Source organism: Thermobia domestica, chromosome 7 (assembly GCF_964235325.1).
Source record: "Thermobia domestica chromosome 7, izTheDome1.hap1.1, whole genome shotgun sequence".
NCBI classification, from domain to species: domain Eukaryota; kingdom Metazoa; phylum Arthropoda; class Insecta; order Zygentoma; family Lepismatidae; genus Thermobia; species Thermobia domestica.
Window position 1 is genome coordinate 284,558,959 of NC_137460.1, and position 72,089 is coordinate 284,631,047.

The window sequence follows — 72,089 nt, forward strand, 5'->3', positions numbered from 1 at the left end:
TGTCAAACTTAATATTGTGGTAAAAATGGTCTCAATTACCGGTGATTATTGGCAGTTACGCAATTGTATCTAACGTTGAAAGGAAACAGATAAGTCGGAGATCGAGCCCCGACTCACGCACTTTATGTATGAGTGACACACATTAAACAACGTTTTTGTTTCTCCTTAGGGAATCACTTACTAAAATCACAAGTAAAGCAACACGCACTTCTGATAAGCACTGTTACATTGTAACTTTGGTCAATCTCTTTCATTGTGGTTTTTCACTTAATTCCGTAATAATAACAATCGGTATGGGATACTCCCAGGATATGAACTGTGATTTCATTGAACTCGAGTTAGCCCTCAACTAAGTTAACACTCACTAGTAAAACCAATTGGTAGCCTGACGTGAAGAAATTGAAAACGCATGTTTCAAAAATAATACACTAACAATTCAGGGAGGTAGTACTTACCCCGTAACAAGAAACCTCCCCTTAGTGTCTTTGGAAACGTAAGTCTTCCCTTCTCCTTCCTTTGCGTTCTCCGAGCAACAGATAATACGTATACTCCAACAAGCTGAAAAATATGAACCACAAAGTTAAGATCTTATTTAAACTCGTTGGTTATCATACTTAATAATTAACACAGTGCAATACTCAGCATCATACTTAATATTTAGAAATTAAATAAAGGTAACTCTTCTTTAAATCCAGTCACGCCTTAACTACCAAGTTCGTCAAATTCGACTATTAAGTACCCGGGACACTACACTCAACTTCAGGTCCCCGCGTCCAGCCTATAATACTATGTGTGTGTGGGAGAATTTTTCGTTTCAGGTTTTTCCTTTCAGAAGCCGAAGTAGCAGAACCTGCCCAGGTAAAAGCAGTGACAGGACCTACGCCTTGGAAATAACTGAGTATTCATTTTCCTTTTTATATTTTTGTTAAAAGATAGTTATTTTAATCACTTGATTGTCAATTCACTTTGACAAGGGAATTTGACATTTTTCTTTGTTATTCTTACTAAGCTACCTACAAAGGGTTGCAAATATAATGAACAAATTACAATGTGCACAAGATAAGACTGCCTCCTCGAAGGGCCTCAATTGTCAATAATTAACGTTATAGAGCTCAAAACCCTACAATATTATTTCAAGAAATCTGTAACAATTGGGATAACATATTGTCAAGAATTTAGTGAGACACTAGTTTGTAAAAAAAAAAGAGGAAATTCGGCATACAATTTAAAAAAAAACAATGCACGTTAACTGAGAATTTCTCAAGTGCTGGATTGCCCTATTGTGAGTTACGTCTTATCTTGAACATTATGGGTACCCACAGGGGTAATAAGGTGTAAAACTAGAAATGACTAACAATTAGAAAATAATACACGATTCAAATTTATACCAGTCTGAGTGATATAATTGAAAATTTTTAGTAAAGTGTAAAAAGAGGTATAAAGTGTAAAACTAGCGATGAATTTCAAGTATGAAACAACTATAAAAAATTGATACTAGTTTGCTTGAGTTTGTATTAAATTTTTAGTTAAGATTGATTGATATAAATTCTGAAGATACTTTGGAACTAATTATGTTAACTGGCGTATTTGTAAAAGTATAATTAGATTTAAGTAAGTCTTGTTGAATCTCAACTCTATTTAATAGTTCCATGGTGTACGAAGTAACCTAAATTCAAATCTCACAATCTTTGGTAAAGTTTAATTAAAAAAAAGGGTAGATAATATTAACATTTCAAGGTATAAAAGATAGTATAGAATATACTTCTTGTACTCATGCATAGAAATCTGAACGACTGACCACTTCTTATTCTCTAAATTAGGAAAAACAATGCAAAAATACTTATCTGACAATGTTCAGAAGTCCCTGGTCGGAAGCCGGCGTCTGTAACAGTATACTAGATGAATTCTCTCAGTTCAGATGCAAAACCTCTTTTTTCCCCTCTCTCTCCGAACATTCGTCAGCTGAGCTGAAAATTTACAAGCCACTTATCATTATACCAAGCTGTATAATTAGCTCATTATCGCCACGCTGGCTAAATTCAAACTTCCTTTTAACACTCTAGTCCTCAACCTGACTACATCTCAAAACAAAATATACGGCAAATGTATGTCACTATGGCAATTACGTCCTGACGTTTTCATAATAAACCAGGTATCGCCCATCTTGTAAAGTACCTTGGATTTACTCACCATATGATTCATCACCCATTAATCATTACAGTAAATGAAAAGAATATTTATTAATTCAGTTTCCTCCATCATTATCATTCCACTCACAAAGAAACAAACCGAGTTAGGTACATCAATCAATTTGAGAAGAACTTGTCTTACCGTGACGTTGTTTTGATCTTCATCCACAGTACTGCTTGAACACAAGAGGCATCCTAACAATAATGTGTGGTCAGCGCACATACACTTAATTCTAGGCTTCCGGTTTAGTTGTTCAATGGTACAAAAATTGATTCTTGTGATATTACTACAATCACATACAATATTTAAACAGGTTTCTATACCTAGATTCTGACGATGTGTGGTCAGCACATTCAGGACATCTGGAGGAAAAACATTCTGTATTCGACTCTCATTTTCGAATAGCCTCATTTTTGGGTAACCCCTGCAGGTTCCATTGATTACTGTATCTTTCTTAGATTTGATGTGTGGTCAGTCCCGTTAAAAAAAATATATATAATGAACAATTACAAAAGGGATTCGGTGGACTTCCTATATAAGCAAGTACTTCGCATAAGCCAAGATTATTATGTAACGCATTAATGATTATGTAGTCTAATAGCCTCTTTGATTGCAGATATATATCCATTGCCTACCCAGTGTGATGTCTAGAGTAAGGCCCCCCCCCTGGTATCTGGAGGTACCCAAGGATCCAGATTGCAGCCTGTCGGCCCCATCCAGGGCTGATCCAGAGGGACGATATGAAAATTGATTTTTGTTATTGTCAATCCACCACTGTTTATTAGTGGACAACAGTGACCTAAAACCTAAACTTCCATCCGGATACAGAACTTTCTCTGTGCCGTAAGAATTATAAACTTCTACTGTGACAAGAAAATCTCTTTTATCTACGGACAGACTCCCATTGACTTACCTCAGTTCATTGCTTACAGGTGAAAAACTCTTCTTGTATCAGTACAAACACAAAAAAAATGGACAAGTGAAAAGACTCAAAATAAAAGGAATAAAAACTCCTTTCAAATCAGCGTTGTGAAAAATCATAAGAAGATTGTAAACAATGTCAAGAGACTTTAAAACTTTTTCAATATATGAAACAACTTAATTTCATTGTAATAACCACGATCTAACGTACCAAAAACCATGGAAAGTTATTGTCTAAATGTAAAAATTCAATTTCTATTGTTTGGTCAAGTAAAAGCACAAGTTTGTTTTTAGACATTTAAAGAAGTCTATATGTGAGTGTGGTAATCGAGTTTACACATTTTCATTCCACCATGTTAAAGACCATAAGTTTTGGAACCCTCTGTATAGCTATCTTTTGGCAAACACCGAAGCGAACAGGACAAGGAAGTAATTTATCAGGACAAGAGGCGATTAAATTATCCATTGCACATTGTATTTAACTGTGGATCAACAACAAGGTCACCATGACGTCTTCATATAGAATCTTTCTCCGTATATTTAAATTACTTACACGATGTATTTAAGATTTAAAAACAGAAAAGTTCACCACAACGGAAATCGAGGCCTGTTATCTGTCAAGGCTAGTAGAATTAAAAGAAAGAACGGAACATACTTCCGGTGTGTTTTAAAAAAATATATCAACTATAGCTCATGTTGTGGTTAACTTTTGCGTTTAAAATCTATTCTATAAATCAACAAGAACCACCAACATGATGACACATGATGTAATTTTACTTCGTAAAATTTCCTTTGTAACCGCAAAGAAATCCCTCTCGATTTCGGTGGGTATATTAAAAAAAAACTTAAAATCCGCAATTACTATTGTTAATAATAATAAGAAGAGGAATACTAACAATACTAACCAATAAACCCCCCCTAACACTCCCCCCTAAATATAAAGAAACGTTATGTAGTCCCATGTAAGAAACATGTACTCTGGTATAGCAAATGTAACTGCATTCCTGATTACTAGATTTTGTATCTGTTATTACCATAGGCCATTAGGGCATAAGCTAACACACTAACCATAGGGACAGTATTGCAACCATTCAGTCTCCCTCGTGATAACAGAACCACTCATGGAAAAAGAAATTTAAAGTAATGGTATATAAATCCCTAGGTGCGCTAAAATGCACTAATTGGTTGGTAATGTCTGAAAATTGCCAGTATCCAAAAAATATCAATGTGTCTAGCGTAATGTATACCACACAGGATGAGGGAAACCAAATCGAAGGTTGCAATAGCAATCCGGCTGAGTAGAAGTTTAGAAAAAACACATGTACATACTATGATTACCCTGTATAGGACAGAGCTATACAGTAAGTTTGTAATATAATACATTTATTGCATTACCCATGTAAGAAAACAATAGTTAATAATGTAAGATCTATTCTTCGATAACATCGGGATGAGTTGAATACAAAATGCGTATAGACGCACTTAACACATTTATTAAGCATTCAGCAACTGTTTTAATCGCTAGCTGTTAATTATTCAAGTTATTTTACATATGCGATTTAATCATTTAGTATGCAATCGCTTCTATGTTACAAATAAATATATTACGAGATATGTAATGGAGTACTCAAATACTTTCAATACATTACAGGTTATAAAATATTCACTTGATTCTGGAAAGTAGAGTATAGCTTATGATTTATGAAGTATAACTGGTATATTGAAACAACATAAGAAATGTTGTTCACAAACTGTAAGGCACAACCCCGCAATAATTTTAAAAAAAATTCAGGCAACCCAATTGAGTGTACTAGTCTATATCATTGCACGTTTTTCCCATTTGGCTTATACTATAACCAATAAAAACTACTCTTATAATTTTATCGTCCATCTCAATCAAACTTTAAAGCGCTTCACGCTACTTTTGTTTGAGTGTACTTAATGTTCAAATTCTTTCGTTTATAGTTGAAGAAAATTAGTAGCCTGAGACAATCAAGTTTAACACGTATAACTATATTTGTACTCAGTACAGCAAAGACAATTGTACTTAAAAAATCAGTAAACTCACAAAATCTTAATTTTCTTTATAATACTAGAAGTTGTACTCATAATCGGTTCGAAGTCGTGCTTAATAATATGGTTAGAAATTGGTTTAAAAAAACAAAAAAAATACATATACTATTGTGAGTCACACAAAACCTTTTGATAGTTATAAGCTAGAAGGAATCCATGATTGTAAGGTTTCATCCTACATAGTTTTAATCTACTAGTTTGTTAATGGAATTGAGTAACATTTAAACGTACTATAGTTAGTTAAGACACATGAAATCTTACAATCCCGCTCTCTTGCAGTTTAGTCGTGCATAATCTCCCAATCCCTCAAGAAAGTTTGTTTTTAGTTTCCTAGCGCCTGACGTAAGGACAGTTCTATATTAACCCTTTAACTCCCAGCAACTTGCCTTGGACAACCGTTTCTGTACTTGAATATAAATGCCAGAAAGATAACTTTCGACATTTTTTTGTTTATTTTTTTTACCGAGGTCGGCGGATAACTGTTACACAGTTGTGCCTCGAAGTCCTAAGCCGGACCCAAATTATGGGGCGAGACGCCCGCGCTTTTCAAATTGTGTGTGTAGTAAGGAAAAGAGAGATAGGGAGAACGGAGTCAGTTGAGGGTCAGATTGAATTAGTGACCTGATGCCTCATTGACACCAATCCACACGCATGTATTAGTGGTATGACCCTGGCTTTGATTTACTCAGATCACAGAGCTGGGTCCTAGAGGCAATATTTAGGGAATACCACGAAAACCATGGTATTCCCTAAATATTCCAAAATCTATTATGTAGTTAGAGTTAGGTGTGAAATATAAACTGTTAAAAATAAATGTAAAATAGGAATTTCAATCCCGGCGTGATAGAGAAAAATCATAGAAAAAACTAGAAGTCGTAACCACTATTGAGCATGCGCGTGAAGAAGTCTCTCCCAAGCTCGATGAGGCTCGTAACGTCGCTTTCGATCGACGTCAAACTGGCAGAAATGCGTGGGACGTAACGCCTTTATAAGCGAGGCCTGCTCGCCGCTCCGGTTGATTCTGAAGCCGACGATCAACGAGTGTGAGTCTTCCTCAGTCCCGGCCGCCTGGTATAACATCAGGTATTTGATTATTTTTTCTAAGTTCCCCCTTCAACTCGGGATGAGTACTTTGAGATTTGTAGTCGCACTTTGAGAATGTATAGTGTCGAATACGAAGTCCCTTCAACTTGAGACCAAATTCCCTCTTCGAGAATTAACATTTTTCCCTTCGGGCCAATGCAAGTTGCGATGTACGAAGTTCATATTTCACTATTTTCAATAAATCGCGGTTTAGTATAAAAACCTTCTAGCACCCATTAGGTATTATAGGGGTTGTGCTCCCACTTAAGTGATGTAGTAAAACTTCCAAGTTGTCATTCCAAGTAACCGATTTTGTAAAATTCATCTGTATTCTTATTTTTATTTTTTTTAATAAAAAGTCAAGTGTAATGGTCTCTTTGATTTAGTCAAGCTTATCCCACCTAATTAGATTCGGCTCACAGTCTTCATATGTTACCTGGGTTTCGATTTCCAGTACCAAGCTCTACCACTGTTAGTGCCCTTTCTCATCATCTTCGAACAAGTAAGCCAAAGACGTTTTCGAGACCGAGGCTAAAAGGGAGTTGGACTCCGAACCAACTTTGTAATACTGGGTGGAGAGTGAAGAAGTGATCTCAAATACGATTTCACAAAAGAAAGTGTACACAATTGCTACACCAATCTCAGAACAACAAAACATCATATAACATTTTATACTCCTACCTCACTAGAAGGTCTTGTTGCCATTCCAAAGGGGTGGGATGAAATTATAAATGTAATGGGGAAGGGAGACTTAAAAATTTAAGTGGATAGGCGCTTGTTAGCGTAAAAGTGTGGCAGACTTACTTCTATCCGGCCTCACTCTTATTGTTACAGTACAAAAGAGTGGTAATAAACTTATTTCATGTAGTTATTATGTTTAAATGATGTGTAATCCTTGTATTTGTGAATAACAATTTTGTTTTCGTAACTTCTTTGTCAGAATAGCATGAGAAGTGCAAGTATGCTTCGTCGTTTATGCAATTAAAATATAATGTGTGTAGAATAAGTTTGTTCATTTCCTTTTGTGGAATATTGAAATATATTATTCAAATAATATTTGTTTTATCTATTTGTTGAAAAGTTGAGTTGTTTATAATAATTATTTGTTCATGTTCTATAGTTTTGCATAATGTGAATATTTTACCTCTAAATAATGCCATGATTTCATACAATGTTTGTGTTATTTTTAACAATAAGAGCGCATATAGCAATATTGTAATTCGTATTTTAAAGGTATATCATGAGAATTATTTGTATATCAATTGTGAGTCATGCATATATAAATGTTTAACTTAGTGGCAGTACCGAAGGTAAAAAAAAAGAGAGAAGACTTTACAGACTTTATATATAAAAGCCCCATAAAACTTTTATGTAAGTGTATAAATGCCCCACGCGTTTGTCGTTTTTCTACGTTAAATGAAATTTAATGAAACTTTTACATCTGATGAGGTATAACTCGACGAAAGTTCTTATAAACTTCCTTGTGAACTAGTGTTCATCTTGACTTTGGAATAGTGGTGATTATTGAAGTGAAACTACAGTCAGGGTTCTTGAACGTTTACCATTATTCAATGGTGCACGTACATTCCTTTCGACCGCCAATGTAACTGTACCAAAATTTTCGTTAAAATATTTTCGTATAAACGCAAATTCTGCGTTGGTGCATTATGTGACGTTCATCTGAATTTGTACACTTTGTGCGGTGAATGCTTCTTGTTGATCATGCTGCCGCCTGGTGGTGCTAAAAGTCAGATTAGAAGAAAAGGAAAGGAAAGAATGGAATTTTAGTTGGACTTCGATGTGGTTGGTGTGTGTGCGAAACATGATTCAGCAATTTTCTTTTGCTGATCATGTTATGATCTTGTTACCAGACGCTATGTAAAAAGGAGTGTTAGTTGTCATATGATTTGGAAAATCCATCGTTATCTTCAAATATGTATATACCTCATTAAAAATAGTATTGCAAAACTGAATATTCTGGTGATTTCAAGTAAGTCATTATTAACGTAAATCGGCCCCAAGTAATATTTTATAACGACGAGGGGGCGTGATCGAGATTAAGAGTGAAACAAAGGACTTGGCAGGTGGCACTCTAAGGTAATGGACTTATAGTCAGCGACTAACACAAAAATTTGTCGAAATAAGTCAATTCTCCAACAGAAATCACAACATAATGCTGTCACTGCGTTCGCATGGAATGGCTGTCTGTTAAATTCTCTGAATCGGAAGAAAGGACGGTTCTTGTGAGTGGATTCGACGGATATGCAGTGTTTCAACTTAAAATGTGATCACACCTATCGACGAGCCATGGCGGACAGAAAATATTGAAGTGAGTAGTAAAAGTATACTTACGAATTCATTACGTAAATGGGGCGACAAATGTATAGAAAAGCTTGTTTATCTCAGGTACGTTTGTTCATTTCCAACAAAAGGCACTGTAATATGTAATTTTGTCAGTTTTTTCTTTCACAGATTGCATGACGTGGTGAGAACGTGATTGTTGAATAACTTGTGTTCAATCCATGAAAGTAGGTGATGCTCTCGTCTATTTTCGTAATACGCCTTAGGTCTTCGCCCAGGTGATTCCCGTCCGAGTCTGGACCGTACGGTGAGGTGCATCGCGCCTTCCTTGAGCGATTGTCGTGGGGACGAGCTTTCTGAACCCACAAACAAAATAGTGCAAAGCTATATTATTTGGGGGCAAAGAATAGAGAGTTCTCCACGGTGGCCGGTTAAGGAGGGTGGGTACCGAACATTACTATGCTGGACCGTAATAGAATGGCTAAGCCCTTCACAGGGACAAAAGTCTCAATCAGGAAGGTACACGGATCGAGCCCAGATACCGTAATAGAATGGCGTTTCCCTCCAGGGACGGATCAATTAATAATAATTCACGTTTTTATTAATTGATTCGTAACGGATGTAACATCTGGGAGAAGATCTAGGTGTAATATTTGACAGGTTTTATTTCTCATGATATGCTATATGCGCCAAATTGAAGATATTATTGGTGTTTGTTGTGTTTGTATATTTGTAACTTGCAATCATGGCAGAAAGTGAAAATTTGAGTTTGCAAACTTTGCTTGAAGCTATTAATGACATTAAGCAATCACTTAATGATGCTGTTAACGATACTAAAGAACAAATGCAATCACTTAATGATGCTGTTAACGATACTAAAGAACAAATGCAATCACTTAATGGTAGTGTAAATGACACTAAGCGACAGCTCAATGAAGTCATTAACGAGTCGAAAACTGAAACCCAAGCTCAGATAGAAAAATTCTCTAACGACCTTACAGGTAAATTAGAAACGTTAGAACATAGGATGGATGGGCAAATTCAGACGTTGTCGACTGAGTTAGTGCAAATGAGAAGTGAAATAGACAGGGTTAGTCGTACTTGTGCGGATAACTTTGAAAAACTGTCAGCACAGTTTCAAGAGAAATTAAATGTACAAGAAACAAAAGTTGATGAGGTTAAGCTTGACGTGAAAAATAACGAAGACAAAATACGTTTTGTCAATGCTAAAGCTAATCAGTTAGGAGATCAAGTTAGGGACACCGAGGAACGTATTATAATGATTGGAAATAAAGTTAAGGATTTAAGTTCCGATGTCAACTTAGTAGATGACAAAGCTGAGCGAGCGCAGGAAAAAGTGGGAGAAAGTAGAATCATGAAGTTAGATCAAAATGTCCGCGAGATTTATGATGTTAGTATTGCGGCCCGTGAAATAGCTCATCATACCCAAACAATGATAGATGATGTAAAGGGTGAAGTAGAAAGTAAATTCGAGATAGTGAATCAAGAGGTCAGAAACTTGCGCGTGAGTATGATTGAAAGTCAAATTAGGTCATCAACGCTTGTAGGAAACGTAAAATCTGAGGTGGAAATTAAAGAAGAAAAATTTGACACTAGCGTACGTAAAAACACCAACCCTTTTCTTGATTACGATGTTAGTTCTGTGTTGAGTGAAAATGATTCTTCGGATTCTCACAGTGATAATAGCTTTGTTGGGGTAAAAACTATCAAACGGAGGAAAAAGCGAGAAAGAAAGGTAGCTATAAAGTCACGAGATTTAGATTCTTTCGAGAAATTCTCTGGTCACGAAAATGAATTGACTGCCACTGCTTTCTTACGCAAGTTTGAAGATCAAGCTTCGCTTATGTCAATTTCTCGTAGTCAATATTTAGACATTATCAAATTTTTGTTGACTGGTTCTGCGCAAAATTGGTACATCAACATTGGTAACGCAAAATTGGTAACGTAAACCAAAGTGAAGCCACTAGTGGTGTGACTAATAAGCCAACGAATGGTAATTCTCAAACGAGGAATTTACCTCAGACTGGTTTCAGTAATGGAAACTTTGTAAATCCTTCGAACTTTGGTAATCCTACTGGGTTTAGGCCACCGAGACCAAATTTCGTGAATACTGCTGCAGGCAATTTTGGGTTTCAAAATATATTTCCTCCCCCAAACTAGAAACACCCTGCCTGAAGAGTGCTCCTAGCAGGGAATTAAATCAAACGTGTAGTAATGAGTTATATAATGCACTCCTTCCAAATGGTCAGACTGTTTTTGTAAAGCTTGATAAAAATTTAATAAACTTAGTACAGTGGGATGATGTTTTCTCATCTGACGAAGAGGAAACTAAAGATTTTTTAAAACTAATGTGAATTCATGTGCCCCTGCTGAAATTCTTGTCAAAATCATGAATGAGAATCTGTACGCTCTGTGCGATTCAGGTGCTTCGGCTAGTTTGTTAAGCTATAACGCATGGAAGAAAATATCCAATATAGTGTCAAACGCTGTATTACAACCCGCTCCTCAAATTGTTCTGGTAGATTATAGTGGAAAAAGAACGAAATCAGTTAAGGGTGAGGTTACCCTCTGTGTAGAAATTGGACCTGTAACTTGTGATGTTAGATTTATTGTTGTCAGTGACCTTAATTGTAATTGTCTGCTAGGCAGAGATTTCTTATCGCTAGCTAATGCGAAATTAGACTTTGGCGAGAAATCTGTTACTGTAGGTTACGACCCTAACACTTGTAAGGTACCAATGAAAGAGTATGAGCACGGATTTGGTAGTGACCCCCTTCTGAATAATGAAAATAAAGGTAAAGTAAAAATACTTACTAGAGAGAGTGTTAATAAGGTTGGTTTTCATTTAAATAATGTGAATTGTGTTGACACTGATTTTGCCATTGAAAGCGAGAACGAAGATGTAGTCGAACCTGTGCTAGAGTGTCCAATAGTTAAGAATTTAGAAATGCATAAGAAACAGCTGACGCAGGAATGGATGGATAGTTTATTAGAAAACAGTAAAGCATTTGAACACGTAGATAAGTATACTACCAACAATGATTTAAATGTAGAGCAAATAAAACAAGCACATTTGAACGAAGCTGCTGAAGTAAATTTTTTGTATCATTTTTATGGGGAACAAATACATAAATTGGATGAGGAAATTCAAAAGTCTCATAATAATGTAAAAGTAAATCAGGACATTTGTAATTTAAGCAAAACTACTCGTAATACCCAAAGTCACTTTCCTTCTGTTACTGAAATTGGAACAAAAGTTCTTGAAATTGAAAATTTATCTAATGTTCAAACACAACAACTTTATGATTTGTTATTGAAACATTGATTGGTTTTTAGCGATTTGCCAGGTAAATATAATAAATTTGAATACGCTATCGAAGTTGAGACTGATCAACCGATTGTAAAACGTCAGTACCCATTACCCTTTAAATATAAGGAAAATATTGAACAGCAAATAGCTGAGTGGCTAGAATGTGGCGTAGTGGAAGAATGTATTTCTGTGCATTGTCATCCTTTGTTGTGTGTAGCTAAGAAAAACACTAGTAAACTTCGTACTGTTGTAGATTTAACTCAATTGAACAAATTTGTAAAATTAAAGCAGTTAAAAGTCAATAAGATCGATGATCTTCTCATCAAATTTCAAGGAATTCAATTCGTGTCTTGTTTAGATTTTGTGGGAAGTTATTTACAAATATGTTTAAGTAAAGAAAGTAAACAATACACAGCTTTTTGTTGGAACGGTAAAATGTATCAGTATACTCGAGTTCCGTTTGGTTACATAAACGGAGGAGCTGCTTTTATGTTGTGTTTGCAAACTGTCCTTGGGGCAGGTTTATATGAAAAAGTAGTCTAGTACATCGATGATGTCTCTGTAATTTCTATGACTTTTGAAGAACAGTTACAATTTTTGGATCAAATATTTCAGAAAGTTTACGAGGCTGGCATGACTTTAAATCTACAAAAGTGTACTTTTTGTAACACGAAATTTAGTTTTTTAGGGTTTGACATCAGTCCGCAAGGCATAACAAAAAATCCTTCTTATGTACAGTGTATCAAAGACCTACCAAGGCCTAGAAATTTGAAAGAATTACAAAGAGTTTTAGGTTTGTTCCAGTGGTGTGCCAAATTTGTTGAAAATTTCGCTCAAAAATCTGAACCTTTGTTTGGTTTGTTAAGGAAAAATAAAAAATGGATCTGGGATCAATCTTGTGAAGACAGTTTCAACCAATTGAAAAGTGATTTAGTTCAGGAGGTGATGCTTGCACATCCTTTGTTAGATCATGATTTTTGTTTAATTACAGATTGTAGTTCAGTTGCTTTGGGAAACATTCTTTTTCAAGAAGTAGACGGTAAGAAACATATTTTAGGATTTTATAGTAGAATGTTAAAACCTGCAGAGAAAAATTACACTGTGACTGAACGTGAGTGTCTTTCAATTGTAGTCGCGCTTAAACGTTGGTCTCAATTGTTGTATGGAAGACATGTAAAAATTTACACGGATCATAATTCATTGTTATATTTGCACAAAATGAGACAGTGGAACTCTAGACTTGCTCGGTGGAGCTTACAAATTCAGGGATTTGATGTACAAATTGTGTATATTAAAGGTCAAGATAATCAAGCTAGCGATGCATTGTCACGTATCATTTTGTTTCCTGAGGTTGAAAAGCATGAAGTTAATAAGTACGAGGTGTTGCCTTCTTGTTTTAAACATTTGTCTGTTCAAGATTTAATTAGCAAGCAATGAGAACATCCGGAGTATGAAAATATCATGAAGTACTTAGAGAATCCCAATGATCCTTATGTTAAAGTCAAGAATCGTAATATTGGTGAATTTTACAAAATTGAAAATGGAATTTTGTTGAATCGCAGTTATCATTCTCCTAATCAATGGAAAATTTGTATTCCTCCTTCACTTGTGAACGATGTAATTCAAAATTATCATGAACAAGGTCATTTTGGTTTTGAAAAGGTTTTAGGCTTTGTTAGTGATTGTTGTTATTGGAAGTCCATGCGTAGAGATATTAGCAATTATTTGCGTGATTGTGTTGTATGTAAACGTACGAAAGTTGAAACTTCACCACCAGCTAGACCTTTACAAACTGTAGCTGTAAAGAATGTAAGAGACATGGTCTCGATTGATTTGTTAGGACCTTATCCACCTTCTCATACTGGAAATAAATTTGCATTGTCAATTTTAGATGTATTTAGCAGATATTACAGAATGTTCCCAATCAGAAATGCAACGACCAAATGTGTTTTGAGATGTTTAGAATATTATTACTTTGTAACCATGGGAATTCCAAAATCCATACTAGTAGACAATGGTGGATGTTTTGTATCAGCAAAATTTAAATCTAAAATGGAAGAATATGGTATTAAAATTCACTATGTAATTCCTTACCATCCAAAGATCTCAATTGTAGAACGAATCCATAGGGAGACGAATAGGTTGTTCAAATTGTTGTGTAACGAAGAACATCTTCTTGGGAGAGGCACATACCTCAAATTATGATTTTGTTAAATTATTCTGTGTGTAGTAGTTTGGGTGTCAGCCCTGCTAGTCTTCATTTGAATGTAAAAGCAAATTATTCTGTGTTGAAGCATTTTGGCATTGTAACAAACGAAAGTTATGATGAAAATGAACCTGTGAATTGGGAAAATAAGCTCATAATGGCTGACTACCGCAGAAGTGAAAAGGTTAGAAAAAGAAATGAGAAATATAATGCATCCCAAGAAAGAAAATACAAAATAAAAGAAAATGATTTGGTATTTCTGTTGCAATCACATTTGAGTTCAACAGTAGACAAAAAGATTCGCAAGTTTTTCATGCTTTACAAAGGTCCACTGTTTTGTAAAAATAAAATTTCAGACAAAGTCTTTGAACTTGTAGATCCTTTAACTGGAGAATCTTGTGGCGTACATTCTATTGATCGTATGAGAGTGTGGAGACCCACTCAAAAAACTAGGAACATCTGGTTAGAATTAGCTAAGAAACATATTCATGAAAAGGAATTTGATTCTGTAAAAGAAAATAGTGAAAAAACTGATTCTTGTGAACCGGAAACGTTAGTAAATGTGAATTCTTTGAATATACCGAAAGTTAGTTTGTCTGTTTTCAATGAGAGTGGATGTAATAAAGTTTAATGTTCAGTTGTTGTTTAAAGAGCTGTTAAAATGTGACACATATTTGCAACATTTAAATGATAAGCTAGATTGTCATTATCGTACTCTTTTGTTAGCTTTATTCGATTGCCGGATCCTAAGCTAAACAGACGTGACGTGTAAAAAAAAAAATCACGGATATGATTATTTCCTAAATGCTAATATGTATGAAAATTTTGTTTATTAGTATTCATATGTAAAGGAAATATGAGATACAAACTCGTTTACATGAATTATCGTATTGTCTTGTTGATGCTTTGCGTTAAGTTATCAAGACTAACTGTAAGATCTTAAAACACCAAATATATGAGGTGAATTGTATAGCATTCATGTATTATTAAGAATGTAAACGATGATATGCTCTGATGTCAGAGTGAGAGTAAGTTTTTATGTGTCAGTGGAACACTCTGACGCGAGTATTGAATTATGAATGGCAACTCCCCCCCCCTCATTTATTTTTAACCTTTGGGTTCATTTTTCTATGTTGTTTTATACTCCTACCTCACTAGAAGGTCTTGTTGCCATTCCAAAGTGGTGGGATGAAATTATAAATGTAATGGGGAAGGGAGACTTAAAAATTTAAGTGGATAGGCGCTTGTTAGCGTAAAAGTGTGGCAGACTTACTTCTATCCGGCCTCACTCTTATTGTTACAGTACAAAAGAGTGGTAATAAACTTATTTCATGTAGTTATTATGTTTAAATGATGTGTAATCCTTGTATTTGTGAATAACAATTTTGTTTTCGTAACTTCTTTGTCAGAATAGCATGAGAAGTGCAAGTATGCTTCGTCGTTTATGCAATTAAAATATAATGTGTGTAGAATAAGTTTGTTCATTTCCTTTTGTGGAATATTGAAATATATTATTCAAATAATATTTGTTTTATCTATTTGTTGAAAAGTTGAGTTGTTTATAATAATTATTTGTTCATGTTCTATAGTTTTTGCATAATGTGAATATTTTACCTCTAAATAATGCCATGATTTCATACAATGTTTGTGTTATTTTTAACAATAAGAGCGCATATAGCAATATTGTAATTCGTATTTTAAAGGTATATCATGAGAATTATTTGTATATCAATTGTGAGTCATGCAAATATAAATGTTTAAATTAGTGGCAGTACCGAAGGTAAAAAAAAAAAAAGAGAAGACTTTACAGACTTTATATATAAAAGCCCCATAAAACTTTTATGTAAGTGTATAAATGCCCCACGCGTTTGTCGTTTTTCTACGTTAAATGAAATTTAATGAAACTTTTACATCTGATGAGGTATAACTCGACGAAAGTTCTTATAAACTTCCTTGTGAACTAGTGTTCATCTTGACTTTGGAATAGTGGTGATTATTGAAGTGAAACTACAGTCAGGGTTCTTGAACGTTTACCATTATTCAATGGTGCACGTACATTCCTTTCGACCGCCAATGTAACTGTACCAAAATTTTCGTTAAAATATTTTCGTATAAACGCAAATTCTGCGTTGGTGCATTATGTGACGTTCATCTGAATTTGTACACTTTGTGCGGTGAATGCTTCTTGTTGATCATGCTGCCGCCTGGTGGTGCTAAAAGTCAGATTAGAAGAAAAGGAAAGGAAAGAATGGAGTTTTAGTTGGACTTCGATGTGTGTTGGTGTGTGTGCGAAACATGATTCAGCAATTTTCTTTTGCTGATCATGTTATGATCTTGTTACCAGACGCTATGTAAAAAGGAGTGTTAGTTGTCATATGATTTGGAAAATCCATCGTTATCTTCAAATATGTATATACCTCATTAAAAATAGTATTGCAAAACTGAATATTCTGGTGATTTCAAGTAAGTCATTATTAACGTAAATCGGCCCCAAGTAATATTTTATAACGACGAGGGGGCGTGATCGAGATTAAGAGTGAAACAAAGGACTTGGCAGGTGGCACTCTAAGGTAATGGACTTATAGTCAGCGACTAACACAAAAATTTGTCGAAATAAGTCAATTCTCCAACAGAAATCACAACATAATGCTGTCACTGCATTCGCATGGAATGGCTGTCTGTTAAATTCTCTGAATCGGAAGAAAGGACGGTTTTTGTGAGTGGATTCGACGGATGTGCAGTGTTTCAACTTAAAATGTGATCACACCTATCGACGAGCCATGGCGGACAGAAAATATTGAAGTGAGTAGTAAAAGTATACTTACGAATTCATTACGTAAATGGGGCGCCAAATGTATAGAAAAGCTTGTTTATCTCAGGTACGTTTGTTCATTTCCAATAAATGGCACTGTAATATGTAATTTTGTCAGTTTTTTCTTTCACGGATTGCATGACGTGGTGAGAAGGTGATTCTTGAATAACTTGTGTTCAATCCATGAAAGTAGGTGATGCTCTCGTCTATTTTCGTAATACGCCTTAGGTCTTCGCCCAGGTGATTCCCGTCCGAGTCTGGACCGTACGGTGAGGTGCATCGCGCCTTCCTTGAGCGATTGTCGTGGGGACGAGCTTTCTGAACCCACAAATAAAATAGTGCAAAGCTATATTATTTGGGGGCAAAGAATAGAGAGTTGTCCACGGTGGCAGGTTAAGGAGGGTGGGTACCGAACAGCACTATGCTGGACCGTAATAAATGCACAGTGTTATGAACCACTGTGGAAAAGATATTTGGATCTGTTTCTCATACCACTTGCTTCTTTAGTAAAATGTACATGGGTTAGAATCAATCAGCTAATAAATACTGGTAAAAATGATAGTGGCTGATATTCCAAAAAAATGGACAAAAATATTTGAATTGTAGATAGACTTAATGATTACTTTTACTTCTTAAGCAAGGTAGCTTTTCCACATCCTGGAAACAAGTTTCTATAGTCTTTCGCCCCTTGCAAAAGGAATTGTTTCTGTTCTTCAATTTTAATTATAACTGCATTATGATCTTCCATTAACGTCGCTCATTCCGCTGCGTCATTTGTAACATGCAGCTTATCAACTACTTTTATCCCGAAAAGAAATTCAATCATTTGTCGACCAACAAACCGAATAAAGGTCTAGAAAACCTGGAGAAATCCGAAACCTTTCGAAGAACTTCTTCATGTTTCCTATCACAAAATCAGCAATTTCTTTTTCTTCAATATCATCCATTTCACTAGCGTGCAGTTCAAATCGCTTCATCATTTCATATGAACTGCCACTATTTTTAATTTTTTCTGATATTTTGTGTTTTGTTCATTATTGGCATTCTCGTCAAAAAAGGAAAGTGCTCACACTTCTCTGAGAGGTACCATAGATGTTAGGAAAAATTTAATAAAGCCACTCTCGAGACATCAGAGTTTAGAAGTTTGTACGTTTGAAGGCTCTTCAAAAATTGTAAATCTTGATATGGTGAATGAGATGCACTGGAACAAGCAAACCAAGCTTTTACATACAACATAAACCGAGCTTTTTAGAACAAGAAAAGTACACACTTGACGTAGTCCTTCTTCTTCCCGCTCATTTAATTTAAACTGATTATTAAAGAGAAATATTTTTAAACATGATAAGGCTTTTCCCATCCAAATTGCCTGATGTACAGCTCCAAGCAAAAGTAAAGAAATACCTCCAGAAGGCGTACTTCCTTGAAAAATTATTGTAAGCTCCAAAAGTTCCCTGTAATCTTCTCTGCAATGCTTCTCTGCATTTCCAAATTTTGAACAACAAAAACTAGCGTATCTTTTTTTATATTGCAAAGAAACTGAATTAACATTTCGATCAGAAATTCATGTAACAAAATTGTTGTGTTGAAATCTCGGCCACTCTTTCTGGAAACGCTTAAAAATTGGCACATCTGCACCGGAAGAAACTGAAACACATTCTTCAAATATACACTTTAATTTCAATTCAAAAATGTGATTCCTACACGAAGATGTAAAAGATCTTTTCCCAATTTCTGTTCAAGAAGAATACAAGCTCCATTGATACGTCCAGTATTAGAAGAAGTAGTGTCCCAATGCCTCTGCTATTGCGATTAATATGTGCATGGAGCTCTATCAATAAATTTATAGCGATCAAAAGCCTCAACGAGTTGTGGAGTAATAAAACGTACTTTCCCTCTTGTTCTCGAAAATCCTGTCACTACCTCATCATAATCTACTCCTTCCATTGAATTTGTATGTTCTGTTTGGTATAGATCTTCGTCTTCACCACTTGAATTTATAATCGACTATTCACCCGTATCGCCCACTTCACAAGTCGTCCTTTGGCATTTGTTATATAAGGAATTCCTTGTCCTTTCTTGAATTTGTATTAAGTCTAAATAAAGCATTTGCATGCGCTATATCAAATAAATCGTCTAACGTATCTAAGAAATATGTCTTGTCTCCTCTTCCCTTTACTATTTTCTATACTTGATTTTTGAAACCGATGTCACATTTCGTACAATCCAACGAATTTATCGATGCTGTGGTATCCTTGATCGGTATTCTTGCTTTAGACCAAAATATTTCTGTTTCACGAATTGCTAACCGAGCATTCTTTCTTAAAGGTAATTTCACATTCGCATGTTATAAAAGAATGCACCAAATACTTGTCTGTTGGACAGTAACTTAGAATCAACCCAATATCTGTTTTCTCATATTACCGAGGTAAATACCACTACGATAACTGATTTCACCAGACAATGAACACATAATAATCACTTTGTTCATTTAATCACATGTGATGATACAAAAACCACAACGAAACTTCAATCCCCTAAAAATTACAATCATATGAAAAGATTACAAGTACAAAATGCAGAAACTCAAATACATGTTACAAATAGTCTGAAGTTAATTCTTTTACAATAACAGTTGTTATTAAAACCAAAGAAGAGAACAATTTAGTTGTAAATGGTCGTAAAAACAATTGTTTGATATTTATTTATTATTTCCAATTTAATTCTGTTCATAAATCTGCTCCAAATTACACAAAAAATTGTATGAAATAGAAGAATTTAAACCCGTGAATGTATTGCGATCTATTGAGCAACAAAGGAAACTACTGTTTTCTAAATCGTATTGCTATAAGGATTAAAATGTCTTTGCGGTCCCATTTATCGTCGTCATAATGAACTGAAATTTGCAGAGAACACTTTTCTCATTAAAAGGAAAAAGATAAAGGGGTGCGGTCTCAGATATACACAACGTGCGAAATAAGGACCACCCTAACGGCCATTCTCCTACAGAGCGAGCCAAAACGTGATTTTTTTCCCTTCGCCTTTACATAAAAATGTAAATAAAATTTTCATTATTTTCCGGACACTGTTTCATTTTTAACTGCCTTAACATCAAAAATAATACAAGAAGACCATATCTGTACGAGTTAGCATTAGAACTCATAAATGAAAACCTGAAAGCTCCTCCTAAAATATCAACTTTGCAAAAAAATTGCTGGTGTGCTTGGCACAATACAGAAAACAAACTACCGATGATGAACGAGTCTAACCAATCCGAGGAGATATTTGCTACATCTGCGGGTCAAGGGGAAACAACAGAACTCGCCTTGAATGTAATGATTGTGGAAAAAACGTGTTCAGAAAGCAGTCAACAGTTATCACTACTTGCAATACATGCCAGCAATGACAGAAAGAAGGCAGTGACGTGGATGTTGATTAAATTTGAACCCGCCTTTAGTCTATATATTGTGGAAAAACATGCAAAAAACACTCAATCATTAGTGCTCCCTGCAATAAATATCAGCATTATCACAAGCTCAGTGACATGGATGTCGATTAGGTTAGATTCTAATCTTTTGTGATTTGTTGAGTGTGTTCACTCATATTTAGCAGTATGGTAATTTAATTTAAACGTATATTTTTGGTCAACAATGATTTGTCTTAATTTACTAAACCTAAATGCTTCAAAACATACTTTTTGCATCATGCACAATGCTGAAAAATGTGAATAATCGATCACGGCCGAATTGTCATCGTCGCGAGCGGAAACGTGAATTGGCAGTACGTGAGATTGATACGAGATATTGAACTTATTATATCGCACTTTTGACAACTAAGATGTTTAGCATTCGTATATTTTATCACGTGTGTAACTTGAATATAACTTTTTATGAACAAAGATGATTTTTCAGTAACTAGTTTCACACATCTTACAATGTCTTTCCACTAACAAAATATGGACTTCATGTAAACGCTTTTCACAATTTTGTACAGCCATTTTTTACGTATATGAGATAGTGTTTCCCCAAAATTGAACTTCGAATATTCCATTTTTCATAGTCTTGACACGTGCAGTTCTTCTCCATTTGTATTAATACACCTCTTGCGAAATATAAACCTTAATCAAGTCCTTTGTACGCACTTGGAACGCTTTTGTTTGTTCCTTAGTATTTAATGATATGTTTTCTCCTGTGTGTTTTAACATGTGCATTGTAAAACGTGAGCTCTATATAAATCATCTTTTCAGCTGTGTGTTGTCATGCGTGTGAGAGTTTCATTTGTGTATTAAAATGTCTTGCCAAACTTGAACATAGACCAAATACTTTTCCACATTCGTCGTATGTGTGAAGTTTTCCACTTGTGTATATTAAAATTTGTCTTGCCAAGCTTGAACGCGAATCAAATGACGCACTAGAATCAGAAGTTGCTAACTCATTATTGTTAGATTTTACAGGATCGAGTTTTAAATTTTATTGAAATATGTTGAAATACCGACATATTAATACAGTGGTCTAAAATTTTGTATGCTGGTTCGTTTCGACAGGTGTGACGTTGTCTTAAAGAACCAGATACTTATAACGTAAACAGAAAGTTTTTGAATAAAACTTAAAACCTGATTTAACAACTTTTCTGATAAAACGAGTGAAAAGTTGGTAAGTCAGTATGCTCAACAACTTCTGAGTACACAACAAAAAGTAGGTAATAAATACGAAAGATAAGCAAGAACCTTATTTTTAACAACCCACATGCACATTCACTTTACATCATCATCCCGAGCTTCAGAAACGACTGTGAGCGAGAAAGAATAGAAGATACTGTGTGACGAACTTTGGTACACTCCCTCTTTTCGAACATACAGCACGAATTCCGGTAAAGTCATTAACACTTTGGATAAGAGTGCCATTAATGTCGCTTTGAAATCAAGGACGTCAACAACTGGAGTGCAATCATGTTCCCTATTATTAGTGAGTCATTTTTTAACACATACAACCTTAATACGATTTTAACCTAAGGTTTGTCTGATCAGTTTAACTAATTTGGAACGGACGGACTTCATTTTTTCATCGCTTTTTATCTTCAATTGGTCGAAAGTTTCTGTCAATGAGAATGAAAGAATGTGCTGGAAACAGGAAATATAAATATATGCGGTGAAAAGGGAACTGTGCAACCATGTATTGGACAGCAAGATGCAGCGAAAACGCAGATGGTCCAGAAAGTCCTAGTGTTGGAATAGACATGCAACATGTTTTTTGCTGGATTTACACTTGTAGCTGATGAGGAGGGTGCGCCCTTATTATCGGTGTCCCTAACTCTCTTACATCTAAGCAGTCTTAGAGGGTTATATTTGGAGTTTTTTATCTTTAGATAAACATTCACTTGTGAAATCGTCACTTGAATCTTCCTGGGCATCTACCACCTTTTCACTATGCAGCAATCCCTGTGGCGGCAAAGCAGAAGCGCCGTTCGTAGAGTAGATGCGGAACCAATTTCGTAGAGTAGATGTGTAGCATATCCCCCAAAATACGGACTTTACAACTTGTCTTCCAAAGCTCACATTCCATTACAAAAAGCAGGTAGAACATTTCAAGGGCTTATGTGGTCTGATTCCTTTAACATTTAATTCTATTGTAGACCTCTTTAGCAGAGTATTTATCGTGCACTTAACATTTCTTATAAAAAATTCTTTTTCATATGCTATGTCTAGTTACGTGTGTTGCCAAAGCTGATTCCAAACTAAATCCTATTGAACACCCTTCGCTTGGTGTTTGGTTATTGAACTGTGTTTTGACATGCGATTTGCCAAATGTGAACTGCCGGTAAATGTCGTCCTACACTCTCCGCGCGTGCGAAATTTTCGTCATGTGTGAATTAACATTTAATTTGCTATTTGTGAACCTTGAGTAAATACCATGCTACGCTCTTTGCATCTCTTTGCTTTTCACTTGTGAATTTAAATGCTTTGCAAGGTTTGAGCGTAGACAATATCCTTTTCCACATCTTTCAAGTGTGATGTTTTGGTCCTGAGTGGCTCAACACGTACGAACGTTGAATAAGTTCCATTCCAGGATCTTTACGCGTGTGAGGTTTTGCTCCTGTGTGGATTAACATGTGTCTAGTCAAACTTGAACGTCGATTAAATGCCTTACCGCACTCTTGGCATGTGTGATGTTTTTCTCCTGTATGGATTAACAAGTGTGTAACCAAATTTGAACGTCGACTAAATGCCTTACCACACTCTTGGCATGTGTAATGTTTTGCTTCTGCGTGGAGTAACACGTGTTTTGCCAAACTTGAACTTCGGTTAAATGCCATGCCACACTCTTGGCACGTGTGAAAATTTTCTCCTGTGTGGATCATCATGTGTCTAGCCAAATTTGAACGTCGATTAAATGCCCTACCACACTCATGGCACATGTGAGCTTTTTCTCCTGTGTGGATTAACATGTGTGTAGCCAAATTTGAACGTAGATGAAATGCCTTACCACACTCTTGGCATATGTGATGTTTTTCTCCTGTGTGGATTAACATGTGTTTGACCAAACTAGGACGCCCACTAAATGCTTCACCACATTCTTGGCATGTGTGAGTTTTTTCTCCTGTGTGGATTAACATGTGTATAGCCAAACTTGAACGATATTTAAATCCGAGACCACACTCTTGGCATGTGTACCCTTTTTCTCCTGTGTGGACTGTCATGTGTCTATTCAAATACGAACGTCGATTAAATGCCTTACCACACTCATGGCACGTGTGAGTTTTTTCTCCTGTGTGGATTAACATGTGTATAGCCAAACTTGAACGATATTTAAATCCTTGACCACACTCTTGGCATGTGTGAGCTTTTTCTCCTGTGTGGATTAACATGTTTGTAGCCATATTTGAATGTAGACTAAATCTTTCACCACACTCTCGGCACGTGTTACGTTTCTCTCCTGAGTGGATTAATGCATGTCTAGTCAAACTTGAACGCCTATCAAATGCCTTACCACACTCTTGGCACGTGTGAGCTCTTTCTCCTGTGTGGATTAACATGTGTGTAGCCAAACGTGAAGGTCGATTAAATTCCCGACCACACTCTTGGCATGTGTATTGTTTTCCTCCTGTATGTATTAAGATGTGCGTAGCCAAACTTGAACATCCACTAAATTCCAATCCACAGACTCCGCAGATGTGGGATTTTTCACCTGCCTGAACTAACTTACCGCTTGACAAAGTGTAACTTTTACTAAAACGTTTATCACTCTTTTGGTATGTATGGCGCTTTTCACTTTCCTGTGTCAGCGTATGTCTTGACACACGTGATCGATGAAATCCTTTGCCAAACTGGAGGCAAGTATGAGATTCCTCATAAGAATGAGAAACGGCTTTCTTTAATGTAATAAACGTATCTTCTTCTGCGTGGAAAGTTAATACGTTATCGCGCCTGTAACAAATTCAACAAAAAAGGAAATGTGAATGGAGATAATGATTAAGTAGCAACAAAAAAATGTAATCATTCGCTATATTTCATAATAAAATTACGCTTAATTTATTACATGAAATATTGTAGAAATATGAAGTGGAGTACCACAGAGAAATCTCCATATCTCTCTATTCTGAAAATAAGAGGCTATGGTTTGTTTCACTATGTCAAATTGAACCATCATTTATGTTGTAGCGGACATAAGTTTTTGACCAAGTAATGGCGGCTGCTTTGAAACAAATGCACAGTACGTGAATTAAATATGTCTTATCTGTAGTTTCGGGTGGAGAAAAAACAAACTTGTGATCCAAAGTTTTAAGAACAACTCAACTAATTAATTTAAACTGTACCGAATATCATTCACTTATATCATTATAAGAGGAACACGAAAGGCTTTTTGAAACGAAAAAAACATACAACTTTCAAAGCTGAGGCAGAGAAACTTAACGTAACCAGACTAAAGACGAATCATTTACAGCGCAGTGATCGTGGTTCAGTGGTCTAGGCGCTTGACCAGTAATCTGGAGGTTCTTCGATCGAATACGCGTCGAGCAATTTTCTTGTTTACTTTAGGAATTTTGATGGCGATTAATCGGCGATAACACACCTTATTACATTCAAATATTTGAATACTCGTTTGTTTCAACACTTGAACTATCCAATTTTAAGAACTAATACTAGTAATAATAATCTCGAAGCATATTTAAAAATTAATTACTTATTTTCGCTCAGGTCATACCATCACAAGCAGAAACGTGATATTAGGCAAAAAATACTTTGGTTTTGTTTAATGTTGCCCATGAAAAGACGATTTCTTCATCTAGACTCTAAAACAAATCAAACAAAATCGGGATTAGACTGAACATTTTAATGCTACCCGGGACAAGCTTAACTCACACTATCGTCATGCTTTGGAGATGAGAATCGAGACGAGACGAAAAGTATCGTAAACATTTCTCGTCTTATCTCGATTCTCGAAATAGTGTATGCCACTCTTTAGGCAACAATTGCTCTGTAGACTCAATCTTATACATTCTTTTGTTACTTTGGATTTCAGAGCTCACTGAATTATGGTCTGTGTATATATTTTTGTAGCAAAGCTTATATAATTACATCTGCAAACTCTACAAGTTAGTTTATTACAAGCTTTAGTGTTCAATTATATTCCGGTCTTTTTATTACAGTTATTTTCCTGAAAACGTACAGTAGAATATTTTCTACACGAAATATTAGCGGAAAGCTTTCGCTGAATTTGAGAGGTGTCTTACGAAGGTACGGAACCCCTTGCCCGAAACCCCTACGTTTAAGTAAGTTTTGCCAAATTTTAAGGCAACTTTAAAACTTTTAATAGCATTATTACATTATTAATATTATTATTACTGAAGTGTTGTAAATTTAATAGTACAAACTATTCCACCCAGCTACCGCCTAGTGGGGACTGTGCTGTGCAAACGTGTTCACATGTTTTCTCCGTGTTCTGCCTTCTCCCACTTTCTTTATTCCAATATTTCTTTCATTCTCATCATCGACGTCTTCTGTAGCTTAGCCGGCATAGCCATTACTTGAAAAGGAATTTTCTTACGGCTCTTGAGAGTTCAAAATCCCTACTTTCTACACCAAATTTTCCTCGAAAAATTTCGTTATAACATTTAACTAGTTGTAAGGAAACTTTCCGTTATAACATTTAGCTAATTGTAGAGAAACTATCCGTTATAAAATTTAGCTAATTGTAGAGAAATTTTCCGTTATAACGTTTAGCTGGTTGTAGGAACATATGGAGAGGCCATGTGCTGTTAGTCTTGACACTTCTCTCCAATACCGATTATTTTGTAACTTCTGGCTTACACTACGGGCGATTTTACAGGCTTTAATACAATGTGTCCTCAACGGAATTTATTATTATTATTATTATTATTACTGAATATTTGAGACCTTAATGTTACGTCCTACTGCAATGCAAATAAACATACTGAAATTACGAAAGTGAAAATAAATTCTTTGGACCCTATATAAGGATGAATTGAGTTATGAGAGATACTTTGCAAAGAAAAGATAGGGAAACGGTGTCAGCTACTGGATAATGTGAAAATCGAAAATTCGGATGCCTTAAAAGAAACTAAGTAGGATTTGTCATCATCACAATACCCTTTCTTTGGATAAAAAGCATTGGACTATGTATTCGTTATATTGAAATATTCTCAAAATATAAAAAAATAATAGTTATTATTTATCAATTTCTTTTGAACGAATATATGGAACTTGTAAATGCCGAACGAAAACACTATTATTATTTCTAGTAAGGGTGGAAGAGCACTTAGTAACAGTTCCACAATCACGTTTCAGGCAAATTTATGACTCATACTAGGCCTGAAGAATGACCCGTTTGTATTAATGAATTGTTTGCGAAACAAGGGAAGTTTTCAGACAGTAGAAATCGAGATTGTAGACTATGAAGTCATGTAATTACATTTTGAAGGAAGTCGTTCCAACTCTAACTTGTAAGAACGAGACAAATTGATATTTTTTCATGTTATTATACATCAGAAATATGAAAATTCTAAATTATAATTTCTTTCTGAATATCCTCGGAGGATCGAACCGCGGACCCCTAACACACGAAGCGAATGCTTAAGCCACTACCCGCTCTTTTAAGTAAGAGTCAAGAATCACTCGTCTATATACGAAATTCCAAACGCTTACGATTTCAATGTTTTATTAACCATGAATCATTGATTTTGGTCATGATAAAATAGCGCAGTCTAGAGAATTCAAGATTAAATTTTAAAAAGACAAAAAATATCTCTGTAACTTATCTCTATTATATTCGGTTATTCTAGTTTTACAGGTAATTTCAATAACCTTGAACGACTGGGACACGAACACAAATACAACGAGGGCTTTTTATATCTCAAAGGCTTTCCCATCGGGAATCGAAAGTGAGACCTCGCCTACTAAACAATTTGATGGGTGGAGTGCCTGGTTCGTTCCCAAGGCAAGTAAGGTTGAGACGGCCAACATAGTGCTCGTGGGGTTTCTCGGGACACGCCCAATTCCTCATTCCACCAATTCGTCCATCGTAATTCACTTGCTTCAATCATAGTTTTCCTTAACCTAACAGACATAATCGTTTGACATTAAGCGATTTCATTTTCAAGCTGTTAACCCAGACCAATCCGAATCGAAAAACAGTTGTATTTTCTGTTGCTCATTAACGTTTTCTCACAAAAACAATATGTAGAAAAAGTCACGGCGAATCGTAATTGCATTCAAAAATGAAACAGCAGACTAGCAATACCTTAACCTAAAATGAAAGCATTACATACCGTTTGGAACTTTTTTAAAATCTGTACGGATATTCTGAAAAGTGCCACAATTGGAGTTAGTCATCGAGTCGGTGGGTCAGTCGATCGTCGGCCAACAGTACGCTACCCACTGCCACCGACCACCACCATGACCCACTAGGACCCACCACTCAGCATGACCCAGAAGTATGTATTTTCTGCACACGAAACTACATATATGACAGATTTAATTCTCATACTTTGAATTTGTTTCAAAGCAGTCGCCATTACCTGGTCCGTCACGATACATATGATATCAGAGTTAACTCAGGTACATACAAAAATACTCATATTGTGCTATGTGTAATAAACATTTCATTATTATAAGTGAAAATAGAGACCCGTTCACTAACATTATTTATATATGAATACTTTTAGTGTCAGAAAATTTAAAAATCGGAAGAGGTTTTTGCAATTGCAGCTACAAGAATCTGTCACTATGATTAAAAGAAACAAAGGGACGATATAACAACTTCCAAAATTTTGCACAAGATACGTGATTTCATGAAGTATACCAATTTATAGTTGCGTTTTTATATAATCTGATACCTTGAGATAGTAAAATTTGCGTATATTGATATGTAGCTACGTAGTTACATCTGATACATTCTAATAAAATAAATACTTTTGAGAAGCATAGAGTTTTCAATTTCTTGTACTCTTTATGTACTTATTTGAAATACATGATATAATGATTCCAGAATTTCACGTTAAGATAATATGAACAAGAATTAGCACCTTCGTTACTCTTATATTATTACTAGTGCTTTTATGTTTGTGCTCTCAACATAGAATTTATCATAACCTGTTGTAATGCTATTCGCAGAAATCGAAATATTTACTAGGTTTGGAATACTGCTTTACAGGATTTTTGCAAACAATGCCCCTCGAGTGTTATTAATATCGTGAAACACTCTAGTCATTATTGTTTCTTTACGCTAAAGTAAAAAGGGCGTGCGAAGATAAATACTACACTGTGAATACCGAAAAACTGGAGAAATATGTTATGCATCACATTATAAAATACAGGGAGCTGAACTGTTTGAAATGTATAATTTAATATGCTGAGCGTGCTCATTTAAGTGGCATTTTATTACGTTACGTTCATTCAAATGGGTATCATAAAGACGGGAAGAGGATTAAAATTGTACGTCGAATATTATAATCTGAGTGGTCTCTTGTTAGAGAAAGGACAGCTGGCACACTAGCTTTTTTCCTTTTAAAAAAGTATTGCGTGCAGCAGAGTTTTCGGAAATAAACATTCAAGAGAGAAAAGACGAACAATCTGCATACTATACCTCAGTACAAAGATTTGACATCAATCTAATCTGGTATTAGTTACAGAAATGGCTGAATCAATTGATATTATATTTTACATGTCTGCAGTTAGCCAGACATGTAATTCATTTACAAAAAATTTATCTTTTCTTACGTTACTGTTACTAGAATGAAGATCCTACGAGTAAAAGAACATATTTAAGTTTTACGCTAAAAGTTGTGAGTGGATTATGCTTAGGAGGTGTTTTTACGCTATACCAGTGAGCAAGTGATCTATTACTTACGAGATGAAAACGGGCAATTTCCGCAGATTTCATAATACATAAATTTACCATATGATATAAAATTAATATGCAATGTACAGAACTTCGTCACGCATTGCCTGATGCACTCAAGTGATCACAGTTTTGCTAGCATAAAAAGAATTATAGAAAAATTACGTTTTCAAGGGTATATTGTGAAATTAAGCTGTAAACTTCAAATCAACTTATAGACTTCTTAACTGTTTTAACAAGTGCTACGTCAAAAACAGAAAAAGGCTTGTAGTATACGACTTAAAAAATTATTTACTGGGAAACAAAGTATTTTCATCATTTCTCTTTCAATCAACGCCTTTATCCTTTACGGACGTGCTTCTTTACTTATATGAAACAATCTACTTATATGGAGAAGTATATCTACGTACTTCTTGGGAAAAAATATCGAAAAATCACTATTTCTTCCTCCGTAATTCACATTAATATTACCTGTTTCATTCCCGCGTTACTACAATACAATACTCACGGAAGAATACGTACGGACACTCTTCACTAAGTATATCCATGTACCTTTAATGGCGTCATACATAATATACCATCTTTAAACACAAACTTGGAGGAATAAAATCACGTAATACTATATGTTTAATGTTGTAATGAACACCGGACACTTATAAACACTTACAACGACAAAACTACAAAATAATAATAATAATTAACATTTGAAATAAATTTTCAATAAAATCTTTTTTCCAGATTTTACCATCGCATTTCGAAGAAAGTATACATTTTATTTATACTATTTCAGACAAAGTGTATTTTCTTCGCGCAAATGCGTCTTGAAGTTAAGCTTTGGTTTTCTGCACATTCTTTTGCAGAGGTAGCACCGTCGTGATCAGATGTTTGTTTCGCTGGTTACAAGGAAGTACAACATACTGAGCATACGTTCGCGAAATTGTGAATGAAGGCCGAAAGAGTCAATTAATTGCAACAAACGTGACCTTCATTTCAAGTTTTCATTGTAGTTTTCACTGTGTAATTTTAGCAGTAAATATTAAAAGCTTAAAAAGTAAAATATATACTTCACTTTAAACTTAAGTATACATTCAAGAATATACGAAACTCATTCACCCAGTGATTAACCAAACCCGAAGTCCCACACCTCATAAATTTAACTTCTCAACTGGATATCATCCTACACTAAACCATGGCAACTTGGATTATTAGAGCCCATTCTTAGAGTATCGTATTTTATAATATTATCTTATCGCTTTTGACACACCAACCTTTCACAAAAGTTTTACAGTGCACCAGCATATTACTGACGCAAGTGACGTGACCCGCCTATTCTAGACATATCAATTTCATTATTTGTGTAAAAATATGTGATGTCTTCCTACAGTAAATTTAACTACATATATATATAGCACGGAAACTTTCTTTCGTTCATCTCACGCTAAGTAAGTTATTCAAAATTTAACGTCTTTTTCCTGATTGTTAATATGCATTTTTAACCCTTTCAGCCCTGACTTATAAAATTGTGCAGGTAGATAGAATCACCAATATATACAAAACAGGTTGAACATGCACAATTGTGCAGGTTAATTTTTCCGAAAGCTAATAGTTAAAAAAAATTAAATCATGTTTATGAGGATTAGTAGATCAAACTAGATTATGGAAACCACTATGCTTTCTTTCAATTTTTTGAGATAAAAGAGATGATCATCCTTTTCTCAATCTGGTCTTTCTGTAGAATTGTTCAGAGTTCAGATGAGGTTTTGTAAGGCCGGTCAACAGATATTTTCTCCTTCCTAATCGATTGCAAGTAAAACTGTAGCTTCGTGATACGTCTATTCTAACAACTAAATTTATTCCAGTGATTAAAGCAACAGCCAGCAATTACAATAATTATTATACTTCCAAAGCAAATTTCTCCTGCAAAGTGATGTTACTGATATTAACCATTAGACTTTTACAAACTAGTAAACTTTGGGGACACACATATCAACTGAAGTCTGCTGAACCGGACGAAACTTTACTTACATAATTTTTTATGCACTAACGTATATATCATTATATGCAAAAAAAAAAATGACTTAAACGGGAATCAAAGTCATGAACTTAAAGTTTTTTTGTAAGTCCTGGGTTTTACCAGAGAGCTAATATCTTGAGCTTTTATTTATATACTAGTTAGTAGTGGGAAAGGAGCGGGATAATATTGCATAAAAATGGAAAAAGGGAATAAAGAAGTGTTTAAAAATCTCTCAGAAATATTTTTACACTAAGACAACTATAATGATCAAGTTCAAAAAGTTACAAAATTCCTAAAATATTTGCGTTTATGAACAGTTGATACTGTGTTAGCGGAATGGGTGAAATAACAAACGTAAATGCCGGAATCGTAAAATCTTGTTGTGGTTAGGACATACATCATTGGCTGGAAAACGAACAAAATAACAGCATTGCCTAGTACTAAAATAATATTTCAGGTCAGGATAAAGGTTAAAATTTATGGCAGTGAAAAAGAAAGTGTGAAGGCGGCACATTTTTTATTAACCATTCACATAACTTCTGCAAAATATCTGTTACATAGCTACACGTTCTTTATGCGTGACTAAAAGTTTCAACCTGGTGGAGTGTATTAAACATGTTATACAATATGCAAGTTAAACAAAGAATATCGTTTCACAGTGTGAATCTAAGACTTCCAAAATATGGGAATTCAATACTCAAACTTGAGGTAGTACATCTGAAACATTTTGTTCCCATATAGTAAGAAGATCAAAGAAGGAATCTGTTCCTTGGACGCTGGATCTATCTCAAAAATCTATTACTAGTTATCCGTTACTCTTTCACTTCTATAGAGATAAATGTTGAAAAAATCGTTAATTAGAAGCAAATCTATTTGAATATAAAGTTAAGGAAGAAGATAGAAGGTATCGTTGGGACGCTGATCCGATCGCAGAAGAGCTGCTCGACATCTTATACAGTTTTTCTCTATGAAAATTAAATAGCTGGATTACTAATCACTTACCAAACAACAGCTGCTACATACCTATTACCATTTTCGTTTTGTAGCGATAAATGTTGAAACCGGAGACGGATAATTTTAAACATGTCCAGTCTGAATAGAATTTCAACGCAAAAAATAAACATACTATTTGAATACAGAATCGATTACAGCGAACCGCAACGTGATAGATTTTAGCATTCTACCTCTAAGAAAATAAGTATTGAAATTGGATGTAGTAGTAAATTTGAAGTACTTCTGGATTTGACAGTGTCGTGAATAGTCATTATGTATTATATTCAGACGCTCAATCGCTTGCAGAAAACTAATTCTGGTTATCTGCTTGTTCTATGGAAAGGAACTTGAAAACTACATCGAATCGGATGTAACAGTAAATTTCAAACCGGTCTTTTTTGGAAGAGCTCTGTGGTAATCACGATATGTCCAATTTAAGAATTGAAACTATTCCAGAAAGCCGCACTTCGCTGTCTGTTACTTTCTCAGTTCTATAGGGTTTAAATGCTGAAAACCGAAATGGCTAATTTCAAACGCTCACGGTTTCAATAGAGGGTGGACGGAGGAGATGGACCTATTCTTGAGAATCTGAATCGATTGTACGAAACCGTATGTTGATATGTGTAATCGTCCTTACTCTACAGAAATCAGTATTGTAATTACCAGTTTAGAAAATTTCAATAACTTCCGATTTCGTAACGTACTGTTGGTTATGATATGTCTACTACAGACCCTCAATGTCTGTTACGGTTTCCATCCTACGATAACAAATATTAACACCACAAATTGTTAATTTAAATCGCCCCGCTTTGAATAGGGTTTAGTGGAAAATGTGGAACCTTATCTTAGAACGCTCAGCTGATTGTAGAAACGCAGCTCTATGTCTTACCGCGATTGTCATATAGAAATAATTATTGAAACCTAAATTAATATTGAATTTGAGCCACTTCTTCTCTTGGTAGAGTGTTGTAGTCAATTTATTTCCGAAGCCCAATTGTTTTTTGCTATGTTTCCCTTGCTATGTTTCCGTACTCTGGTAATAAAAGTTCAAATTGGAAGTGGCTAGTATAACCTAGTTTGATTTGATTAAGATTTCAACACAGAAGATGGAACCTATGCTTGCCATACTTCATCCTGTGCAAAAAGTCGCTTCCTGATAGGTGTTACAGTGTTCTTTCAACGGAGATCAATTTTGTTACCAGTAGTACTAGTAATATCCAGGATAGTAGTGATATGTTGTTTTGAGATGCAGAATTCTTTGCAGCAAATCGCTTCTCTTTTCCTGTTACCGTCTTCGTACTACAGCAATGAACGATGAAACCGGTACTGAAACTGGCAATACAGAATTTGGAAAAGAGCCCATTTTGGCAGAGCGTCTACCCACTCATTATGTGTTGTGTATAGACACAGGATCATTTGGAAGAATCATTTCTCGTTATCGTTTACCGTTCCTTTCTACGGTTTCATTAGCTAAGTCTGAAACTAATGGCTAGTCTGAAGAAATTTCGGTTTGAGTATACGGTTAACCGAGGAAATTGAATTTATTCGAGGGACGCTGAAATATTTATAAGAAACACCTCCATGAAAGCATTTACCGTTTATTCTACACAAAAATTACTTTTGAAATTAGAAGCAACAGCAAATTTGAACCATATTCGTTTTTGGTAAGGTACATTGGATAGTATGAAATTGTGTTAAGACGCTGAATCGTTTGCAAACAAATACTCCTCGCTATATTACAATATTCGCTGTACAGCGATAAACGTTGAAATTTTAAATGGTCAAAAGAACAAATTCAGGTTTGAATAGATAGTTAAGGAAGAACGAACCTATTACCATATAATTAAAAAATAGTCGTGATATAACGCTAGACTCGACACCAGTTTTGGAATAAAAGATAATGTAAAAATGTGTGCTAGTCCAAATAAAACCAATACAAGTTTAACACAGATACTTTTTATATTTTATCAGAATAATAATCCATACGTCATTTTTGAAGAAAAAGAACTATTTGACAATACGTGTACGTCCTTAAAACTGATGCCACCGGCACTAACAGTGAAGTGAGTGGAAGGTTCAGCTGCATAGCACACACTAGCAGTAACATTCGGAATAAAGGAAAAATAACGCATTGGTGTAAAAAAAAATGTGCTTTGGCATCGTTCTATATTTTCTGAAAAGATATCCTTACCTAATCACCGCTAACCTATGAACACTAAAATTGAAACATATAAATAATTATTAACAATTGTGAACATACAGAAATACATTTTGAAGAAAAGATAGGAAACTGTATGTATATATAACGAAACCCGGTTTAAACTACCCTAATCCATTAACACATGACCTAAGGTAACATACGTGAAATGCAAGAAAAGAAATATTAATGATATATGTGAGCATATAGAAACATATTTAGAATGAAAAATGGTAAAACTGCTGTCATGCTGTGTGTAATACATTAGAATGAAAAATGTATTTCAGACATCAACGCGCTAACCATCTAACCACCGAATCAACCTTGGAAGTATTGGTTTGTCCGTTTTATTTACTGTCAAAAAATGCGAAATTAAATCAAGATGTAAATTGTTTCGTGCAAAAATTAAGTACTATACACAGCATAACCCCTTAAAGAGAACGTTTCGGTTATCACCGACCTGACGCTCGTCTTTTTGGAGTTTAAAGGAAATAGGACAATTTTAATTTTAAACTTTATTAAATAAGCCTCTTATATGAAGAAACAATCTTGAATCTTTCTCCAGTAGTTTGGTATTTTGTACATTTGTGGTAGTAAGCATAGCTCCGGTCTTACGGCTATATATGGTCAACAAACAGGAACCCTGATCACCTGAGTCCTACATTTCTGGTGACTGATTCTTTAATCTGACTTTCGGGACAATCATCCTCCACTTACGCACTGTTATAACTAAAAGATATAACGATAATTCTGGTCCCGATGCTACGGGTGAAAATCGGGATTTTCCCGGCTGATTTGCTAAAGAACCTTCAGTGCTTTTCACGAACGCCTGGTTGTTACTCGGAAAAGGCACCCACGAAGGCGAGTGGAGTGCATTGTTCTAAAGTAAACACACGTTATAATCTTATGAGTGCTCCAATTGTACAGATTGAGCTTCGCAAACTAAATCGCCGTTTGCATACATGAGAACCATTTTTTTTAGTTTTTCATCAGTGATTGTATTATATTTCCATACGCCTCCGTGTAAAATAATTTTTTTCTAATATTGTCCAGAAATCAGCAATCAAGTGACTAGTACATATGTGTTAGCATCCTAACATTCGTTTGTAATCTCAGATTTGTGTGACGAACTCTGGCTCCAAATCATTGAAGAGGAAGGAATAATTGTGCCGACTTGGACGATCGCTTATTACTATCAGCAGATGACTCCAACAGACCCTTGGAATTATCCGACGTGGAACGCCTGAGATCCTTATAACTGCAACGCACCTGAAGGAGTTGACCGGTCGAAGATTATTGTGAGTAAGTGAAATCTTAATTTATCAATTGTGCCACATAGCCACATGCATTAAAAGAAAATAAAGTCAGATAAAGAGGGAAATAAAAGAAGTCAAAACGGCCCTAAACATATACAGTGAAGGCTGCTTGTTCATTTGTAATCTTTTGATGTTCCTTTAATTTGTATGAATTACATTCAGTATTATTACATTTTCTGTACAGTTTAACCAGGTTTTGTGATTTGCACCGCAAGATAATTTTAGTTTGTTAATATATCTTAATTTGATCATTTGCTCACTTTTCCGTTTTTACGGTATCTATGTTTTGTCTACCGTTCTCCCCAGCTTCGGTTTATGACAAAACGTAGGTATGGAAGAAATCGTGATTTGCCGTAGCAAGGCTGGGATAAACGCAATAAACAAGTGGCAGAGAGAGAGAGATATGTAAAATTTTGGGAAAAAGACGAAAATCAATTTGAAGGTTACGATTATACTTACAAGATTCTATCAACTACCAAAAAACACGACTTCAACCACATGGCGACCGTTTTCCGGATTAAATTATAGTAATCTTCCTACAACTGCTTTTACAATACAATTAGTTATACAGATAACGTGTTGAGTTTTGAATCTGATTAGCCTAGTGTCGACAGCCAATTACCATCAGCTCATGCGCGAACACAATTAATTAAAAATAAAGAACACGGATAAATAAACACAAAAAATAAGTAATGTACATTTTTCATGTAAGTTAAGTATATAGGTTTTGACTTTGAGAGCGAGAGAGAGATTAATGTAGCTTATAAAAATTTTCCTTGTTGATTTTTAATGCTATGTAGATGTGAGTGGATAGCAAACAGCTGATTGAGAATACACACACAAATACATGTTTTACACTATGCACCTTCATACGCATTTATGAATAAGAGAAAATGTTTTGTATATGGTACTAGTTTATATCTGGGTTAATTTTATATTGAAGCACTTCGCAAAGTGAAACCTGAGTTGTGAAAAGATGGATTGGTTGTTAATGGTCGTAATATCAAAGTTGTTTGTTTCATGTTTTAAGTGCATATTTTTTATTTTCGTATTAAACTCAGACATTTATATTTTTGTACTTGGAATTAGTTGCTTGTTATTCATATCAAAATGGAGGCTAGTGTTTTAGAACTCTTTCAAGCAATGTTGAGAGAGGAATTAGAGAAACAATTAGAAACCATTGCTCAGAAAATGAAAATGAATATTGGACGTATAGGACAAAAAATAGATGAATTAGTAGGTTATATCCAGCAGTCTGTAACAGAAGCGATTTGGGAGCGTAGGAAAGAGTGAATTGAATGCCAAAGCTGGCAGTTTACGTAATAATATCAAAGTAGCCAATAACTCCTTAACTGAGGTACGCTCTGAATTAGTTAACGCGGCCAATCATGTTGATTCAGTAACTGCCCCGTTTAAAAATAGTGTAGTGGAATGAAAGAAAGGTCTCACTGGGTCCTATGAATACATGCGAACGGCACAGGTTGAGTGTAGGCAAGCCAACAAAATACAACAGTGCAAGGAAGTGCAAGGCGTAAAAGAAACCGTAAATACTCTTGAATTTGAGCCGGCCCACGTTCTGGAAGATATGTGCCAAATAAACCAGAAAGTCGATTACAGTCAGGAAAAGGAAATATGCAGTGTAGAGATAGCTAAAAAGGAAGAATCCTTACGTGTATCTGTAGACAATTATGTTTCTAATCTAATTGTTTTGCCGGCAAGGGATGCCGATGTTTCACACATGGTAAGCGGTAGCGTTGAGGTTGCGCGTATTCGCCCTCTCGAAGAAGCCAGGGAAGGCTTGAGAGTTGATTGTTGGTTTTGTATGATAACGATGTTACAGTGTTGACGGGTTTGTGTAGCAGGCAAATGATTTTACGCGACTTAACAAATTCAAATTTGTCTTTGTAACCGTGTATATCTAACGTGAGTTGCTTTTTATTGCTGCAAATCCATTCCGCCTTTATCAGCTTTGAGTATTGTAGAAGGAAACGACTTCAAATTCACAGTTGAGAGTGTAAACCCGCCAAGGGAATTGTGTTTTACGTAGTGAACGTCTCGTACATAATCAATCGGTCGGAAATGTTCACCCTAAACAAGCGTAGAAGTAACACATCCACTAAAGCACACGCATTCGAAAGTATATTTACATTATAGAGCCGAAATGTAACACCAAGGTTAAAAAGAAAAATAAGATAGCCAATGATACCCAGTTGAGTTTTCGTAATACATTAGTTAACGTAAACTCGATTTCGAGAAGCATAATCAGCAGAATTAAAATGAGCAGACGTGATCATAATACCAGTACCTCAGATACAACATTTGTTACTTTTCAGTAGCCGAAATGTGTGAACTTTCAAGCTAGTACTCCACTATTGCGAAATTGTAAAGAGCGAAAATTTAAGTGTAGGGCTACTCAGCATGCAGAACAGTTGATTGCTCGTGATGATAACAATGTTCGTCGACCTCCACGTACAGCGTACTCTCAGAGCGCACAACCACGCATTAGGCGTGCCGTAGGAGATAAGTTGAGAATAAAAGAAAAGTGCTTTGGTAAGCATAATTCGGAACGAACTAAACTCGGTCGAAGACGAACTACATGCAAATTAAAGTCGAGCTGTAGGCTAGCTTATTTCGAGTCAAACATGCGGAAAAAGTATACATCGACTACGAAGAGTACTAAAAAGCTTAAGCGAAAACACGTACCAACATTGTATAGTAAACTACATGGCAAATACAGTAATAGGAAGCGCAAACATAAAAAGAAATTTGACAGGTATCGCAATGCAGCGTAAATCCAATCGTCGTAAACGAAGGCGTGTCATTACGTGGAAATTTACTAAATGCGCTGTAAGGAGAAGAAAGGTTCCTTAAATTAAAGAAGCTAACTGGAAAAGTACACGGAAACGTGCTAAATTACAGCTTACAAGCGTAACCAGCACAGATGGAAAATTAAAATCTTAGCGCATAATAGCGTGAACTTCACCTGAACTCGGACTAAGCCCCGGAGGAGACGAGAAATCAGAAATACCGAATTTGAAAAAATGAAATGAAATCTTTAAGTTTTACGTCCCACGCTTATGCCGGTTAGGCTAAAGGAGACGGTGATGATGAATAATGAATGAAATGGTGGAATGAAGAAAGTAGGAGGAAACAGGAGAACCCAGAGAAAACCCACGCACACGGTGTTTGTCCACCACAAAGTTCACTTGGCGGGGGCTGGGATCGAACCCGGGACCTAAGCACCAGAGGTGAACGCTCTACCACTGAGCCACCGCGGCCCCAAATACCGAATTAGAATTTTTAAGCTTTTAGAGAATGGAAAAAATGATTATTGTTTATTTATTTGATTATTCCCTCGAATTTCAAAGGCTACTTTTAAGATTTAAATGTGAGCCCACCGCCACTGACGCGCCAGTCCAAGGAACCATCAATATCGCTCTACAATCAGGTACGTTTACTTAGATGTCATATTTTGTGATCTCACAGCTTTTGGACATGAAAGGTGAATGTGGAAAGCAGAAGAAGGACAGCATTGGAAATTTTAACCCTTTCAAGTTTTTTCGGTCGTTTTCGACCGATATTGTAGTGTCTTAAAGATTCGATTAAAAGAGATCTAAGAATGCTATTTATTTCCGGTTTTTTTTTAATTTTCCAAGAGAGGAGACATTCAAGAAAGCCTTGGAAGGATCTACACGTTTCCGAGCGTCAGAACATAGGGGGGTATGACGTAATTTTACAAAATTCCCTTTTTTTTTTTTTTTTACTGACGTCTAATTTCAACATTTTTTGGTGAGCTTCTCTTTAATCCTAGAATCCTAACATTTTTCCTAAACAATCAGTGGACCAATTAGTTTTTATGAGATTTTTTTCGGATCTCTTCCTCAACATAGAAAGGGGGTTCAGAGGGACAAAAGGGTAAAAAAAGGGATATTTTTGACCTGAAATCCCACTTTTGTGATTCTTGCTCCGCTCGGCTACATGGTAGGGACATTTCAGTAGTACTTTCTGAGAGCCTACTCGATTCTGAAGAGAACGACGTATGAATCATAATCTTACGATAATTAGGGACGTGTCAGGAAATTTCTGAAGTTTGTATAGTATCCTTGGGAAATTTCGGAAATATTCGCAGAAGCGGGAAATATTTTTTCCCGTCGCGTCCTTAGTATTGAAGATAGGAAATTGGTGTTTAGCACAAGTAATTAGTACACTACGTAGTATATTTGAAAGCAATTTCCAGATCTCTATGTTTACCCAGGGCCGCACCAGAGGGTCCCAAAACGGGAAAAAGGGATTTTTCAGCAAAAATTCCTATTTACTCATTTTTTCTCTCCTTAGAGACGTCCGAGGGACATGAGGGTAATACAATCTGGAACCCTGCTCTATTCTGAGGAAAATGGTGTATAAATCGTGATCCTACGATAATTAGGGACGTGTCAAGAAATTTTTGAAATTTATATAGGGTATTCTGGGACATTCTGGGAATATTCCCAGAAGAGGAAAATATTTTTCCCGTCCTTAGTGTTGAAGATACGAGATTGGTATTTGGCACAAGCAATTACTACACTACGTAGTATTTTTGAAAGTAATTTCTGGATCTCTATGTTTACCCAGGGCCGTGTCACAGGGCTCCAAACCGGAAAAAAGGGATTTTTTCAGCAATAATCCCAATTTTCCTCAATTTTTCCCGTCTTAGGGATATCCGAGGGACATGCGAGTGATACCATCTAAAAGGCTACTCTATTCTGAACCATAATTTTACGATTATTAGGGGCGTGTCAGAATTTTTTAACATTTGTAGGGTGCATGTTAGGGAAATTTTCGGCGTTTTTTTGATGCTCTCTCAAAATGGGTAAAAAAACATGGATGGATAGGTCCCATTGTTCATGTTGAGGGAGTAAGGCATGAGCCAACTAGGCACGTGAAAATTGATAATGTTCAACAAGCGAACAAAATGATTGCATATAAAGTATTTTAGATCTGTGTATGTTTCAGTTCAAGTAAACGGCAATTGAGCATTATAAATGATTTAGGGCTATTTTCAAGATGCCGAAAGGCTGTTGTAGAGCGGCATCCTTACATGAATTTACTGTTATAGTGTATGCGTATTTTAACGTGATGCCAAATACACATTTTCTATTACTGTTCAGTAATTAAGTATTTTTAGGTTAATGACTACCTGTATATTCATTTAGTTTCAACTGTTTACTATGATTTCAAACATGTTATATGTCAGTGAAAATGATTGGAAAATCAATTGAAACATCTATTCATTGTGAGAAACACATAGTTGAAAAATAAATAAATAAATAAGTGAATGAAAGAAAAGGACTTATAAACTGCAAATTTAAATGAATGAAAAATATGAACATTTTTATTAATGGTGGCTTAAATGAGGTATTATAAATATAACAGATGGCTTTAATACAGGTGGCTTATTTTCATAGAGGTTGAATAACCTTATAGTTAACAAGTGGAAAGTGATTTATTATGTACAGTGAAGTCCAAATATACCGATTTCCATGGTGAACTTGAGCCCCTTCGTGGCTAAGCCGTTAGCGTACGCGCCTTTGGCGTGGGAGACCCGGGTTCGAATCCCGACGGGAGCTCATGTGGTTCGGATTCCACGTTAATCAGTACGTCCACGTCTCATATAGCCTCGCTGCTGAACGGGACGTTAAACTCAAAATCAACTTAACTCCATGGTGAACTTCTAGTGAATTGAACGTATATACAAGATGATCCACAATGTAGTTTTTTTTCAGTGATACTTAACCAAAACCACTAACCCTCTGACGCCCACGATTCTCTTCACAATTGAATCAATTTCTTCTCTCCCTTGTTCGGGAACAATAGGATATTACCGACCTCAGGCTCACTTTTTGGAATTTTAAAGAAATAGGACAATTTTAATTTTAAACTTTAGTAAGCAAGGCTCGTATATGGAGAAGGAATCTTGAATCTTTCTCCAGTAGTTTGGTATTTTGTACATTTGTGGTAGTAAGCCTAGTTCCAGTCTTACGGCCATATACGGTCAAGAAGCAGGAACCTTGATCACGTGTGTCCTGCATTTCTGGTGACTATTTCTTTATATCTGACTTTCGGGACAATCATCCTCCACTTACACATTGTTATAACTAAAAGATAACTGGACGATAATTCCGGTCCCGATGCTACGGGTGAAAATCGGGATTTTCCCGGCTGACAATATACAAGCTTTGATTTGCTAAAGAACCTTCAGTGCTTTGCACGAACGCCTGGGCGTCATTCGGAAGGGCACCTACATAGGCAAGTGGGGTGCAATGTTCTAAAGTAAACACACGTTATACTCTTATGAGTGCTCCAATTGTATGGATTGAGCTTCGCAAACTAAATCGCCGTTTGCATACATGAAAGCCATTTTTTTTCAGTTTATCATCAGTGATTGTACTATATTTCGATACGCCTTCGGGTAAAATAATTTTTTCTAATATTGTCCAGAAATCAGTGGTGAATTGACAAGTACATATGTGTTAGCATCCTAACATTCGTTTGTAATCTCAGTTTTGTGTGACAAACTCTGGCTCCAAATCATTGAAGAGGAAGGAATAATTGTGCCGGCTTGGACGATCGATTATTACTATCAGCAGAGGACTCCAGCGGACCCTTGGGATTATCCGACGTGAAACGCTTGAGATCTTTATAACTGCAACGCCCCTAAAGAAGTTGACCGGCCTAAGATTATTGTAAGTGAAATCTTAAATTTATCAATTGTGCCACACAGTACAGTATTAAAATAAAATAAAATAAGATAAATGGGGAAATAAAAGAAGTTAAAACGGCCGAAAATATATTCAGTAAAAGTTACTTGTTCATTTGTAATATTTTGATTTTCTTTTCATTTTTATGAAATATATTCAGTATTATCACATTTTCTGTACAGCTTAACCAGGTTTTTTGATTTGCACCGCAAGATAATTTAATATTTGATAACGTTTCTTAATATTTGATTTTAAACTGATCATTTCCTCACATTTCCACCTTTACGGTATCTATGTTTTGTCTACCGTTCTCCCCAGCTTCGGTTTATGACAAAATGTAGGTACGGAAGAAATCGTGATTTCCCGTAGCAAAGCTGGGACAAAGGCAATAAACAAGTGACAGAGAGAGAGAGAGGGATGTAAAATCTTTTGGGTAAAAAGCGAAAATTAATGTGAAGGTTACGATTATATTTACAAGACTCTAACAACGACAAAAACAAGATTTCATGGCCACAGAAACCCACGCAGTCAAAAGAAAGAAATAGTGTAAAAATATCACTAGCCTCCACTAACCTCTGGCCAATAAAATTTAAGATATCTACAAGAAATGCAGAAAACAAATTATTATTAACAAAATCATATGTTTTGAGGATATATAGCTCGTACCAGCCGATACTTAATCGTGGGTTATTTCAAAAAATAACACCATCTAGTTTCGACGTATTCATGCAAGAGCGTGCAAATATTATTTTCGATGTTTTAGTTAAGCTGCCCGAACATTACATAACAATGCTAAGAAATGTCATTCCCGCACGGATTATTGGTGGGTACACCTCCTGCACGAGGTAGAACTGGCTTCGCTGATTTATGAAATCAACTTTCTAATCATCCTTAAAGAACTAGTGTGAATATAGTAAATTTGGGAAATCACTCTTTAAATCCTCGATTCCTTCCTATTCACCCCAACCATAGGTAGGTGGCCAATATGGAAATTTGGAAACTCTTCTCTACATTGGGAGATCAGTTTTAAAACTTGATAACGTCTCTTCTTCGTAACTGTCTATATATTGTATCGTTGATCTTCTTTTTCCTGGTATTCCTATTGCATTTCCCGCTATCAGCATGGTGATCCAATTGGAGTGCCGAATAAGATGGCAAAGCATCGTTTCTTTTTTTTCCTATTATTTTCATGATCTGTGGTCCTTCATTAGCGTCCGTTAGTCCTTGTTCATTTCTTTTTCTTTCGGTCCATGATATACGCAACGTTGTACGCCAATACAACATTCAAAGTGCTTCTAGCTTGTATATTTTAGCTTTTCTGAATGGAAATCCTCGATTAATCCTACATATATGTAGACGCAACAGTAAGTTCTGAAGATTGTGGATTAACTTTTGCCTGAGGTTGATCTAAAAATCTATTTTTTTATTTTTATTTTTTTTTTATTTATTTATTTATATTTTTTTGAAGCCAGGTGTTAACTCATAAACATTTAAAAGCCGAAAACAAAATTAAAAATTGAAAAGGATCCGGGGGCAATTATATGGCAGTGCGGAGTTTTATGGCTGATTTGAAAATACGCCTTAGATTGTGCACGTACTTAGACTCCGTTCGATTCGCAGCCTGGAACTACAGTTTGTTTTTTAGGGAATTGAGCATTGTAAATTATGTTCGCTATTGCAGCTAAAAGCGGTCTATTCCTTAAAGGAAAAAGAAAAACCAAAAACAGAAAGATGGGACAGGAGGGAAATGCAGACTTTCTAAGCTTAAGAGCTAAAATTTCGTTGTCTTGTCCATGCTTTCTCTGTCTCAGCATGATGCATATTATTATATTCATTTTGTTTGCATTAATTTTTATCTCAGAATTTAACGTGAATGTAATTTACCAAATCTATCTAGTGCGTCTCTAAGTGATGGCGAAATGTTCATTCTTTTTTGCTCCAATTAGAGAAATATACTGTCAAGTCATATCTCGGGGCATACGTGTTGCCATGTTCGGTGTCCAGCTATCAGACATAAACTGAAAAAATTCAATTGGAGGAAGGAGTTACTATTTCTTAGAACGCCAGTCTCCTTAAATGTTAGTGGTTAGCTGACTAGGACAAGTAATAAAATATTGGATTAAAGAGAAATAAGTGATCATTTAAGAAATATTTGGAAAAATTCCGAGTATGTAGCTAAACGCAATCATCAAAAGGAAATGCATATCATGGTAAAAATTAACCATAAAAGAACAAATTGGAAGAAAATATACCGGCTATTACAATTAGGAAAGGGAAAAATGAATTAAAGAAAGAAATGATGGAAATATTTACAGGTCATGGTTCCCGTAATTCTTATACTAGAAGATTAAATACCGAATATGATGAAACACGTTACTGCATGGTAGACCAAACGCCGGAAGAAATCACCGTCGGACTAACATACCGGCCAACAGTTTACGTTTCCTACCAGCAACGGCTTTTGTGTCAAATATAGTGAAAAGCCATATGATCGTTTTTTCTGAAGTTTGAATCCAGGAGATAAAATAATCAATCTATGTGACTACTCTAACTTTGAATTGTATTATATTCAACTTTTCAATTTGGATTTCAGGGCAAAATTTGTACATGTTTAAATATTTTGTTCTCTAGCTACATTTTGCACATTTAAGTTGGTAGCATTGTTATCACTGCTGTATAGGCTTGAATCAGAAATATTCGATTAAACTTTTCTTTACAAATGTAAAAGTTACAAAATGGCCTTCTGGCAATTTTGATGACTCACTACGGTACCTGTTTTCGAGCACGTGTCTTTCCAAACCTAGTAAATTATTATGGAATAGCTATCATTTCGCTGCGTTTTGTTTTGGAAGAATAAATTAAGATGAATACTGTGTAGAAGCTGTACCGTATAATGTATGAATACTGTATAGAAGCTGTACCGTACAAAAAATGTAAAGAGTGTTTACCAAACTTATCTCTCAAGACTTCTGTGTTTCTAGGATTCCTGAAGGCAATGGTTTTATCGTAAATTCAAGGTCAAAACATAATAGCGTCTGGAGAAAGGTAAGATCATTACGTCGTTTCATTAAGTTTCTGGTTTCAAGTTTGTTAAAGTTGAGTTCTGCGCTTCAATACAATTACTACTCTCTGGACATTCCTGACTGGGTATATACTATTTATTTCACTCCGCTTGCTTGTTTGGAAATAGTCCCACAGGTGTGAGTTTGTTTTGCTAATGATTACACTAGGAAAGTAGTACCCGAATTATGTGCTGCCATATCATGATATTATTGCCACATCGCATACAGTTTTGATATTTCGTGACTTTTCTCGTCACACTCAGCTAAAATATAAATTAATTGTTTAACAAATTCTTCATTACTATAAACAAGTAATAAAAATTTCATTTAAATTACCTTGACGATTCTCATAGTGCTTGGATACAAAATTGAAAATATGTATGTTGCATCCGTTGTTGTATAGTGCGCTCCACTTCTGAAACTGAGTTGTTGACCACGCAGAATTTCCTTATGGGTCATCTCACACCAGGTGTTGACAATAAGGTAACACTGGTATAGCAACAAGAATGTAGTTGTAAGCCACAAGGAGTGTAAGAGATTGGGCGTCGCGCGTAGCGGGAAGTTGGGAAGGGGTAGGTGCCGAGGAAACCAGGAGTGGGGATGCGTTTTGCTATGATCAAATCATATAAACTGTGCCTACCTTTCCCTGCGATAGTGTAAAACTTTACTTTCCATAGAATGTAATCGTTCGGTTGTAACGTTATAATTAAATTTAACGTATTTTTCATCACATTAGCCCAGTTCGACTACTAAGATAAGTCACCACTATCAGGCACCCTTAATTTATACTTACATTTGCAATAACTAGTGATTGCATAACTTTCAAATTAGACACATCACATTCACCACAACTACTTTCTATTCTGTAATCTCCATTAATAATAACCAGTTGCCATAGCAAACCGAAAAAAAATCTATGTTATTACTGTAACCACAATTACAGATTATCTATCTAAAATTAATATTATATTTATTCTTCTTGTTCTTAACAACAGATGTGCACTTTTAAGTAGCACCTTTGCCCAAAATAGCTATAAGAAAAATGGAAGTAATTCACAAATATATATCATCGTTGCATGATCTGAATTGGCATGTTATGAAATGAGGGAATACAGAAGAGAAAAGTTTGAGACTGTGTGATTTCAGTGGTGTCCTTAAAAAAATCAAAGTGTCAGTAACCGGGTTTCGAAACACGAAAACCTTTTCCACGACTTGGTGTGGTTCGATCCAAGGCGGATTTCTGATTTAAAAGATGAATTACTCTAAAATGAAATGAACAAAATTTGTGGCATAGATAAAGGGAAAACTATCGAAAAACTAAAATTTTATGCAGATATTTAGTCCAAGTCATCGCAAGATGCTGTGATTGAATATGATATTGAATATATAATTAGTGAGTATGAAGAGGAAGCATGGTGATGCGATATTGAACAAGGGATGATGGAAATCAAAGTAAGCTTGCAAGTCTTGCCTCACGTGTGGGTTCGAAATTATACATGAATATCACATGTATGCCTTATGTTATACATACGTCTTTAAAATGTACAAGTTCCTCCTTACTATCCCTCTTACACAAGTAAAAGAGTTGTAAACGAGCGTTTTTGAAACTCAACATTATTAAATAAAGATTATGGGCGAACCTCGGGCAAGACAACATTGAGTCGTTTATGTTAATACAGTATAAAAGGATATACTAAATAAAGTGAATAAAGATGTCTTAATTAATAAACTCTGTCACGATAATGCAGAATTGAAAAGATTTCTGATATAAGGTAAAAATGTCCTTGCTTCTTGTCATGTAACCAGATCAAAGTAATAGAAGTAAATATATATATATGATGCACTGGCACATTATATATATATATATAGTGTAGCAGTGCATCAATTGTAATTAAGCTGTCTGAATCCAAAGTGAACTATCATAACTTCCTTTTGTTAATGTTCGTTATAATACATCTTTGTAATTCCAGATGTTCTACAGCAATAGACCATATGGAAAAGAGAAACAAACCATAACAAAATGATATTCGGAAGAATTGAAAAGAAAGCCAAGAACAACAAACTTTCAGATGATACCCCTGTTGATTGCCAGCAGTTTCTTCTTGTTTTAATTAAATTTTACTCGCGCTTTATAGTATCGATTTTAAGACAATACTAATGAGAAGTAATCGCGAAGGATTCATCCAAATAGTAACATTATATTTTAGAGAAGAAAAAGAACAGAAAGCAGTTTTTTGATTCACTCCCAGCTCTTTTAGGATTTCCATTTTTGTAAGGTATATCCTACTAGAGTAATTTTTAAATTCAGAAATTATTTTAAAGAATAGAAGGAAACGAAGGAGAAAGGGATTGAGTTTAAACTTCCGAGACGATGCAACATTTAAAATGGATAATCGTAACCTACTGAGTTATAACTCCCATAAAAGAGAGGCAACTGAAATAGAACATTACAAAGAAGAAAACGGCAAAAGGCAAGTGCCCTAGATAAAACTGTAGTAGTCGACAAAGAAAGGGAGAATGCAGGCTATAATCTTAAAAGAAAACAATAGTACAAATTAAAGAAATCCAGATTTGATAATGGAAATTCTTGTAAAGGGTGATGCATAAGTTTAAAAACGATACCCAAGCCTGTATCTCATGGGCTTTGAGCAATCAGCAAGTGCTAATCAAACTAACATCAATTTCATTTGAAACATAAAATCTAACTTATTTTTAAGGATTAACTCGTGAACTTCCTGATTTTATATGGAATAGCTCAGCGTTTGAAGCTTCAAGTGCAAAAATATGGACCTGTCCAAAAAGGCAGTATGAAGTATGGGAAAAGCTATCAATACACAAAAGTACTGACAAAATTATACAAATCTCATATCTTGGTAGAATTCAATCGAAAAAAGTGCGAAAAAATAGTTAAAATTGAGAAAAGGTGCAAATTAAACAAAAGAAAAAATATATGGAAACCCAAAATATATCAAAAAACTGATACACAACTATAAACCATTAGCTCCATAACCTCCTCGTCAGTCTTGGTTTTTTGTACTCTCACGTTCCTGCACTTTCGATTGGATCATAGAACATATTAACCGGTGTAAGAAATATAACAAAACTGGACAATAGTTTTCCTTAAAGCAGTTTATATCGTTCTCTCATAAAACCTTGAATTCATAGCCATTATCATACTTTCCTAATGGAAACCTGCATTCAAGAATGAAATGCAGCTTAGATGGCGTAGTTTTCTATGCTACTAAGAAATGTTGTTCGAAAGGCGGGATGTACTTAATAATATGGTATTTAAGATAATATTCTTAATCTGGACTGTACAGGGCTAATTTATAAACAAATAAATAGCGCTTCATTGGCATTTTATGAGTACATCTCATGAGTACATCATTATTAACTCACAATGAAATCTGAATTAACATCGGTCTGAAATGAATTTTGAATAATAATGATGATGTCAGCCTACAGAAGTTATATACAGAGGAACGAAAATCCTTTATAAAATACCGTTTTCGAAGGTACAACGAGAAAATTATCTGACAAAATGCTACTGCCCCATAACAAAAATCGAAACTAACGTTACTTAGAAATCGATTTGTAGTTATAATGACCATCCCCTGTTAAAGGAAACCCAAGAAGAAGAAACCGACGTCGGGCACAATTTTTTAAAGATATTAAGACTCTATTTTGTAAAAAAAAAAAGGTACTTTGCATAGTTATTTTGTATTGATAAATTTATTCTTAATCTTCTATTCCAAAGCTTTTCTTAAATAAAAAATACAAAATCCTGCGGCACTTGTATCTATGGCCATTCTCACTTCTGTCTAAAATCTAAAAGCAGAGTAACAAAATTCATTTCGCTCACCTAATAAGAAAGACGTGATCTCAAATTACAATCTCTGCAGTTAGAAGCAAAATAACTGGCAATAGCTGTTAAAGTTCGAAACGTGTTTCAAATAGAATGACCGGGAAACATTTTTATGGTTTGTACCTGGGATATTCTTACATTCATTTATATTCTGGAATAAGGTTTCAATTCATTTCACTCATCTAAAAGAAATGAAATGATCTCAAATTATAAAATCCGCAGAGTAGGAGCCGTTCTGATCACCAAGTTTGAAACAATTTTAATGCTACGATCAAAATTTCTTTCATTGTTAGCCAGTACGGACATTAAAACTTTTTTCTTCATTAAAAAAAATACTCCCGGGTTAGTTTTCTCTTCTACAAGGAATAGCAAGATGTCAAATATATATTTCTACGATACGCTCAGAGCAGCGCAAACAAAAATTTGAATTGGAAAGCCCTTGAAATAGAACGAATTGAAACTTTCTTTGTAGTTTCCAGCTGGGGATATTCTTACACATTTCTAAATTGTAGAAAGCACAAACTCCTAATTTGTTAAACTTAACTACTAAAAATGAAAAGAAAGAAATTATTTACTCCGTAAAGTTGCTTGAGAATAGTTGTAAGTAAAAGGTACAAATCCGAAACAAGTTAGGAAAATATTTCCAATGCTTATTCTTGAAATATTATCAAACTTGTGGTTGGTAATAACAGTTTTTCCGCTTTTCAACTCAAAGGATATAATTTGAAATTGTCTTATCCGTAATAACTGAGGGAAACACATTTGTTGCTATATGATACAATACAAAAGATACAAGTATGTCCGTAGATAACAGAAACTAAAATTATCCATTTCTTCTATTCCTTACCTGCTATAAATTTTTGCCTATCATTTACGCGCTCTGAAAAACTGAGGTGAAATTGTTTTACTTCAGATCACGTTATCGCTATCCGATGAGTCAAATAATTAATTATTTTCTACAATCTAGGAAAGGATAAGAATATCCTAGGTAAGAACTATAGAAGTATGCCCAATCGTTTTATTTGTAACATGTTTTGAATTTGCATGTATTAATGGCGTGCGATCAGCTTTCCACCATAGGGGTTATAATTTCAAATCACACCATTTAAAAGACAAGTTAAATGACTTAAAATTTTCGAGGATCTTACAGAACGAATGGGCCTAGATATGAATCACAAGATATTTCTTACTTTTTATTATTTATTTGAGACGTGTTTCCAAACTGTAGTGATTATTGATGCCATTTTCTATTTCGAGTGGTGAATGTTTTAAAGATTGTTATATTTTTATACATAACTGGAATCATTATGTATTGCCCCCGATTACTCAATAGGTTATGATTATTAATATATATTTTTCGGTTATATCTTTTGTATGCTATGTTAAACAAATGATAAACAATACGAATTTCTTGCGCAGTATTAGGTAAAAATTCTTGTTATAATACTGTACAAACTTGTATTTTACCAGATGCCAGGCAAAATGGCACTAGCTTCAGGAAAAAATGGATATACAAAGAATTTTGAAATAAGAAGCTGTTGAGAATAAATAAAAATACACATTCTTGCGACTTCCATGTCTATTCCCGGTACATTTGCAACTCCTTATCATAATAATAATAAAATTATTATTATAAAAATTAAGCAAAAGAAAAAAAAAAAATCCAATGAGCAACACCTACTGCCCCAGAAGAGTATGGATTCGATACTGATAGCGGCACTATTCGATTATTATCTCATATTTACTCTTGCTAATATTTTGGGGTCTTTCGCATCTATAGTACCCTTCTTCATAATGTTAGTTATAAGTGTATATTAACTTGCTGTTATAAATTAGTATACGAATCGAGCTTTATACTCCTAACGTGATGACAGAGAGAGACAAAGAGTAAATTAATAAAATCTTCTTAGCACTTCCTCTTCCCCAGTTAAGGTTAACCAAATAATGAGATAAAAACTACTGTTTATTCAAAGCTATGATCTATTGCATAAAAGTACTTTGAAGTACCATAAGACGGGGTTACTTTGCACATCGGGCGTTACTTTGCACAAAATTTCAAAAGTTTCACAGTTTCCTGTCGGAAAACCACGAGCACTAAAAAGGAAGTTTGAACTGCCACCGTAAGATAGAACATGTAACTGTATTTTGGCTATAATGTTGGCGGTTAACTGCAGTTCCAACTACCGGGAGAGTCTCTTCTTGTAGAGGTATTGTAAGCAGTTACGGTAAAGGCTAATAAAATTTGAAAGATATCATCTATAAGAATTTGCGTCAAAGCTAAATTAGTTTCGTAGAATACTACCATGTACAGTGGGACTTTGAGGCAATAGTATAACGTTGAAATTGAAATGTGTAACGTTTTAAAATCATAAAAAACGTAAAACTGGAAGAAGACGTTTTAGTCTCTACTCGCGGTTACTTTGCACCGGTCCCAAATAACGCTTAGATTGGAAATTATTACCACTGGAGCCTCCTATTTCGAATTTAGGTAAATTTCCTATTTACGTAGACGACGGAATGAATTTCTTGTTAGAAAATAAATTATGAACAGTGGCGTATCCATAAAAGTAGTTTGACAGGGCCCTGATTCAGAAATTTTTTTTTTTTTATCACTAGACTTTGGGAGTGGGCTTGCAGCTTATACACGTAGGAATCACTAACAATATATATTTAGCCAAATCTTTATTTTCAGTCAAACAGTAACTGCAACCGATTCATCTGATCCGGTTAACGGAGCAGTTTACGAATCAATCTTAAATGCTTCCGGAACCAGAACACTCATGAATAACGAACTCATAATTGATGATTCACGAAACAATAAGACAGCAAGAAAACACGCGCAATATGCAAGTTCACATTGCTGAAAAATGTTCTTTTCCGCACAGACGTCGATTTATTAAAGCGAGTACACTTGTTATTATTACAAACAAGACTAACCAGTGAACGCCCACTTTAACCATACGTCGGAAATATCTTCAGCCTTCGACCACAACCATGACATGTTTTCTCTAACTCAATTAAACCACACTGTGCTGCAAAGTGATAAGATTTATTATCCGAATCTAATACAAACTTATTTAAAAACGACAAGTACCAATTCTTTGTACTAAATTCATTTTACGGTTTCTCAATCGCACTTGCTACCTCGATCGTCGCCATGAAACGAAAATTCAATTACCCGCTCACTCCATTCCACACATACAAGCAGACAGAGCATGTGACGTCACAGTGACAAACTACTATATGACTGTAGACACCTAGTGAGAAAAATATGAACTACCACCAACTTTTCAAAAAGGACGTCACATAAGGCACGAACAGTTCCAACAAGCGACTCACGCAGAAACAGTTCCAGGAAGTGACAGAACCGATTAAAGTCACTGGTTGAGTCTAATTAAGTACATGCGTTTAAAAAAAAATGCAATTTTGGGTGGGCTTCAGCCTAAAAGTTACAAACCCCGTAAATCTTCCACTGATTACGGTTCGAATAATAACCTTGGACAAAAGGAATAGCCAAGTCAAATCAGTTCACGAGGATCAATTTTTCTGTTCGTGAGTTGGCACTTTTGTGGGACATATGCTAAACTATTAGAGTGTGGTTCCTGAGTCGGTACCAGAGAATACGTAATTTTCTTTACAAATATTGATAATTCGAACTAAGTACTGATACGGTACCATCATTCTAATATCAATATTAATAAAATGCATGCAGTTTTCTGTAGAAAGTAAAATATTTAAATACTGAAGGGAAAACATTGCACAGATAGGTATATTCAACATACTTTTTTGTATATTGTGCAAATAACCCCACCTATGAAACGTTTCACATTTCAATTACAACAATTACATCACAGTCCCATTATGCACACTAGTATTCTACGAAACTGACATTGACAGATTTTTTTTTAGAATTTGGCTGTATTTACAGTGACTGCTTTCCATACCAGTACAGCAACAAACCCTTTCGGTAATTAGAACTGATGCTGACTCCCCAACATTAACGCCAAAATAGATACATGTTCTACCGTACAGGGTAGTTGAAACTTTGTGTTTACAGTTCATGGTTTTACCGACAGAGGATTGTGAAACTCTTTTCATATCTTGTGGGAGGTAATGCCCCATGTGCAAAGTAACCCCTTGTTACGGTAGCTAGTAACCACTGTAAGTGAAATGAAGTATCAAAATTAAATGTGGCAGATCTTAACACGGAACTAGAAAAATGTTTGGGAATGAAGGAATCCATCTAATTAAGAAGTTACGTCCCTAATATATTTTCTTACTTGGCAACACAAATATACAAGCAAAGAAAGCATTTCAGGATGTTACATATAAAATACTTAGGAACGTACAAAAACACATTCAACACATAACACATATAAGTTATCCTAAATACAGAATTTTGCGCTATCCTCGTTTACCCACATTCTGCGTAATGCCCTAATCTGCATAGCAAACTTATTTTTACCGGCCATCTAGCACATGCTTGTTAGCGTTGTTTTTAAAATAATTCATATAAAATGTACGTTCACTAAGCCCCTAAAGTGATCCTATACTGAGAAATAGAGGTCCATACCCTAGGAATGATTCCTGGGAATGCAAAAAGTCGACTCCCTTGAAAGAAATGTGTGCAGCTATGAAACGGATTGATGTATGGACCTCTACAATTAATGAAAATCCACTGTTGGTTAAAATATTCTTTATCTTGTATCTTGTATCTTGTGTTTTTCGAAGCCCTCCGGAAAAATGAGGCTAGACCCATTTGAGCTAAATCCTAAGTAAAAACACAAACGTCCATGGTTTTTGTTCCAATGTAATAATTCCACGTTTAAATTTGAAACATTTTAGAATAATTACCATTCTCACGATTTGTTATTTTACATAAGTCTCTATATAAGTAAAACAATATCGTCGAGCACCCATATTTTAAATATGTGCAACAATTAGTGAGAAATGTGTAATCAATAATAAAGAAATAATTACTTTATCAAGATATGAACTACATCAGATTTGTATGAGTGGTATCGATCTTATTATTATTTTTATTTGGTATACAGCTAGTCTATGTGTGCCATGCCATTTCCAAATTGTAGGTTACAAAGTTACGTTCGAGATATCTCCCATACCTAAAAGTTTCTCGTGAAGTATTGCTTTAACCAACAAAATTTCTGAACGCATGTAACTGTATTGTCAAACTGAGCCAATTAGTATATGTAAAATTTAACATTACCTTTCTGGCCGAACTGAATTTAAACTTTTTGTTAATTGTTGGGAGTCATTAGAGTACGACGCGCAAGACTCCTGAGCCACTATTTTTCTTTGCGTTTCTATATTACTTTCAAATGCAGGACCTTCTTCTACTGCTAATTTTGATTTCACCCTACCAACGTTTAGTTTCACATCCAAAGAACACATAGATGTATCCTTGTCCATTGTTTCCTCTCCTTCCGTTGTAGATAATATTAACTCTTTATTGTCAGTCATCAGTTCGTACGTCCATCCTTTCCCTTCGAGTGGATCTTCCTGAGGTAACTCATAAGCAATTTCTTCTTTGAACATCAATTCCAACTTAACAGACGCCTCACCAGCCATTGTTAATTCAAATGTAATAAGAATTTAACACTTATTATACTTCCCTTATATTTTATGTCGCCAGTGTTAATGAACGATTTACAAGAACGTTCACAGAAGCAACCTAATATTATTAGGCTGACGCTAACAACACGCCGCTCGGGAGAGGGTCTTCTAGACGCAGAGTGCCAGCACCATGTAAATTATTTGAATGTGTAATGAAGTGGGCACTTTCAGAAATGGTTTGCGTCAAGACAACGCTAATCCTAACAATAATCTGCTACGCCGTTGGATGTCGCTACCATCCACATATAACGCGACTCAGCTAGACTTAAACAATCACAGTTCTAGTTTACCTACTTCTCATGAGATGTCGCCATGGTCTCTATTCCATAATTTTTGCCTTCAGTGTTGCTATTTCAGTGTTTGAAACACGTTCAGTTATTTAGTTCATCAGCATACGCGTATGTGCAATTGAACTAGATAGATATGTGAGGTGATTGTTTTTCCAAAGCTCGACCTAAACTACTTCTACACGAATATATAATTCTTTATTTATTAGTAAACTATAATAACAAGTCAAGTAAATACTTATGCGAAATTCTTGTTTGTACACAAATAGTTTCGATGCTAGTGCCAACAGAAAATTGCTTTCTTCTAAATCGGAGCAACCACCATCATATTCGATTAAACCATAAATTGCCCCATCGTTTGTTTAATTTATTTTGTATATAAATAATAATTTCATTTGTAATTTGGAAATGTTTCAATGGCTTGCACAGACTTCGATTTAAAATAAATAAATAAATAAATAAATAAAAAGTTAGTTGTAAAATATGTTATATTGGTTTCCTTTTTCCCTCTACTTTTATAAAGCTTAATAATTTATAGTATTGACAAGGAATAGATAGTCATAATGTGCATTCTAGAAAAGCGTCTGATTTCAAATAATCAGCAAACTTATTTTAATATATTAATAATTCTGTAAATGAAAATGAAATTAAATCTTTAAGTTTTACGTCCCACAAATATGTCCGCTAGAGGGATTAAAGGAAACGGTGATGATGAAAAATGAAGGAAATGGTGGAATCAAGAAAGTGTGAAAAAATGGGAGAACCGCGAGAAAAGCCCCGCGGTCCACAAAAATATGCTTAGTGATGGGTAAATTCCCGGGAAGATACTTTTTGGGAAGATTCCCAAAATTGGAATTTTTCTGGGAATTTATGTACAACAAAAATCAAAATTTTACATATTTTCCCATATCAGCTCATATATCACGAGTTACCCCCCTCGGAACATAATGATCTTGGTATCATGAAATCTACAGATACATACCTTCATACCTATATTATCGTCTTGTTGAAGCGGCCTCCACGTTATCACTAATTAATTAATCAATTAAAACGAAAAGTCAAAATTTTAAATATTTTCCCATATCAGCTCATATATCACGAGTTACCCCCCTCGGAACATAATGATCTTGGTATCATGAAATCTACAGATGCATACCTTCATACCTATATTATCGTCTTGTTGAAGCGGCCTCCACGTTATCACTAATTAATTAATCAATTAAAACGAAAAGTCAAAATTTTACATATTTTCCCATATCAGCTCATATATCACGAGTTACTCCCCTCGGAACATAATGATCTTGGTATCATCAAATCTACAGATACATACCTTCATACCTATATTATCGTCTTGTTGAAGCGGCCTCCACGTTATCACTAATTAATTAATCAATTAAAACAAAAAGTCAAAATTTTACATATTTTTCCATATCAGCTCATATATCACGAGTTACCCCCCTCGGAACATATTGATCTTGCTATCATGAAATCAACAGAAACATACCTTCATACCTGAATTATCGTCAAGTTGAAGGGGCCTCCACGTTATCACTAATTAATTAATCAATTAAAACGAAAAGTCAAAATTTTAAATATTTTCCCATATCAGCTCATATATCACGAGTTACCCCCTCGGAACATAATGATCTTGGTATCATGAAATCTACAGATGCATACCTTCATACCTATATTATCGTCTTGTTGAAGCGGCCTCCACGTTATCACTAATTAATTAATCAATTAAAACAAAAAGTCAAAATTTTACATATTTTTCCATATCAGCTCATATATCACGAGTTACCCCCCTCGGAACATATTGATCTTGCTATCATGAAATCAACAGAAACATACCTTCATACCTGAATTATCGTCAAGTTGAAGGGGCCTCCACGTTATCACTAATTAATTAATCAATTAAAACGAAAAGTCAAAATTTTACATATTTTCCCATATCAGCTCATATATCACGAGTTATCCCCCTCGGAACATAATGATCTTGGTATCATGAAATCTACAGATACATACCTTCATATCTATATTATCGTCTTGTTGAACCGGTCTCCACGTTATCACTAATTAATTAATCAATTAAAACGAAAAGTCAAAATTTTACATATTTTCCCATATCAGCTCATATATCACGAGTTACCCCTTTCGGAACATAATGATCTTGGTATCATGAAATCTACAGATAAATATCTTCATACCTATATTATCGTCTTGTTGAAGCGGCCTCCACGTTATCACTAATTAATTAATCAATTAAAACGAAAAGTCAAAATTTTACATATTTTCCCATATCAGCTCATATATCACGAGTTACTCCCCTCGGAACATAATGATCTTGGTATCATCAAATCTACAGATACATACCTTCATACCTATATTATCGTCTTGTTGAAGCGGTCTCCACGTTATCACTAATTAATTAATCAATTAAAACGAAAAGTCAAAATTTTACATATTTTCCCATATCAGCTCATATATCACGAGTTATCCCCCCACGGATCATAATGATCTTGGTATCATGAAATCTACAGATACATACCTTCATACTTATATTATCGTCTTGTTGAAGCGGCCTCCACATTATCACTAATTAATTAATCAATTAAAACGAAAAGTCAAAATTTTACATATTTTCCCATATCAGCTCATATATCACGAGTTATCCCCCTCGAAACATAATGATCTTGGTATCATGAAATCTACAGACAAATACCTTCATACTTATATTATCGTCTTGTTGAAGCGGCCTCCACGTTATCACTAATTAATTAATCAATTAAAACGAAAAGTCAAAATTTTACATATATTCCCATATCAGCTCATATATCACGAGTTACCCCCCTCGGAACATAATGATTTTGGTATCATGACATCCAAAGATTCATACCTGCATACCTATGTTATCGTCTTGTTGAAGCGGCCTCCACGTTATCACTAATTAATTAATCAATTAAAACGAAAAGTCAAAATTTTACATATTTTCCCATATCAGCTCATATATCACGAGTTACCCCCCTCGGAACATTATTATCTTGGTATCATCAAATCTACAGATACATACCTTCATACCTATATTATCGCCTTGTTGAAGCGGTCTCCACGTTATCACTAATTAATTAATCAATTAAAACGAAAAGTCAAAATTTTACATATTTTCCCATATCAGCTCATATATCACGAGTTATCCCCCTCGGAACATAATGATCTTGGTATCATGAAATCTACAGATACATACCTTCATACCTATATTATCGTCTTGTTGAAGCGGCCTCCACATTATCACTAATTAATTAATCAATTAAAACGAAAAGTCAAAATTTTACATATTTTCCCATATCAGCTCATATATCACGAGTTACCCCCCTCGAAACATAATGATCTTGGTATCATGAAATCTACAGATACATACCTTTATACCTATATTATCGCCTTGTTGAAGCGGTCTCCACGTTATCACTAATTAATTAATCAATTAAAACAAAAAGTCAAAATTTTACATATTTTCACATATCAGCTCATATATCACGAGTTATCCCCCTCGGAACATAATGATCTTGGTATCATGAAATCTACAGATACATACCTTCATACCTATATTATCGTCTTGTTGAAGCGTCCTCCACATTATCACTAATTAATTTATCAATTAAAACGAAAAGTCAAAATTTTACATATTTTCCTATATCAGCTCATATATCACGAGTTACCCCCCTCGAAACATAATGATCTTGGTATCATGAAATCTACAGACAAATACCTTCATACCTATATTATCGTCTTGTTGAAGCGTCCTTCACGTTATCACTAATTAATTAATCAATTAAAACGAAAAGTCAAAATTATACATATTTTCCCATATCAGCTCATATATCACGAGTTACCCCCCTCGGAACATAATGATCTTGGTATAATGAAATCTACAGACAAATACCTTCATACCTATATTATCGTCTTGTTGGAGCGGCCTCCACGTTATCACTAATTAATTAATCAATTAAAACGAAAAGTCAAAATTTTACATATTTTTCCATATCAGCTCATATATCACGAATTACCCCCCCTCGGAACATATTGATCTTGCTATCATGAAATCTACAGATATATACCTTCATACCTATGTTATCGTCTTGTTGAAGGGGCCTCCACGTTATCACTAATTAATTAATCAATTAAAACGAAAAGTCAAAATTTTACATATTTTCCCATATCAGCTCATATATCACGAGTTACCCCCCTCGAAAGATAATGATCTTGCTATCATGAAATCTACAGACAAATACCTTCATACCTATATTATCGTCTTGTTGAAGCGGCCTCCACGTTATCACTAATTAATTAATCAATTAAAACGAAAAGTCAAAATTTTACATATTTTCCCATATCAGCTCATATATCGCGAGTTATCCCCCCCGGAACATAATGATCTTGGTATCATGAAATCTACAGATACATACCTTCATACCTATATTATCGTCTTGTTGAAGCGGCCTCCACATTATCACTAATTAATTAATCTATTAAAACGAAAAGTCAAAATTTTACATATTTACCCATATCAGCTCATATATCACGAGTTACCCCCCTCGAAACATAATGATCTTGGTATCATGAAATCTACAGACAAATACCTTCATACCTATATTATCGTCTTGTTGAAGCGGCCTCCACGTTATCACTAATTAATTAATCAATTAAAACGAAAAGTCAAAATTTTACATATATTCCCATATCAGCTCATATATCACGAGTTATCCCCCTCGGAACATAATGATTTTGGTATCATGAAATCTAAAGATACATACCTGCATACCTATGTTATCGTCTTGTTGAAGCGGCCTCCACGTTATCACTAATTAATCAATCAATTAAAACGAAAAGTCAAAATTTTACATATTTTCCCATATCAGCTCATATATCACGAGTTACCCCCCTCGGAACATAATTATCTTGGTATCATCAAATCTACAGATACATACCTTCATACCTATATTATCGCCTTGTTGAAGCGGTCTCCACGTTATCACTAATTAATTAATCAATTAAAACGAAAAGTCAAAATTTTACATATTTTCCCATATCAGCTCATATATCACGAGTTATCCCCCTCGGAACATAATGATCTTGGTATCATGAAATCTACAGATACATACCTTCATACCTATATTATCGTCTTGTTGAAGCGTCCTCCACATTATCACTAATTAATTTATCTATTAAAACGAAAAGTCAAAAATTTACATATTTTCCCATATCAGCTCATATATCACGAGTTACCCCCCTCGAAACATAATGATCTTGGTATCATAAAATCTACAGACAAATACCGTCATACCTATATTATCGTCTTGTTGAAGCGTCCTCCACGTTATCACTAATTAATTAATCAATTAAAACGAAAAGTCAAAATTATACATATTTTCCCATATCAGCTCATATATCACGAGTTACCCCCCTCGGAACATAATGATCTTGGTATAATGAAATCTACAGATTCATACCTGCATACCAATATTATCGTCTTGTTGAAGGGGCCTCCACGTTATCATTAATTAATTAATCAATTAAAACGAAAAGTCAAAATTTTACATCTTTTCCCATATCAGCTTATATATCACGAGTTACCCCCCTCGGAACATAATGATCTTGGTATCATAAAATCTACAGACAAATACCTTCATACCTATATTATCGTCTTGTTGAAGCGTCCTCCACGTTATCACTAATTAATTAATCAATTAAAACGAAAAGTCAAAATTTTACATATTTTTCCATATCAGCTCATATATCACGAGTTACCCCCCTCGGAACATATTGATCTTGCTATCATGAAATCAACAGATACGTACCTTCATACCTATATTATCGTCTTGTTGAAGGGGCCTCCACGTTATCATTAATTAATTAATCAATTAAAACGAAAAGTCAAAATTTTACATCTTTTCCCATATCAGCTTATATATCACGAGTTACCCCCCTCGGAACATAATGATCTTGGTATCATGAAATCTACAGATACATACCTTCATTTCTATATTATCGTCTTGTTGAACCGGCCTCCACGTTATCACTAATTAATTAATCAATTAAAACGAAAAGTCAAAATTTTTACATATTTTCCCATATCAGCTCATATATCACGAGTTACCCCCCTCGGAACATAATGGTCTTGGTATCATGAAATCTACAGATGCATACCTTCATACCTATATTATCGCCTTGTTGAAGCGGCCTCCACGTTGTCACTAATTAATTAATCAATTAAAACGAAAAGTCAAAATTTTACATATTTTCCCATATCAGCTCATATATCACGAGTTACTCCCCTCGGAACATAATGATCTTGGTATCATCAAATCTACAGATACATACCTTCATACCTATATTATCGTCTTGTTGAAGCGCTCTCTACGTTATCACTAATTAATTAATCAATTAAAACGAAAAGTCAAAATTTTACATATTTTCCCATATCAGCTCATATATCACGAGTTATCCCCCCCCGAAACATAATGATCTTGGTATCATGAATTCTACCGATACATACCTTTATACCTATATTATCGTCCTGTTGAAGCGGCATCCACGTTATCACTAATTAATTAATCAATTAAAACGAAAAGTCAAAATTTTACATACTTTCCCATATCAGCTCATATATCACGAGTTACCCCCCTCGGAACATAATGATCTTGGTATCATGAAATCTACAGATACATACCTTCATACCTATATTATCGTCTTGTTGAAGCGGCCTCCACGTTATCACTAATTAATTAATCAATTAAAACGAAAAGTCAAAATTTTACATATTTTTCCATATCAGCTCATATATCACGAGTTACCCCCCTCGGAACATATTGATCTTGCTATGATGAAATCAACAGAAACATACCTTCATACCTGAATTATCGTCAAGTTGAAGGGGCCTCCACGTTATCACTAATTAATTAATCAATTAAAACGAAAAGTCAAAATTTTACATATTTTCCCATATCAGCTCATATATCACGAGTTATCCCCCTCGGAACATAATGATCTTGGTATCATAAAATCTACAGATACATACCTTCATATCTATATTATCGTCTTGTTGAACCGGTCTCCACGTTATCACTAATTAATTAATCAATTAAAACGAAAAGTCAAAATTTTACATATTTTCCCATATCAGCTCATATATCACGAGTTACCCCTTTCGGAACATAATGATCTTGGTATCATGAAATCTACAGATACATATCTTCATACCTATATTATCGTCTTGTTGAAGCGGCCTCCACGTTATCACTAATTAATTAATCAATTAAAACGAAAAGTCAAAATTTTACATATTTTCCCATATCAGCTCATATATCACGAGTTACTCCCCTCGGAACATAATGATCTTGGTATCATCAAATCTACAGATACATACCTTCATACCTGTATTATCGTCTTGTTGAAGCGGTCTCCACGTTATCACTAATTAATTAATCAATTAAAACGAAAAGTCAAAATTTTACATGTTTTCCCATATCAGCTCATATATCACGAGTTATCCCCCCACGGATCATAATGATCTTGGTATCATGAAATCTACAGATACATACCTTCATACTTATATTATCGTCTTGTTGAAGCGGCCTCCACATTATCACTAATTAATTAATCAATTAAAACGAAAAGTCAAAATTTTACATATTTTCCCATATCAGCTCATATATCACGAGTTATCCCCCTCGAAACATAATGATCTTGGTATCATGAAATCTACAGACAAATACCTTCATACTTATATTATCGTCTTGTTGAAGCGGCCTCCACGTTATCACTAATTAATTAATCAATTAAAACGAAAAGTCAAAATTTTACATATATTCCCATATCAGCTCATATATCACGAGTTACCCCCCTCGGAACATAATGATTTTGGTATCATGACATCCAAAGATTCATACCTGCATACCTATGTTATCGTCTTGTTGAAGCGGCCTCCACGTTATCACTAATTAATTAATCAATTAAAACGAAAAGTCAAAATTTTACATATTTTCCCATATCAGCTCATATATCACGAGTTACCCACCTCGGAACATTATTATCTTGGTATCATCAAATCTACAGATACATACCTTCATACCTATATTATCGCCTTGTTGAAGCGGTCTCCACGTTATCACTAATTAATTAATCAATTAAAACGAAAAGTCAAAATTTTACATTTTTTCCCATATCAGCTCATATATCACGAGTTATCCCCCTCGGAACATAATGATCTTGGTATCATGAAATCTACAGATACATACCTTCATACCTATATTATCGTCTTGTTGAAGCGGCCTCCACATTATCACTAATTAATTAATCAATTAAAACGAAAAGTCAAAATTTTACATATTTTCCCATATCAGCTCATATATCACGAGTTACCCCCCTCGAAACATAATGATCTTGGTATCATGAAATCTACAGATACATACCTTTATACCTATATTATCGCCTTGTTGAAGCGGTCTCCACGTTATCACTAATTAATTAATCAATTAAAACAAAAAGTCAAAATTTTACATATTTTCACATATCAGCTCATATATCACGAGTTATCCCCCTCGGAACATAATGATCTTGGTATCATGAAATCTACAGATACATACCTTCATACCTATATTATCGTCTTGTTGAAGCGTCCTCCCCATTATCACTAATTAATTTATCAATTAAAACGAAAAGTCAAAATTTTACATATTTTCCTATATCAGCTCATATATCACGAGTTACCCCCCTCGAAACATAATGATCTTGGTATCATGAAATCTACAGACAAATACCTTCATACCTATATTATCGTCTTGTTGAAGCGTCCTCCACGTTGTCACTAATTAATTAATCAATTAAAACGAAAAGTCAAAATTATACATATTTTCCCATATCAGCTCATATATCACGAGTTACCCCCCTCGGAACATAATGATCTTGGTATAATGAAATCTACAGATTCATACCTGCATACCTATATTATCGTCTTGTTGGAGCGGCCTCCACGTTATCACTAATTAATTAATCAATTAAAACGAAAAGTCAAAATTTTACATATTTTTCCATATCAGCTCATATATCACGAATTACCCCCCCTCGGAACATATTGATCTTGCTATCATGAAATCTACAGATATATACCTTCATACCTATATTATCGTCTTGTTGAAGGGGCCTACACGTTATCACTAATTAATTAATCAATTAAAACGAAAAGTCAAAATTTTACATATTTTCCCATATCAGCTCATATATCACGAGTTACCCCCCTCGAAAGATAATGATCTTGCTATCATGAAATCTACAGACAAATACCTTCATACCTATATTATCGTCTTGTTGAAGCGGCCTCCACGTTATCACTAATTAATTAATCAATTAAAACGAAAAGTCAAAATTTTACATATTTTCCCATATCAGCTCATATATCGCGAGTTATCCCCCCCGGAACATAATGATCTTGGTATCATGAAATCTACAGATACATACCTTCATACCTATATTATCGTCTTGTTGAAGCGGCCTCCACATTATCACTAATTAATTAATCTATTAAAACGAAAAGTCAAAATTTTACATATTTACCCATATCAGCTCATATATCACGAGTTACCCCCCTCGAAACATAATGATCTTGGTATCATGAAATCTACAGACAAATACCTTCATACCTATATTATCGTCTTGTTGAAGCGGCCTCCACGTTATCACTAATTAATTAATCAATTAAAACGAAAAGTCAAAATTTTACATATATTCCCATATCAGCTCATATATCACGAGTTATCCCCCTCGGAACATAATGATTTTGGTATCATGAAATCTAAAGATACATACCTGCATACCTATGTTATCGTCTTGTTGAAGCGGCCTCCACGTTATCACTAATTAATCAATCAATTAAAACGAAAAGTCAAAATTTTACATATTTTCCCATATCAGCTCATATATCACGAGTTACCCCCCTCGGAACATAATTATCTTGGTATCATCAAATCTACAGATACATACCTTCATACCTATATTATCGCCTTGTTGAAGCGGTCTCCACGTTATCACTAATTAATTAATCAATTAAAACGAAAAGTCAAAATTTTACATATTTTCCCATATCAGCTCATATATCACGAGTTATCCCCCTCGGAACATAATGATCTTGGTATCATGAAATCTACAGATACATACCTTCATACCTATATTATCGTCTTGTTGAAGCGTCCTCCACATTATCACTAATTAATTTATCTATTAAAACGAAAAGTCAAAAATTTACATATTTTCCCATATCAGCTCATATATCACGAGTTACCCCCCTCGAAACATAATGATCTTGGTATCATAAAATCTACAGACAAATACCGTCATACCTATATTATCGTCTTGTTGAAGCGTCCTCCACGTTATCACTAATTAATTAATCAATTAAAACGAAAAGTCAAAATTATACATATTTTCCCATATCAGCTCATATATCACGAGTTACCCCCCTCGGAACATAATGATCTTGGTATAATGAAATCTACAGATTCATACCTGCATACCAATATTATCGTCTTGTTGAAGGGGCCTCCACGTTATCACTAATTAATTAATCAATTAAAACGAAAAGTCAAAATTTTACATCTTTTCCCATATCAGCTTATATATCACGAGTTACCCCCCTCGGAACATAATGATCTTGGTATCATAAAATCTACAGACAAATACCTTCATACCTATATTATCGTCTTGTTGAAGCGTCCTCCACGTTATCACTAATTAATTAATCAATTAAAACGAAAAGTCAAAATTTTACATATTTTTCCATATCAGCTCATATATCACGAGTTACCCCCCTCGGAACATATTGATCTTGCTATCATGAAATCAACAGATACGTACCTTCATACCTATATTATCGTCTTGTTGAAGGGGCCTCCACGTTATCATTAATTAATTAATCAATTAAAACGAAAAGTCAAAATTTTACATCTTTTCCCATATCAGCTTATATATCACGAGTTAACCCCCTCGGAACATAATGATCTTGGTATCATGAAATCTACAGATACATACCTTCATTTCTATATTATCGTCTTGTTGAACCGGCCTCCACGTTATCACTAATTAATTAATCAATTAAAACGAAAAGTCAAAATTTTTACATATTTTCCCATATCAGCTCATATATCACGAGTTACCCCCCTCGGAACATAATGGTCTTGGTATCATGAAATCTACAGATACATACCTTCATACCTATATTATCGCCTTGTTGAAGCGGCCTCCACGTTGTCACTAATTAATTAATCAATTAAAACGAAAAGTCAAAATTTTACATATTTTCCCATATCAGCTCATATATCACGAGTTACTCCCCTCGGAACATAATGATCTTGGTATCATCAAATCTACAGATACATACCTTCATACCTATATTATCGTCTTGTTGAAGCGCTCTCTACGTTATCACTAATTAATTAATCAATTAAAACGAAAAGTCAAAATTTTACATATTTTCCCATATCAGCTCATATATCACGAGTTATCCCCCCCCGAAACATAATGATCTTGGTATCATGAAATCTACCGATACATACCTTCATACCTATATTATCGTCTTGTTGAAGCGGCCTCCACATTATCACTAATTAATTAATCAATTAAAACGAAAAGTCAAAATTTTACATATTTTCCCATTTCAGCTCATATATCACGAGTTACCCCCCTCGAAACATAATGATCTTGGTATCATGAAATCTACAGACAAATACCTTCATACCTATATTATCGTCTTGTTGAAGCGGCCTCCACGTTATCACTAATTAATTAATCAATTAAAACGAAAAGTCAAAATTTTACATATATTCCCATATCAGCTCATATATCACGAGTTACCCCCCTCGGAACATAATGATTTTGGTATCATGAAATCTAAAGATACATACCTGCATACCTATGTTATCGTCTTGTTGAAGCGGCCTCCACGTTATCACTAATTAATTAATCAATTAAAACGAAAAGTCAAAATTTTACATATTTTCCCATATCAGCTCATATATCACGAGTTACCCCCCTCGAAACATAATGATCTTGGTATCATGAAATCTACAGATACATACCTTTATACCTATATTATCGCCTTGTTGAAGCGGTCTCCACGTTATCACTAATTAATTAATCAATTAAAACGAAAAGTCAAAATTTTACATATTTTCCCATATCAGCTCATATATCACGAGTTATCCCCCTCGGAACATAATGATCTTGGTATCATCAAATCTACAGATACATACCTTCATACCTATATTATCGTCTTGTTGAAGCGTCCTCCACATTATCACTAATTAATTTATCAATTAAAACGAAAAGTCAAAATTATACATATTTTCCCAAAAATCAGCTCATATATCACGAGTTACCCCCCTCGAAACATAATGATCTTGGTATCATGGAATCTACAGACAAATACCTTCATGCCTATATTATCGTCTTGTTGAAGCGTCCTCCACGTTATCACTAATTAATTAATCAATTAAAACGAAAAGTCAAAATTATACATATTTTCTCATATCAGCTCATATATCACGAGTTACCCCCCTCGGAACATAATGATCTTGGTATAATGAAATCTACAGATTCATACCTGCATACCTATATTATCGTCTTGTTGAAGCGGCCTCCACGTTATCACTAATTAATTAATCAATTAAAACGAAAAGTCAAAATTTTACATATTTTTCCATATCAGCTCATATATCACGAGTTACCCCCCCTCGGAACATATTGATCTTGCTATCATGAAATCTACAGATACATACCTTCATACCTATATTATCGTCTTGTTGAAGGGGCCTCCACGTTATCACTAATTAATTAATCAATTAAAACGAAAAGTCAAAATTTTACATATTTTCCCATATCAGCTCATATATCACGAGTTACCCCCTCGGAACATAATGATCTTGGTATCATGAAATCTACAGATACATACCTTCATACCTATATTATCGTCTTGTTGAACCGGCCTCCACGTTATCACTAATTAATTAATCAATTAAAACGAAAAGTCAAAATTTTACATATTTTCCCATATCAGCTCATATATCACGAGTTATCCCCCCCGGAACATAATGATCTTGGTATCATGAAATCTACAGATACATACCTTCATACCTATATTATCGTCTTGTTGAAGCGGCCTCCACATTATCACTAATTAATTAATCAATTAAAACGAAAAGTCAAAATTTTACATATTTTCCCATATCAGCTCATATATCACGAGTTACCCCCCTCGAAACATAATGATCTAGGTATCATGAAATCTACAGACAAATACCTTCATACCTATATTATCGTCTTGTTGAAGCGGCCTCCACGTTATCACTAATTAATTAATCAATTAAAACGAAAAGTCAAAATTTTACATATATTCCCATATCAGCTCATATATCACGAGTTACCCCCCTCGGAACATAATGATTTTGGAATCATGAAATCTAAAGATACATACCTGCATACCTATGTTATCGTCTTGTTGAAGCGGCCTCCACGTTATCACTAATTAATCAATCAATTAAAACGAAAAGTCAAAATTTTACATATTTTCCCATATCAGCTCATATATCACGAGTTACCCCCCTCGGAACATTATTATCTTGGTATCATCAAATCTACAGATACATACCTTCATACCTATATTATCGCCTTGTTGAAGCGGTCTCCACGTTATCACTAATTAATTAATCAATTAAAACGAAAAGTCAAAATTTTACATATTTTCCCATATCAGCTCATATATCACGAGTTATCCCCCTCGGAACATAATGATCTTGGTATCATGAAATCTACAGATACATACCTTCATACCTATATTATCGTCTTGTTGAAGCGGCCTCCACATTATCACTAGTTAATTAATCAATTAAAACGAAAAGTCAAAATTTTACATATTTTTCAATATCAGCTCATATATCACGAGTTACCCCCCTCGGAACATATTGATCTTGCTATCATGAAATCCACAGATACATACCTTCATACCTATATTATCGTCTTGTTGAACCGGCCTCCACGTTATCACTAATTAATTAATCAATTAAAACGAAAAGTCAAAATTTTTACATATTTTCCCATATCAGCTCATATATCACGAGTTACCCCCCTCGGAACATAATGATCTTGGTATCATGAAATCTACAGATACATACCTTCATACCTATATTATCGTCTTGTTGAAGCGGCCTCCACGTTGTCACTAATTAATTAATCAATTAAAACGAAAAGTCAAAATTTTACATATTTTCCCATATCAGCTCATATATCACGAGTTACTCCCCTAGGAACATAATGATCTTGGTATCATCAAATCTACAGATACATACCTTCATACCTATATTATCGTCTTGTTGAAGCGTCCTCCACATTATCACTAATTAATTAATCAATTAAAACGAAAAGTCAAAATTTTACATATTTTCCCATATCAGCTCATATATCACGAGTTACCCCCCTCGAAACATAATGATCTTGGTATCATGAAATCTACAGACAAATACCTTCATACCTATATTATCGTCTTGTTGAAGCGTCCTCCACGTTATCACTAATTAATTAATCAATTAAAACGAAAAGTCAAAATTATACATATTTTCCAATATCAGCTCATATATCACGAGTTACCCCCCTCGGAACATAATGATCTTGGTATAATGAAATCTACAGATTCATACCTGCATACCTATATTATCGTCTTGTTGAAGCGGACTCCACGTTTTCACTAATTAATTAATCAATTAAAACGAAAAGTCAAAATTTTACATATTTTTCCATATCAGCTCATATATCACGAGTTACCCCCCCTCGGAACATATTGATCTTGCTATCATGAAATCTACAGATTCATACCTTCATACCTATATTATCGTCTTGTTGAAGGGGCCTCCACGTTATCACTAATTAATTAATCAATTAAAACGAAAAGTCAAAATTTTACATATTTTCCCATATCAGCTCATATATCACGAGTAACCCCCCTCGGAACATAATGATCTTGGTATCATGAAATCTACAGATACATACCTTCATACCTATATTATCGTCTTGTTGAAGCGGCCTCCACGTTATCACTAATTAATTAATCAATTAAAACGAAAAGTCAAAATTTTACATATTTTCCAATATCAGCTCATATATCACGAGTTATCCCCCCCGGAACATAATGATCTTGGTATCATGAAATCTACAGATACATACCTTCATACCTATATTATCGTCTTGTTGAAGCGGCCTCCACATTATCACTAATTAATTAATCAATTAAAACGAAAAGTCAAAATTTTACATATATTCCCATATCAGCTCATATATCACGAGTTACCCCCCTCGGAACGTAATGATTTTGGTATCATGAAATCTAAAGATACATACCTGCATACCTATGTTATCGTCTTGTTGAAGCGGCCTCCACGTTATCACTAATTAATCAATCAATTAAAACGAAAAGTCAAAATTTTACATATTTTCCCATATCAGCTCATATATCACGAGTTATCCCCCTCGGAACATAATTATCTTGGTATCATCAAATCTACAGATACATACCTTCATACCTATATTATCGCCTTGTTGAAGCGGTCTCGAGGTTATCACTAATTAATTAATCAATTAAAACGAAAAGTCAAAATTTTACATATTTTCCCATATCAGCTCATATATCACGAGTTATCCCCCTCGGAACATAATGATCTTTGTATCATGAAATCTACAGATACATACCTTCATACCTATATTATCGTCTTGTTGAAGCGTCTTCCACATTATCACTAATTAATTTATCAATTAAAACGAAAAGTCAAAATTTTACATATTTTCCCATATCATCTCATATATCACGAGTTACCCCCTCGGAACATAATTATCTTGGTATCATCAAATCTACATATACATACCTTCATACCTATATTATCGTCTTGTTGAAGCGGCCTCCACATTATCACTAATTAATTAATCAATTAAAACGAAAAGTCAAAATTTTACATATTTTTCCATATCAGCTCATATATCACGAGTTACCCCCTTTGGAACATAATGATCTTGGTATCATGAAATATACCGATACATACCTTCATACCTATATTATCGTCTTGTTGAAGCGGCCTCAATATTATCACTAATTAATTAATCAATTAAAACGAAAAGTCAAAATTTTACATATTTTCCCATTTCAGCTCATATATCACGAGTTACCCCCCTCGAAACATAATGATCTTGGTATCATGAAATCTACAGACAAATACCTTCATACCTATATTATCGTCTTGTTGAAGCGGCCTCCACGTTATCACTAATTAATTAATCAATTAAAACGAAAAGTCAAAATTTTACATATATTCCCATATCAGCTCATATATCACGAGTTACCCCCCTCGGAACATAATGATTTTGGTATCATGAAATCTAAAGATACATACCTGCATACCTATGTTATCGTCTTGTTGAAGCGGCCTCCACGTTATCACTAATTAATTAATCAATTAAAACGAAAAGTCAAAATTTTACATATTTTCCCATATCAGCTCATTTATCACGAGTTACCCCCCTCGGAAATAATGATCTTGGTATCATGAAATCTACAGACAAATACCTTCATACCTATATTATCGTCTTGTTGAAGCGTCCTCCACGTTATCACTAATTAATTAATCAA

The 72,089-nt window shown here is 34.6% G+C and overlaps 1 protein-coding gene across 1 annotated transcript; it reads right to left on the minus strand.

The window, feature by feature from the left end:
• Positions 1-20,752: 20,752 nt before the first annotated feature.
• LOC145690988 (uncharacterized) lies at positions 20,753-55,341 on the minus strand. The gene is made up of 2 exons (XM_081766464.1): positions 54,682-55,341; positions 20,753-24,337 (listed from the first exon to the last, which is right to left on the minus strand). The coding sequence occupies exons 1-2, from the start codon at positions 55,041-55,043 to the stop codon at positions 22,915-22,917; spliced, it is 1,785 nt and encodes a 594-aa protein (XP_081622590.1). The 5' UTR covers positions 55,044-55,341; the 3' UTR covers positions 20,753-22,914.
• Between the last annotated feature and the right edge of the window lie 16,748 nt (positions 55,342-72,089).

Coding starts and splice junctions, on each gene's coding strand:
- LOC145690988 (XM_081766464.1), bottom strand. CDS start 55,043: ATGGCTGGTGAGGCGTCTGTTAAGTTGGAATTGATGTTCAAAGAAGAA. Junction 24,338..54,681: donor AATTCAGTTCGGCCAGAAAG/GTAATGTTAAAT, acceptor AATTTGTTACAG/GCGCGATAACGTATTAACTT.